This window comes from Pempheris klunzingeri, chromosome 4 (assembly GCF_042242105.1).
Source record: "Pempheris klunzingeri isolate RE-2024b chromosome 4, fPemKlu1.hap1, whole genome shotgun sequence".
Lineage (NCBI taxonomy): Eukaryota > Metazoa > Chordata > Actinopteri > Acropomatiformes > Pempheridae > Pempheris > Pempheris klunzingeri.
In genome coordinates this window covers 27,457,998-27,518,945 of record NC_092015.1, presented here as the reverse complement: position 1 = coordinate 27,518,945, position 60,948 = coordinate 27,457,998, and the positions used below count along the sequence as shown (strand labels likewise).

Below are 60,948 nucleotides of genomic sequence, written 5' to 3'. Positions count from 1 at the left end.
AGATGGGCAAAAATACACCAAAAAGTATCTATCTGAATAATTGCTCATCAAATGTATCTAAATAAAATAAAAAATACTGGCGTTGATGAATTTAGTTTAGTTAGTACATCCCACATTGTCCTCTGCCAGAGATGTGAGGATTAATGACCGAACGACAGAACAGACAGGACATCAAACTTCATAAACAAGTGCAAATCAAAAGAAAAAGAAATAAATTTGACATCAAAACTGTCACAGTTAGAGTCTCTGTTAAAGTGAGGTTCAAAAACACACCTGTAATTATCACTTATTGCCACAGATGCTGCCAAAGAAGACAAAACTGATCTTTGAGATTGTGTAACAGTCACTGAGAGGCTGTGCTTTGTGTTTGCTGCCACTGAAGAGACATTAGATAAAATAAAATAACCTAAAACCAGAGGTCTCCCATATGGCTCAGAGCCACAGATCTGGAATGGGCCTCTTTCACAGCACACATTTGAACTTGTCCCAGTAGGAAAAGCACAGGTGTTGTTAATAGCATTAGTGGTGGCTCTGTCCCAGTAAGCTGTGACAGTGAGCCAGCCTGCACAAGGCCAACGACCTGAAACTAAAGCAGCCAAATGGAATTCAGCCGTCATTCATTTGATTATCTTCACCTGTGCTTTTCCTACTGTGACGAAGCAAAATGTCCTCTGTCCATCGTGCTTTGCAGGCTGAGTAACAACTTGCATGTATTGGATCAGATGGCTGAGTGCAGAACATTTTCTTAGCGTTAAATGATTTGGCATGACGTTAGCAGTTGTGTGAGGGTTGTGTGAAGTAGTTTCAGCAACCTGCCTGTGGCAGCTGACTTTATTTATTGTATTCACCAACATAGATTTTTACTTCTGTGCATGGCTACTAAATCATCATTACTAGCTATAGAAGATAACTGTAACTGAATGTGGTGCACAGGCCTAACGAGCCCTCAACACTTCAATGTCGACTTGTCATCAATGTAGTTGGCTGTGTGTGGTCGTGGTGTGAGCACAGCATAAGGCAGAGAGAGCAGAGCAGTTTGATGCGTGGGTGTCAGACGCTCAAACACAATGCATCCTGGTACATGTAGGCACTGCTTGCACAACTGTGCGAGCAGGAAAACTCTACTTAGTCAATATAGCACACACTAAGGTTTAATACATTTACCATCAACATTGATTGAACATCCACATAAACAGTGGCGACATTTGCCTTCAACTGGGTGGAGACAGGGCTGACCTTTGTCCTGAAGAGTGATTGTTTAACTGTGTGTGTGTGTGTGTGTGTGTGTTTCCACACACCGTAGCTGTGGTGCCCATTGAAAACAACAGGATTACAGGCTGGTGTTTGATTAGATGTTTGTTTGTCTATGTGTGTTTCATTGTAATGAGTATAGCCGAGGCCACAGCGACATGGATGAGTGTGTGTGTGTTTCATTGTAATGAATATGGCTGAGGGCATGGCTTTATCCCTTTTAATCAAGGAAGTAGAAGGATGAAATGAAACACTGATGAGGGGAATGATGTCAACCCAGAAAAGGATACTCATTGTACTGCTGGAGTCTCATGTCTGCGTGTATGTGTGTTTTATGTGTGTCACTGTGTGTGAGTGTGTGTGAAAAATAACTGATAGAAAAAATCTAAACAGAACCACAGTAAACTGGGGCTCTTCTAAATGGGATCGGGTTATCACATACAAATGTGTCAAATTTGACTTGAGGGATGTTTTGGGAGCAACTGCACAAAAATTCTGATTTATTAATGTAACATAAATGATAATAATAATAGTGTCATTGCAAGCTACAGCACAATGTAACATCAGCAGGAGGTCCACGCTGCACCATGAGGAGTTTTACCAGCACAAACAGGGGGTCTACTGCCATCTAGTGATACTAATGGAGTCAGTGTTGGATCAGCACTCGCATGAGTTTGGTTCACAGTATGAAGGCTGCAGAAGACACACTGAGTATGAAACAATTATTTATTAACCTAGGATTATAGGCCATGTTATGACCTACAATCAAAAAGGCACCTAAAGGCAATAATGTGCTTCATTTCTTCATGTTTTAGTGATCTGGGAGCATTTCTCCCAAATTTCAAAATATTCAAGACTCAAATAATGGTGCTATCAGAATATTTAAATAATCCCCTTGTCACACAAACCAGGAGATATTTTGAGGTTCTGTGCTAATTTTGCTTTTAACTATTGCATTGAAATCTGGCTCATTTGAATTTCAGTCTGAAATCATCTTACAGATTTATGTGTTCCAGTTCCACTTTGAATTTACTGCGCTTTGTATGAGAACTTGTTTTGTATGTCAGACATGGGTCCAAAGATGATCAATCACTGCCACTCTTGCCTAAACAAACAGTTTTCCAAGATAAAGGAACAGTGGTATACGGCTTCTCTCTGTAACTGTAAATATCCTAATGTTATCGTAATAGGAAATTATTTGTATTATTATTGGATACAACAGATACAAATAAAAGTGTGTATCACACAGAGACGCTGCAGTGTGTGTAACATCCATTTATTACCACCTTATATGACAAATCTGGAAATTACAAACATTGTTTAATTGAAACATTATCATCAACATTTCAAAAAAAAAAAAAAAAGAAAAAAGAAAATCAAATTGAGCAAAAAAAAAAAAATTAAGTTAAAAGGGTGACAAGTCAACCTGAGAAATGGTACACAGACGATCAACTGATCTGGAGAAAGAAAACCGAAGCAAAGGGGGGACGTATACAGAAAACATGACCAGTATCATTTGTCATGTAACACTGATTTACAATACAGTTTCACATTTTAAATCAGTTTTTAAAAAATCATTTTCACACTTTGAGAGCTTTTGGTTTTGGAGAGCATTACAAACCTAGAGGAACCTTCGTTATAAAAAGGTCCGTTACTTAAAAAAAAAAGAGCCACGGCTAAAAAAGTACCTCTGACAACCATACGTGAGCTCTCAAGCTTTGGCTTTAAATAATTAGATGAAACCAATTTGAACACCACAAAAACAGCTGAGGTTCAACTCTTCTGTGAGTTATGAAAAGAGTGTCTACAAGAGGATCAAACTTTGGTGCCAAAATGAGTCAGTAGCTTCACATTTCAGTACAAAAAAATCTGTTCAGATTCTCTGAAGGTATTTTAGTCTGATTCATCCCCCCATCTCCATGTCATTCACAAATAGTATGAAGTGAAAAAAAAAAATCCTGTGCGCGAGACTTACTTGGAAGGAAAAAAAAACAAAAACACATGACGTATGACAGCAATGATCAATGTGGTAATTATAAATCAACTTCTCCAAAGATGCTGATGGATTGTATACAATTTGCTGTGGTGATCAGAGCTGACACTCTCGCAGACACACACAGGGACAGAAGGTCCATCCGCGGCTGTCCTGAGAGGGGACCAACACTGTCGGCTCTGCACGAGCCGGAGCGAGGCTGGCCGTGGATGGAATCCAGGAGGAGAGGAACGGGTGAGTTCTTCTAGCACCCTGCTGCAGAAAAGAGACAAGAGTCCCCCAGCAGACAAACACCCATCCTCTCCTCCTGTCTGTCCCTCCCATGTTTGCACTGTTCTAGTCCATGTTTTCCTTTACCTTATTCTATCCACCGATCATCTACCACAGAGTCAGATTACAAACGGTGCAAACTACTGAGACGTGTGCTTGAGGAGATCTCATCACCAAAGAGTCGGTACATGCACAAAAAGAGAGTACCCTAGAAGTCTGCTGCCGAGAGCACTAAGAAAAACACGACTATACACTTTATTCATAATATAATCAGTTTTCCTCTACACACTACTAACACAGGGGAGCAGGGGAAGGAAAGGGGGAGGGACTGAGGGACGGAGAGACAGCCTGGTGAGGGAAGGGCAGGGGGAGGTGAAAAGGAGAGAGACCAAGAGGAGAGAGTGTTTAAGCGCGTTCCCCGCGGATACGACGTGCCAGCTGGATGTCTTTGGGCATGATGGTGACACGCTTGGCGTGGATGGCGCACAGGTTGGTGTCCTCGAACAGGCCCACCAGGTAGGCCTCGCTGGCCTCCTGCAGAGACCAGACATTGGTTTTAGATGGGATGATGAGACATGGTATTAGTTTGATCATTTTGTAGGGTGAGTGCAGCACAGACCTGCAGGGCTCCGATGGCTGCACTCTGGAAACGCAGGTCGGTCTTGAAGTCCTGGGCGATCTCTCTCACCAGGCGCTGGAAGGGCAGCTTGCGGATCAGCAGCTCGGTGGACTTCTGATAACGACGGATCTCACGCAGAGCCACAGTGCCAGGCCTGGAGAGGAGAGGAGAGGAAAAACTTAACATAGGCAACATTTGAGCTTGTTCTTTTTTGGAACACATCACTCTTCATCATGTGCAACTGTTGTCATCTTCATCTTACACCTCTGCACACTGTTGGGATGGAGCCTGCTCTGTTTTGTTAAAATATCATTAATAAGAGAACGTGCTGTTTCTTGATGACTGGAGGAACAATGCTAAATCCATCTGTCGGTCAGTTGAGTTTTAATTTATTTCACGTGTTGAGGGAATTAAACTGCAGCGTCTCTTGTGCTGTTCATCTTTCCAACTGCACAGAGGAACCTGGGGGGCTCTCACCTGTAGCGATGGGGCTTCTTGACACCACCGGTGGAGGGGGCACTCTTGCGAGCAGCCTTTGTGGCCAGCTGCTTACGCGGGGCTTTGCCTCCAGTGGACTTACGGGCAGTCTGCTTGGTACGGGCCATAGCTACTACAGATCACTGAGGAAGAAGGATAAAAAGTATTGATAAATAGTTCAGCAGCTTTGCTTTAGTGTGTTCAACATTTCTCATGGTCAAGAGCTCTCATTAAAAGTGTTCTTGTGATTTCTTTTACTGTCTTTATGCCGTTTACTCCTACAGACAATGCTTTATTAGTAAATAAACATGGCAACGTGTTTTGTAAGTTTCTACACTTAAGGTGTCTCCACTGTAGTGAAGGACACTTCCTAAACAGTGAGTAATTTCCCTCTCAAAAACATTTATGTGCAAGCATATTGTATTAATCTGTTTTTTAAAATTGGAAACTTTGGGTAACTTAACTTTTTGGGTAAGTAGTAAACATACAAGACAATCCCTATCACCATCAGCCCGACAAACGTCAATCAAAGGCTATCGACGATACAATTGGCTGGTGGGCCAAAACGTAGCTGAAAATATAACGTTCGAGCCAATCAGCAAGCAGGGTCTTCAGAGTAGGCGGGCTCTACGGCTGCCGTCCCCTGTTGCTAGGTCCGCCTCCGCCGCTCTGATGATGGCGGCGGTTTGATGCGCAAACGGGATAAAGACCCAGGGCAGAAGAGCACAGGAGCAGCACATAAACAACTTCCATTTCACAGACAACCTTGGTGTCCTGGGGTCAGTGAGCGAGAGAACTAAACAGAGGACATTTCAAGGAACTCATAGATAGGCGTAGGAAAGCTGAACGGTCCCTAACGGCTGCGTAGGACCGAGCTGAACCGGCGCATAATTTGAAACCGAATTTCCGCTCATCTGAACGGCTGCAGCAAAGACTGCTTTTCACCCAGCCGTGTTTGTTATTTTACCACTCGACAAAATGAGAGCGATTTCACTGTTAAATGGCCCCGCGTGTTCATAAATGACACAACTTAAAAATACAAAGTTGATTCACAGACACGGTGACATGTTTGGAGAGGCTTACCTGCGGGAAAAGTGAGTAGAAGTCGTGAGAAATGTTTCGCTTGTGTCTATTTTCTTCTTCGTATCCACAATGGGAAGCAGCGTCCAGCGGGAAAATGGCCGCCGCCGCGTCAATCAGCGGCCCCACAATGCATCAGTGTTCACTACATTACTGTGACACATGTCGGTCAATCACACCGCCGATTAGTGCCGTTTATTAAAGTTTTAATCAATATCCACCTGTCCGCGCTTTACATTTAGATCAGTAGGCGAACACAGACAAGTGCTGTCGCTACGGAGAGTTAAACCGTCTGCCGCTTTCAGGATGAAAGAGCCCAAAGTGTGAAGCCCAAAGTTTGGCATGTGACACTGAGTAACTTAAAGCTATTTGGTTATTATTACAGGTAATAAGCATTTAACTGTGTGACCGGCGAAATAAGAAAACTGTACCGGAGAGACTTTTTAATAGTTCATGCATGTGTTTGAAATTAAAACATAAAAAAGACCTTAATTATTCTCAGTACAAAACGATGAAGTTGCTACAGATTTAATTAACACTTCAGTGTCAGACAAAGTATGCCCCTGAGTGTTGACTGCATTTTGAATATCATTTATGTAGTTGGTCAGTGGAGTGTGTATATATTTATATATTTACATCTCCTGGCAGAAGGAGCAGGGAGAGCTGATCTTGCTGCCGAAATGTAATTAGAGGATATAGATATGGGATATGCTGTCTATGGTGTATATCTAATTAGAGATTTTAATATACTGATGTTCATATTAAAGTATACAATACTGTGATTGTATTTTACTTTTTATTTATTTTTAAATGTACACACATGTGCATTAGACTGCATTAGTTTTATCTAGATGTACCTTATAAAGTGGCAAATGAGTGTATGTACCTGTTTTCCACATACATGTGTACATAATAAACCTGTCTATTTTTTTCTTACATGTTTATTTGTTGTTGTCCTTGTTCTTTGTTGACAATACAGCTGGTTGTGATAAATGCTTTGATTAAGCAAGTGTCATTTTTTTTTGGCAAATATACAGTATTTATGGGAAGGATGCACAAGAGTAATAATTCCCTAAATGTATGCATAAGAATGTGAATCACGACTGCAACTATTCTTATTATTGATAAGTCTGTCATTTAGCTTGGTGCTTTGTTGTTTGTCCCATAAAATCATCACTAACTTCATTAGCTCTTGTTTTGCACAACCAACAGCCAAAACTCAAAGAAATTCACTTCACAGTCACGCTGGACAAAGAAAAGCAGAAAATCCTCCCACAGTTATCGACTCGCACAGCTCACTTAACCACAAGAATCTGTTTATTATGTTTGTGTGTGAATTCCGGAGTACAAATATTTTGCTTTTAAAAATGACCGAAAACATAAATCATAAACACAGTAGAAAAAATTAGGTTATCATATCAACCTGAGAGAGGAACAAAAAGACAAAACAATACCTGGACAAAATGACTTGGCTGAAAATCAAAACATGATCAACAAAGGCCTGCTACATATATGCCGCTTGTAGTCTGCCAAAAATGCAGTGTCATCATGTCATCAATGACGTTTCTAATTGACAACCAGAATCAAACTATTGTACTTTAGATACATTTAACAGTGACAGTAGAAATACACCATTATTGTAAAAAAGAAAAAAAAAATCACTACTTCTACAACGAATTTCTATTAAAAAGAAAACAAACCAGAAGACCCATTATATCAATGTGTATGCCCGTCTGTAGATGTCTTAATGCTGCTGCCTATGCTCAGGTCAGATCACACGCTGTTCTTGGCCTGTGGGACCACTGTGTTCATAGAGAAAACAGGGTGCTCCTTTGAGCTAGCTAGGTAGGGGTGGGGACTCTAACTGTGATTCAAAGTGTCAAACATACATAAAGATATCTCTAAGGAAACTCAGCTACTAGTAGCACCAAAGAAGACATGATCACACGTTTTACGGTTTCACAATCATGATATATAGAGAACCTCAAACCAAACAACTAACTAAGTATAGCGTGAGGAGAGGGGTAGAAAGAGTGGTGAAGGGGCGAGAAGAAAGCATTGAACAAATGGAGAGAGTGTTTAAGCGCGTTCCCCGCGGATACGACGTGCCAGCTGGATGTCTTTGGGCATGATGGTGACACGCTTGGCGTGGATGGCGCACAGGTTGGTGTCCTCGAACAGGCCCACCAGGTAGGCCTCGCTGGCCTCCTGCAGAGACCAGACATTGGTTTTAGATGGGATGATGAGACATGGTATTAGTTTGATCATTTTGTAGGGTGAGTGCAGCACAGACCTGCAGGGCTCCGATGGCTGCACTCTGGAAACGCAGGTCGGTCTTGAAGTCCTGGGCGATCTCTCTCACCAGGCGCTGGAAGGGCAGCTTGCGGATCAGCAGCTCGGTGGACTTCTGATAACGACGGATCTCACGCAGAGCCACAGTGCCAGGCCTGGAGAGGAGAGGAAAAACTTAACATAGGCAACATTTGAGCTTGTTCTTTTTTGGAACACATCACTCTTCATCGTGTGCAACTGTTGTCATCTTCACCTTACACCTCTGCACACTGTTGGGATGGAGCCTGCTCTGTTTTGTTAAAATATCATTAATAAGAGAACGTGCTGTTTCTTGATGACTGGAGGAACAATGCTAAATCCATCTGTTGGTCAGTTGAGTTTTAATTTATTTCACATGTGTTGAGGGAATTAAACTGCAGCGTCTCTTGTGCTGTTCATCTTTCCAGCTGCACAGAGGAACCTGGGGGGCTCTCACCTGTAGCGATGGGGCTTCTTGACACCACCGGTGGAGGGGGCACTCTTGCGAGCAGCCTTTGTGGCCAGCTGCTTACGCGGGGCTTTGCCTCCAGTGGACTTACGGGCAGTCTGCTTGGTACGGGCCATAGCTACTACAGATCACTGAGGGCACATGACAAAGTTTGCTGAAGTAAAGAAACTACAAACAATTTTCAAGCACAAAACAAAAGATGTCAAGAGTAAATGAAGTGAAGGATAAAGATGTCATTTTTCAGTTATATTTTATTCAATGTAGAAAAATAAACAAACAGAGAAAAAGAAATTAAAAAATGATAACGACAGACAATTACGTCCAAGGCAGCTTATGTAATGACTACAGTAAGATGGACAGCGAAGGCATCCAATCATAGCAGAGCTCTTTATCGTGTAAACCAATCACATTCTGTATACGAGCCTACGGGGCGGGATGTTGTTAACCTTTCGACCAATCGCAGCCCAGAGGTTGCCCAAAAAGCACCGCCCCTTGCGCATTGACGGTGGGTTTGCTCGTTTCTTCACACTGTGCATCCCGGCCGCGCGCCAGCCTTGATTTTCTATTCAGAATGAGCTATTTTGAAGGAAACCGGGTGACCCCGCCCATGCCGGCTGCCCGGTGTGACAAAACGAGCGCAGCTAAAGATGATGGCTGGCTGCTGGCTGAAGAATGTAAACGGGAAGGAAAAATCGTTGTAGCAAACGACGAGGGTGATGATCAAAACGACGGAAGAACATAAAAACCGCGGCACGAAAGTGGAATATACTTTTTGAAGATGACAGTAGACATGTCAGGGGATCCACTGATGAACAATATTTTGTCAGATGACCCCTCACTTTAGGCGCATTTCCGAGTCAAACTCGACCAGATCACAAATGCCTCTCAGGTCCCCGACTCCCCGAGCAGGCAGCAGATAATAGCTCGACTGCTCTGCGTTTTCTTTTTCACCGAAAATAAACGGAAAAACACATCCATCCGACAACTAACATGCCACCAAATGATAGACTGGAGTTTTATTCAAATGGTGATACTTACCTCCGAAAACTTGGTGAAAGATTGCAGCCTAAAAAGGGAATTTATTCTTGCGTCTCTAAAGCGTTGTTCTCGCAATAAAACGAAGGCAGGAAAAAAAGGAAAAAGAACATAGAAAGCAACAGGAGACACGTTTCCCATGATGCACTGGGGACAAACATATTACATACATGCAGCGACGTGATAAACAACCACATGAGCAGTGCACAGGCACTCTGTGTCATGCAACAAGTTCAATAGTCCTGATTATTGACAGTTTTATTAGTTTAGATCATTATCAGCAGTTTTTTTTTTAGTTAAAGATGTTTAACATGCATAAAAAAGCAACTAAAGCACAATCAACATCCGAGAGAGAATGTAAGAGGAGTGACATTTAATAGTTACTGCTTTCAACACTGTAATCACAGTTTTCATTTTATTTATTATGTAATGAATATAAAAAAGCACATTTTAAAACCACCTTATTATTACTCTTGATTGTTACAGGTATTATAACTTGTAAATTACATAAGTTTACTCACTGTGCTGAAGATAAAATAATGATGAAAGCCTTTCAAAATACGACACAGTGAGAAAAAAGAAATAGTTTTATTACTTTTAATATAGAGACATTTCCAGTAGTGACACGGTCCGTCCTGCAGGTGGCGCCACCCACGGTGGCGTTACAGTTATTACGTCACTCCAGCACCACAGAAGAAGAAGCACAGCGTTTTTTTTCTTCCTCAGACCTCCAACATGGCGGCGGCCAGGAGGTTGAAACGCGTGGTGGCCTCTCAGCCTGGATTTCTACACATAAAGTCCACCTCAGATTCCGTGGACCTGGCCGGCGGTCGGAGAAAACGCGTGAACAAGAACAAGAAGAAGAACTGGAACAAACACAGCGACATAAACGATGTAGACGAGTTTTTAGAGGACGTCCGACACCAGGAGAGGACCACCGGGTGGGTTTAAAGTTAACGTCAACTATAATGTGGAAGGGAGGATGAACAGTGAGATAACTTTTGGCGGTGGTGGTGTTAAACCAGCCGTGTTACTAAATTGTCCTCCACGAGGTTCCCTGTGATACAGGACGGTCTGTGGGTGTTTTACCGTCTATGTCCCGGTATGTCCCACACACGGGCTCCTCCACCAGCAGCACTCACACGGTGTCTGTGTGTTTGTGTAACAGATGGTTTACCGTTAGTGAAATCCTCAATGATGTCCATTTAGAATACGTAAATAGTCCCGTGGACTCCTTAGATTAGGCTGGTATATGTTCCCCAAACTGTGTAATCCTTATATTTGTTATGTAGACATGTGCTAAAGTGTGAAACGTGGCCTGGTGTGATCTTTGTGTTTCAGGGGTCTGCTGTCTGAGAGACCAGATGACAGTTTGTTCTTCTTGGATGTTGGACACCCAAAGAAAGATGAACAGAAAGGTATCTATGCAGTTACAGGTTGATTTCCTCCTCAGGCCTTCAGTTGGTAGAAATGATTGATCAGTAAAACAAATGGAAAGTATTTCATTTCCCAGTGCTGCACAATTGTGAATTAAATATGCATGTTTTATAGTTTTCTGATGCTATCGTGTAAAAGTGTGCTTCATGCTGAGTAATATCACAAAATAATCCCAGGTGACATTGCAGAACCTTCGGAGGGGAAGAAGAGGAAAGGGAAGACACCACGTCCGTTGAGGATAGACCTGATCCTGCAGCACGACTCCCTCGTTCCACCACCCAAAGAGTCAGTATCCACCCAGAATCATCAGAAACATTTTCCTAAGAGTTGTTCTGAAGTAGTCTGTGTGAGTCAGGCAGCTCAGTAGTTCACTGTGTGGGAACCATAGACTGAATATAAAGACAGACAGTGCGTCTGCACAGACTCAACTGTGCTTCACCCAACCATGGGTTGGAGTTGGCTGTCAATCATAATGTTTTACCCCATTTTAAAGCATCAATTAATCTCCCTCTAACATAGAGGGTGACTTGTACTGCAGTCTGCCACCAGGGTGCGATCCAGATGTTTTAGCTTCACTGTTAGGGAGCCGTCAAATTTTCCATTTTTCTATACAGTTTATGGTGTGGAAATGGATGTATCATAAGACCTGGATACTGAACCACTGCCCAGCCCTGTCTCCAATTTTCCCTGTCGCCACTTGTGGTATTGCAATGGAAAATTTCTTCTACAGACCACCCCTGTAAAAGAGATGTCTGCACAACCGTCGATGGGATAAATGGGACCAAGGGAGTTTAATCTCTGTAAAGCTTTTGTACAGTTTTTTTCTGAATGACATTACCACTAGGGTACAAGCCAATCAGTGGCGCAGCTGGGCCAAAGGCATGATGGGGTGAACACAACTGTGCATATTGAGTGGGCCACATAACCACGGTGCCGTCTTGGCCTTTAGTATCCAGTTGATATGATACATCCATGAGAACCACAACCCTGCATTATGAGTAATAAGTTCTCTGTTTGATCAAAAGTCACATCTCAATAACATTTATAAGTGGATCTGTCAGTCATCTCTGTTCTGGATGTTTTGGAGTTACAGGGTGGTGAAAGTAGGTGACGTGTGTCTGCGGGCACGTCGACTGGCTTAGGCTTCCTGGGTCTGTTTGATAAGGATAGTGTTATTTTAGGAGCTTTGTATGTTCACCTGTTAAAGCAAATCATTCTTAAAGTGAGAATTAGTTTACAATATCTCCTCCAATAAAAACTGGAAGTAAAATAAAGGCCAGGACCTAATTAATTACCAGGGGTGTGGTTGCCACCAACAAGTAGAAACCGGTGCCAAATAAAAACTAGGGCAAAATATGATGGTGGATAAACTCCTGTTACCATCTCCATTGCTTTAGTAAATTAAACTATAGAATTAATGATATTTTCATCACCTGATTTACTCACCAAAACTGTGATTGTCTGATTTCAGTCAATGCAGGAGTCTCAATTAATATCCAACACTTTCTCATCCCACATAGTCAAATACCACCACTTTAGTTGCCTTATTAAGCATCTCATATTGACGCACAAAGAACCTGTAGTTCTGAAACAGTCAAAGTTTAGTAAGGCATCAAAACTATGTGGTTAGGTTTAGGAAACGCTGACAGTTTGGGTTAAAATAAGAATGTTAGTCGGGTAAGTAAAGCAGTAAAGGACACAATCACCAGTGTCCTGGGAGAAGATCTGCTGTTTGAGAAATAAATGCCTGTGCAGCAGAGAGAAGTAAAAGCCCCCGCAAATATTTGGGGGAAAACAGTATTTTATTGTTTGAGGACGTTGTGTGTGTCCGTCCAGTGATGATCTCATCCTTGCGCTCCCAGTATTTCCTTCATGGGAATGTGAAGACAATGCACAGGAGCTCAGGAGGCTGTTGTGTGAATAGTGTCCTGGGATCTGAGGATATGCAAACACACACCATGAAGTAGACCGTTTGACAGGCCTAAACACCTTCAGCTACAACTCCTCACCATCATCTCTCATGTTACCTGTTTCCTTTAACTCCTCCTGCCTCACATAATAAACTAATCATTCCCCCCCTCCCCCCTCTAGTGTGCTGGCCTACCAGCAACCGAATGCCAAGAAAATCCGTCGTATTGCCCAGAAGGCCGAGCAGCTGGCAGCCAAAGGCGTGGTTCCACGGAGGCAGAAGAAGCTGCTGAACAGACAGCCGGTCAACAGGACGGCCAAGAAGGCAGCAACAGAGGCCAACAACAACCCAGACAGGGAATATTATGACATATGGGGACAGGAGTGTAAGTGCTGTCTGTACTTCTGTGTGTGTGTGTGTGTGTGTGTCTGTCCAGTGATGATTCCATCCTTGCGCTCCCAGTATTTCCTTCATGGGAATGTGAAGATGACACACAGGAAATCAGGCGGCTGTTGAGTGAATAGTCGTTTGGGATCTGAGGATAGAAGTAAAATGTTATTTTTCACATTCAAATGACACATTGATAATTAACCTAAATGTGCCTCTCCTCCACTTAGAAGTTTAAGGCTACAGGCAAACGTCATCTGACACTTTTAAAGATGTCCTCAGATTAACTGAGTCTCTTGTGCCATGCTGATGGTGATCAGGGTTGTCCAAAGAGGAAGCCACCAGGGTCTAATGTTCTGAGCTGGTGCGTGCTGGCCTATTTGGACCGTCCACTGTGTTGATTTAGGTCACTGCAACTAAATGTTGAAGTTGACGAGAGAATGTCACACTCAGGTTGCACCCTGGTTTGCACACTACGTGACAGTGCTGGGACCTCACATTACAAGACTTTCTCACCAGGAGGAATCCCAGACGAGACTGTCTCCAAACTGAAAACACATGCGAGAAGTGATGCCATACCAGCAGATTTCTTTTTCCTCCAAGTTTTTGTGCGCTGATTTGCAGTCACTTCTCCTTAACTCCTCCTGTCCCTCAGCCCCTGTCTGCTCTCATTGGCTGTAGCTCACTGCATCCCTGACACAACTAGAGATGCTTAATATCATTCGGCCGAGGCAGCAAGGAGCTCTCTGATGATGTCTTTGAACATGTCACATGTGGCCATCGTGGCTCACACGAGCAAGCCCTTATTTGCCTGTGATCTGTTGGCGATATTTTAAAACTGTCGAAGGAGAATCAGTGTTTCGATCCTGCAGTGTGAACTTGACATGAAGCTTAACAGCTTGGTACATTACAGCAGACCTGATCATAGACCATTTTTTTTCTTTTTAATGCAGCCAAAGACACAGCTGACCCCTGGTACCTGCAACAGACACGCAAGAAACGTATCAAGGTGAGGACACTTATTTGTGACAGATCAAAAAGGCTGGTCAACGCGCTGCCAGTGGGGCATTTTCATTTCATCATCTGTGGTTGGTGGTTGGACTTTGACTCATGTGGCTGCATCACTGTTTTGTGTTCAGCGTCCAGAGAAGTTGAACGAGAAGCCGTCTGTGCTTCCTGCTGTGGAGGTGATCGCTCCCGGAGGATCTTACAACCCAGACTTCTTCTCCCATCAGGTGACTCTACGGCCCACAGACTAAGTAATGCTGCAGACAGCAGGGTTTAGCGTCAGCCATCATTCAAGACCGTTACTGGTTAACAAGTAACGTCAAAGCTTGCACAACTTCCGTATGGACAAAAGTAGCAGATTTATGTTGTGATAAAAAGTCACTTATGTTATTAGAATAAAGTGTGATTCATATGTGTATCATCTTGTAAAGACCTGCACTAACCATTGATCTCTCTCTCCAACTCCAGGCCTTGCTTCAGGAGGCCCACGAGGTGGAGGTCAAGAAACAAAAAGAGGAAGACAAAATCGAGAGACAGCTGGCTGTCAACAGAGAAGACACAGCAACAGAGGTACAGATGGTTATTCCAGTTCTTCCTTTGTCTTCAGGTTGGATTTTTGATGCTATCTAACGTGTGTTTGCATGTTCTGCAGGAGACGGTGTTTAGAGAGCAGGTGCAAGGCCTGGTAGAAGAGGAGGAGGAGGAAGAAGCAGCAGCAGCTCCTAATGTGGGAGAGGAGGAGGACATGGTGGTGGGAGCCATCGCACTGGCAGAGAAGAAGACTGAGAGACAGAGGAAGAAAGAGAGGGCAGACAAAATTAAGGTACACACATTTATATTTGACGTTTACTTCTAAATGGTTCATGGGTTTGGACTGTTTTAACCTCAAAGAGCAGTGGTGTAATAGCAGCTGGTGCAAACTGAGTTTGTATTCATAGAAATGGTTCCACTCTAGAAAAGCTTTGAGCATCAAGATGAAACGATACATTAAGAAAATAATCAGGACAGCAGTCCTACATTAAAGCATTTTCGGAGATATGTTTGGATGGTTCACAACCTCATAACTTGTAGGACAGAACAGGTGCTTTTCATTTTCAGATGAATTCAAAATGAAAGTGCTCTGCAGTAAGAGTGTCAGTTGTAATGGATTCCAAACAACAGCTATATTGTCATTGCTGTGTTCACCATCTAACAGTTGACCTCAGTGTTTGTCTTCCTCTTCCCACCACAGGAGCAGCGGCGGCTGGCCGGCCGACAGCTGATCAAGCAGCGGCAGCAGCTGTTCCAGCTCCGCTCCATCAAGGCCTTCATCAAACAGAGGGACCAGCAAACCAAGGCCAGACAGAAACAACGCAAGGCCAAGCAGGAGGCAGAGAAAGCACAGCCCAGACGCCTCGGCAAACTCAAGTACACACCCAGCACTCCCCTCCTACCTGCATCCACATGTTAAAGGGCCCTGCCCATTTAGTGTGGGGCAATTCAGAAGAGACAGATAGAAAATGATAATAGAGACTTTTCAGGAGTCAATCTGGAGGCTCTGAAGTTTAAACTTAAACCCTGTAGTTTAATTGGCTGCTGTGTCCTGTAGAAATCCCAAATGCCACTAGAGATCATTGTGTCTGAGGTTTAATGTTAACCTACATCAGACGTGGTTTAAGGGAGGAAGGTCTACGTCAGGCTGAGCTGCAGTGTGTCACAACATGGTGTTATAGAGCAGTAGAGTGTCAGTCTGCTATTGAGTAGTTTCGTCAATCCGTAGGCTAGAACTGTTAACATCAAACACTTTATTATGAAACTGGCTGGACGGGAACATTTAACAGCATTTGGTTGGCAGAAATTAGTACAAACTACAACTGAGCTGAATCAGGGAAGTAATGTGAAAAGCAAATTGTAACAAAAGACCAGACAGTTCCACAGACTGGGTCCACCTTAGTATGAGCTGTGTTTTTAAACAGCTGCAGGTTCTGGTTCTGTTGGACTCATTCTAGACCAAATGACAGAGCAACAGCTAAAGAAGTCCAAAGATGATGATGATGATCTGTTTGAGTTGTCTTCTTGTTGGTTCTGTGGTGCCATTTCAGCAGCACACAGTGTTTGGTGCTGATATGTGCAGTGTGTGGACGGAGCTGTCTGTGTTCACGGCATGTTTGTCCCTACCTGCAGGTTTCAGGCTCAGGACCTGGAGGTTCAGCTGAGCGACGAGCTGGCCGGCTCCCTGCGACAACTCAAGGTACCTCACTAACTGTTCCTTTGACCTCCGCCACTGAGGACACGTAGCCTTTATCTGTAATGAGTTCTGATTCTTTTACTGGGTGTATTGTCTTCAGTATTCTGTATTGTGTGAAGCTCGATCCTGTGATCCTGAGACGACCCACTTTCCACCGCAGGGATCAATAGTTTAATGTGATCTAATTGCTAATGGAAAATTCCAGCTCTTCTCTTTTATCTTCTGCCATTGTGTCTCAGACTAATGCTTAAGTCAGCCTTTGTGGTATGAATGGGGTTGTATAATTTATGGATTTGTCTGGGCTCTCCTCCCCCCTCTCCTCCTGTAATGCTGTGACTCTGCAGCCAGAGGGCAGCGTCCTCAAGGACCGCTTCAAGAGTCTGCAGAAGAGGAACCTGATCGAGCCGAGAGAACGAGCCAAGTAAGGACCTCCGCTTCACTGTTGCTTAACATCTCATCAGAGGCTCACAGTGACTGATAGATTCACAAGGTGTGTTTTGATGCAAATGTGTGTCATCACCCTCTCTTAGGTTCAAGAGGAGGCACAAGCTGAAGTATGTGGAGAAGAGGGCTTTCAGAGAGATCACTTAGCTCCGACCCACAGACCAGAGGAGCTGAACACATTACAATGGGACTGTGTGTGTAAATATATATATAGATAACATGTTTGACCCTTTCACACATTACACCTTGTTACAAATGAATGCCACATCAGTGATATAAACTGAACAAGGTTGGATGTCAGTGTTTTTATTCCCTCTGCATGTGTTTCTTATGTTTAATGTCACATTTCACACTCATTCAGATGATGATCCAGCATGTGTTGTGTTACATGGCCCTCGATCAGGAACAGGTTTTCTCAGGATTGCTGCAGCTTCAAACACAAGGGGAAAAGCATCATTCATCTAGTTTCTCCTCATACATGTGGTGTATGTGCCTTGGATGACACGGCACACAGATTAACACACAGGAACAAGTTTTGATTAAAAAGCTGAGGCAACAGAAAATGTGTGTACTTTTAAATCTCCCTAATTAGAGTACTTGATTAATTGGATTTTTAATTGAAGATCATAATGACTGTTTATCTGTTAAGTGAAAAAAACACACAGATGGGCTTTAGGAAGTTGGCCTGTGATAATTGATTTCAAACTGCTGGCTTAAAACCATAATTACCTTCAGTGTCCTGCTGGTGTGAACAAGGACACACACACACACACACACACACACACACACACACACACGCCCTCTGTCCCATGGTGCCTGGAGCTACCCCAAAGCTTCTTATCCAGTAATCAGTGTGAAAATGTAATCTTTTACCTTCAGAATCTGCAGAAACCCCCCACCAACCTAGCTGTCTAAATCAGTTGACCTCCACCTCCCATCCATTTCAGCGGCTAATCAACGTTTCCATGCCAACTACCTGCTGAAGAATTGACCTGCAGACCCACAAAGCCCCAGTTTGCCTCCAAGGGATCTCGTCCATTACTTTTGTGCTCACAGGATTTACTGTGAGGCTGTGAGCCACCACGCTCCTCCATATTAAATGTAGTCGTTATGTGAAACTGTCATGTTGATTCAAACTCACTTAGTCTCCCAACTATAGTCATGTAGTGTGACAGAACGCTTCGTTAGTGTTTGTTATACTGATGAAGCTGTACTGCACAGAGGACTATGTACAAAAATAAATAAGCCCAAAGATCTTGTAGTTATGACATGCAACTGAAAATCAATGAGAAGAGGAAGCTACAGCCACGCTAGCAGCTCTCTGAGGACGGACCTGCTAACATCAGATGTCTTAGACAACACAAACACGCTGATGTTTAGCAGGTGTAATGGCTGTGTTTCATTTAAAATTCCACTTCCCACCATTCATCCCCCCTCAACCCTTGGTATTACATAAGAGCATACACTGTACAGAGGCCACTTAGAGAGCGGAGGAGAAGGGGGCGGGGGAGTAGCAGGGGGGGATTTAAATGGAACACACCTGCCCCTGTACACGTATATCTTCAACTATCCAATAATGATGCACCAAATGTATTACTGCAATGCATTGTGGGTGGTGTTCACCTCTGCAGTGACCATTGGTGGCCACTTGCTCCAAGTTCACTTCAGTTTTCCAGAGAATTGTAACGGCACTTATGATGGTAGCAGGGATTTAAAGTTTGACGATGGCACCAAATGAAAAGTCTGCATCACAAAAGTTATTACACCCCCCCCCCTCCACTGAGGGAGGTGATTTGTGTTTGTTCCAAATTTCATGACAGTCTCTCAGATAGTAGCAAGGACAGTTTGCCCACAACCACAAATGTCAACGTCGTGGTGGTTCTAGAGGAAACAGCAACAGGCTTCATCCTCTGGGGAACATGAATGTTTACAGACTCTAATAGTAGAGATAGTTGACAGATTTCAGGTTGGACCTAGAGTCATGTCTGTAGTATGGCTAAAAATGGATGAATGACAATGAAAGACTGAGGAATGATACAGACTTTCTATGTGTACAGTATTCACTTTGAGGGTGCTCACGAAGGGGAGAAAATAGTGTCTGTAGCCAAATGATGGAGCTACAAGTGGCTGTTTAAGGACATTCAGAGGTCAGAGAAATATTTCCGTGTTTCCTTGGCAGACTGCAGCCAAGTTGGGTTTCTTTCCCCCCTTTTGCCTCACTCTCTTCACGTGTGAGACACGGTGCTGCCAGATTGTCTTGGCAAGGGGTGGGATGGATTATGTGTGTGTGTGTGTGCAGTCACTCATTACCTCCTTAAGAATAGATTACTCCTCCTCCTCCGGTCTGGGGAGAGACAGAGGAAGCCACTAAAAGACTCAGCAGCTCTGCACGGAGACGCTGCTGTCTGTGTGTAAACACTGAGTGAATATGGTCATGTGATCCTCGCCTGTCCCCTGCCTGTCTCACCTCTGCGCTGTGTCAGGCTCACAGATACTGTGGCTGGGCACAAGGAGAGGCACGTGGACACGCTGAGGTCATAAACATCCCAGCATGCTCCACCATTAACGTAAAATTCATACATGAAAATAGTGCATAGACAACCTACCTACTTTACCGCCTTATTGAAGCAGACTTGTTTGCCAACAGTTGCCTGTTTCCACGTCCAGCAGACACAGAGCAACATCAGATTTTTCGCTTAAACCATTATTACAACAAAATGTTCATGAGAGCTTCTGAATTTCCTTCGTACTCAGTTTTAGCTCTGACTATGAGAGCAGTTAGAGGAACTGCAGAGCTGGGGGATAATTCTTCATTTATAATCTTATTCATAATATTAAAAGGTTGATTATAGCTGCTTCAAGTCTGTTGAAACATGTAAGACATTTGGTGTTTGCAGTTCCTCAAATGTGAGTATTGACTTTCTGTTTTTAATGACTTTGTAAACTGGACACTGGGTTTTGACTGTTACCAACTGGTGGCTGTGGCAAAAAGCCTCAGGGTAGAGCAGGTTGTCTACCAATCAGAAGACCAGCAGTTCGGTCCCTGGCTCCAGCCCACATGTTGAGGTGTGGCCTGGAAGGGCCCAATGAACCCCAAATTACTCCCAATTGGAGGACTGGCAGTGATGAAGTGCTTTAGGTAGTCGAAAAGACTCAAAAGGTACTATACAAGCACAGTCCATTTACCATAACCGAGGACCCTGTTGTCAGTATTGTAGCCTGAAGTCTGTCCTTCCACAGTTGTCCAAAACTATTTGAAAGCTTGCCCACCATGTCAGGAAGATATAAATGTTCTATAAAGAACATGCTGTGTATACTTTGTTTTTAATCACAGATTGTAAACTCTGGTGAGGAGGTGACCTCTGCTGTGTGGGCAGCGTTTACAGGCTCCTTTGCTTTGAATGATATAAACCATCAAAAATGTATCAACAGATTCATCAATAATGAAAGTGATCTTGCCCTCAGTGATACCTTGTAATGGTTGGTCATCCTTTCATGATTAGTGTGTGTGTGTGTTCGAGAGAGAGAGAGAGAGAGAGAGAGAGAGAAAGAGAGCATCCTCCGAGTAAATAACTCTAAATCTTGATGACTGTCGCTAATTCCATTTCCATCTCACACACACACACACACTCATTCTGTGCACAGCCTCTGCATGGCACTGCCTCTCACATCTCCATCAGGATGTTGTATGTGTGCGTGCATGACTTTGTTCTCGCCGTGAGGACATTTCTGCCTTGTGCGGACAACTTGCCTGCTCCTCATTACTTCAAAGGTCTGTTTGAGGGTTAAGACTTGGTTTTAAGGTTTGGATGAGAATCAGGTAGAGGTTTAGGTTAGGGTTAGGGTAAGGGGCTAAGGAATCTATGTCCTCACAACTATAGAAATACAAGTGTGTGTGTGTGTGTGTGTGTGTCAGCAGCCCTGTAGAAGATAAAAACATAGATGGAAGACAAAATCATGAGCACTGTGCGCTGTGAGAGAGAGGAGTGGAAAATGGTTTGTGTGGTGAAGCAGTAGGAGATGAAGAGGAGGGGGGGGATAAACACAGTGATGGAGAGAGTGAGAGGGAGCGAGAGGGGGGAGGAGCAGAGAGATGATTCCTCTCTCTAATCCTCTAGACACACGCTCACTCGCTCGGTCTGACTGCCTACTGGCTCAGAGAGAGAGAGAGAGAGAAAGACGGAGGCAGGTGGAGGGCAAGCAGAGAGAGAAACCAAGTGGGAAGGAAAAAACAAGATGAAGGGAAGAGAAGAAAGGAGGGCCGCCTCTCATAAACTACGCTGAGAGAAACGCAGAAAGGGAGAGGCAGAGAGGACGAGGAGGAACGGAGAAACCAACAACCCTCGCACGGTTTTGAGCAGAGGCAAGGAAACGAAGGAGGAGGAGTGCAATGCTTCAGTCCAGTGTTGCTTGAGCCAAACCAGGAGAGAAGGAGAGGAGCAACAGAGAGGAGGAGAAGGAATCGATTGAAAAAATTGCTGGAAGAGAGGGGAGACGGGGAGGGAAAGAGGAAGATATGAAGAGGATGGAGGAGCAGAGAGCGAGCAGAGAGACGGATCCACATCTCTGGTTACTCAGGCTCACATGAGGGTATGGACCTGAGCCCGGCAGAGTTACTACAAGATGCTGTCATAGAAGAAGCAGCGCGTGAGGCTGAGCGTTAGTGTGTGAGTGATGGATGTCTGTCTGCACAAACTACCTGAAACTCAGCAAAAGTAGATGATCGCTGGTGTCTCTGGGTGTTGGACCGGGCGTGGGTGTCTCAGAACACATGACAGGCCAGCTGTTTAGGAGGTAAACAGGGTCAGTTGCACCCAGAGGAGGGAAAGGAGGAGCTCACCTGAGCAGGTGCATGAACGGAGAACTACACACACAGACACACAAGGCTGTGTGTGTGTGTGCAGCCAGCACATAGACAAGCTTCAGCCCAACCATCTCAGGTGCAGTCAAGGGTGTGTGTGTTTTAGGAGATCACAGAAGCAACAATGAGGTGCCGCTGAGCTTCTTCGAGGTGTGCTGTGACTCCTCTTTCACACCAGGCGAGCCCTGTGAAGCCACTCCCTACCTCATCTCAACAAGTGGACTTGAAGACTCAGAAAAAGGGACTCAACACCAGCGCTGGTGCCCTGCTGACCAGGACACCCAGCAGAAGTGGGCTCAGCCCTGATTTCCTGTGCCCAGTGGATGCCTCTTAACTCCAGCCATGGGAGAATGGACCATCCTAGAGCGCCTCCTGGAGGCTGCTGTGCAGCAGCACTCTACTATGATCGGAAGGTGAGTCCTTCAGTAGGGGGTGTGATTGATGCTTTGATGTGGCAAAATGAGGAGTTTGAATTCAAACAGGAGACGTAAAATCATGTGTGCTTGTGTTAATCAGTGTGTAATTTTTCTGTATGTCTGTGGACACATATATTTAATAATACTTTTTTTTACCAATGCATGTGTAATATGAGTCCTTCCCTGCTGTCAGTCAGCGATTCCTGGTCCAACGGGGGTGGGAGGCTTTAGCTTCTTTAATCCCTCTGAGTGACATGATGGGAGGGTTAAGCAACCAGCAGGGACTCAGTTGGCTCACACAGTAGCTTGGCCATCAGAGGATCCAGAGCAGTGTGAGGACACCTCACCTTAAAAGTACCCAATGCCTTCATTCACAGTTTTCTACTGTACCTCTGCGTGCTCATGTCTTCATTCTACCTCTCTGTTCCTCCCGCTAAGATGTCAAGTCTGCTTCAGAAGCCATCGTGTTATACAAGCGTGCCTTACTTGAACTATCCCACTGTTTCCTCCCTCCGTCTTCCCTCTTATCTTTCTTTCTCTGTCGAGTATGAAGTCATTTCACAACCTATGAAGACTAGTCACTACTGGAAGGTCACGGCAGTTTATGATTTATGCATCGTTGTACATGCTGAGATGTCTTGTATTTTAGTTTGAATAACTCGCTCTCTCGGCCGCAGAGTGAGCAATTATTGATGAGTGTTTTAGCCACAGAGTTCTGAAGAGGATATTAAACATGATTTTGCATCTAGTAAAGGACACATTCCCCAGTTTAGGGCTTTCTTGGGACATCTTTGAAAACCTCAGGTTGGTGGGTTCATTGGGTACTGTCTGAATTAGCAGTTTAAACCAATGCCCTGAAGCTACTGACTCACTCTGGCTAGTGGTACTCTTGAATTATTGAGTGACTAAATGCTAGCCACTTTATGAAGTAAATGATGTGGAGATTTTATTTTTGTTTTTGTTTTTTGGCAGAAGACGAGTCGGAGTGTGAATTTTGTTGTGTCGAATTATGAAACTGAAATGACTTTAATCTTGTTGTGAGAGCAGTCTGTTGGTTGAACGGTTGTTTCCTTTGGTGTTATGAGGGATGACTGGTCAGTGTTTGCTTCCCCTCATTCATGAGACACTGGAAGCACAGTGTTGCTCATCAGCTGGACTAGTCATCCTGGCTCCAGGGTCTCAGCGAGAAAGAGAAGACACAGAAAGAGGGGGTTATTAATGAGGAAAAGCACTGACGAGAAAACGAAACCCACAAAGGCAATCACGGAAAAGAGGGAGAAAAAGCAAGAGTTTGGTAGGAAAGTAGAGAGGAGATGAGCGGATCAGCAGTCAAAGTGTGAGATGTGAGAGACCGGATGATGGACCAAGAGTAAAAAAGCAGTGAGGAGCCGTTATTCACAGACACATGGCCTTAGTCTGCAGGGCGTTGGTAGGAAGCCAAGAGGACTGTCTTGTCACGAGATGGTGCTGCATGTCATGACCTAGACAGGGCAACCAGGACACCCGCCGGCAAAAAGCCTCAGATCATTTTTGTGCAGATTATAACTGTTATATCCAGACAGCTGAAGCGTTCAGATAGCGGGACGAACCGGCCAAAGCTTTTTCAACATAACAAAACGTACACGCACGACTTCCGGCAGCCCTGTGCAGGTTTACTTTCGTTATTGCTTAGCCTCGGAACATGTTGTTTCCATTTCCAGAGCCCCTCACTATACAGCTGAACTCTGGACTTTATAATGCACACAATGTTTCAGGAAACCAGCGAGTTAGAGGTTTTGAAATGTATGTGTGTAAGGGCTGTAATCCACATAACTGTACACCGTGTCTTCCAAGATGGTGTTTTTTTTTTATCTGTGGAGGAAGTTCAGAGATCAGAATGATAACAACAGTAAATGGGAAGCTGTTCGGTGGTTTGCTCTAGACTGCTTCAGCAGAGTGGACACTTGCTGTTGAGTGGCTTGAACTCAGGCTGACACACCGAAGGAGGCAACGACTGCATTAGCAGCTGATGTTCAATTAGAATGGGATTTTCAGCCACACTAACAGTGCGCTGGTAGCACACATATCTCTACAACTTTTACTTGGATTGCCATGAAATTCTGTATTGCCATTTATGCTTCACATAAGAGGAATCCTACTGACTCTGAGAACTTTTACTCTAGTGACACAATGACGTTCATGATTTTAAGTTTCATTTATGTCCCCTTTTGGGAAGATTTATAACTTTCCATCTGATTTGTCCAATACTTTGGCTTATGAACGAAACACCAGCACAAACGTTGAGTGTAAGCCGTTTTGTGGTCCATGCTAAGTAGTAAATGTTAACAAGTTAACAAGGTAAACTGCAATAATGAAGGTGGTGAAGGTTGTATGTTAGAGCTATCACTGTCAGCGTGTTAGTATATATATATATGTATATAGTATAGTAGCATTCAGCTCTGCTGTGCCTACAGCCTGCAGAGGTGCTAACGTGGTTGTTGGCTCTCGTTGCCCAATCAAAGTCAATGCTATTATTCAAGTAGCAAATTGAACTCTTTTGACATTCGATCTCACTTCTACAACTGTAAACTTGACTGACACACTGACCAGCAGATTAAGCATCGGCTGTCCTCTCCTCATGGAAGTTCTGCTCACTCTACTGAGGCAACTGTTTTTGTGGTTTTCAGGGTATATTAGTAATTAACTGGTTTGTCAGCTTCACATTCACTGGTCCTTTTATTAGGGTTTAATGACATTTTTACAACTTGTCCAGTTAGAAAAAATGGATAGACAAAGGGTGGAGGTGGAGAGGGCAGGATGGGGTCATTCATGGTATTTATTCATCTCTTACATTTTGTTAATCGGTAGCACTCCTAATCACTTAGTGCTATTACTGATGATATGAAAAGAGCCAGTCAGCCATTTTTAGCTTTAGTTTCTGTGTGACAGCCTGTACGTCCCCACAGTAAAGTGCCTTTTCTACAGCTCAAAACCATCTAATCTGGGACATCACTGCTGACATGAATTTTTATAAACGCACACTAATACTCCCTCAATCCTAAAACCTATTGGTCCCCCTGCTGCGATTTCGAGCGTCTGATTGGTCAGCGCAGGTACCGTCCTGCCTTGGACAGGTTGTTGTCCCTGAGGCGTCGCCAGCGTGTGTTCTCACGAGCCCACCATGACAGCAGCCTTCAGGCCTGAGTCGGTTCATCACACATGAGTCACGCACACATTAGGGGGAATATAACACACACGGCTGCAGAGATTCCCTTCTACGGTCAGGGTTTGTGTGACTGTGTGTGTGTGTGCATAAATATTCAGGCAGTGTTTGAAACGTGAGCTTTGGTGTACTCTATGACTCTATCACATGTGCTTGGGCGGGTCTCACGGTTGTCTGTGAGTGTGTGTCTGTGTATTCACCTGCTACCTGTGATTAATTCCTGCCATTACGGGCAGTGGGGCAGGTGTAAACCGGCTTCCCCGGGACCTTCTGACGGACTGTGGGACCCCAGTTTCTGAGCAGAAACTGTGATGAAGCGCTCTCTACCTGACTACTGTCAACACATCGCTCATGCTGTCTCTGTGGTCCCGCCCCCGTGGGCTAGAGTCCTGCATGTGAACTGGTATTGGCCAGAGAGGGACCGTTAAACATGGAGGTGCATTCTCCCGCCACTCTGATATTGATCTCCAATAATGGACTAGGAAGTGGGGCTTGATAGAAGACAGGGCACTTAATGAAAGTATCTTTAGTCCTGACCATTTGCAGTACAAATGGGTTGCGGTGACTGAAATGTTAAGTGAGTGATTAAAGCTGTAAGTACCTCATTGACTTTTTTTGCCTGTTAAAACAAACCATGGTAGTAATTAGCAGACCAAACATACGTCTCTGGACAAGAAGACCTGAGTTTAACACCTTGAAGATGGATAAAACAATCACGTTTCTCCTCACAAACGTGAGTGAGAAGCGTAATAACACTCACTCCCCATGCCTCTGTAAATCTAATATTATCACCCCCATATAAGATCAAGATTAAGACAAGACCCAACACTGGCACGTAGACAAAAAGTCTTACAATACGATGTGTGCTGTATATATAAGATAAGACTGTCTGTGTCCTTAAAGCCTGAGACACTTCCATTAAAAGACATTAAAAGACCCCCCACACACACACACACACACACACACACACAATCCTTCAGGCTTTTGGAGTGGTCACACTGTTTTGTCTCTGGCATTTTTCAGACCATCTTTTTGAACTCCTCATCCTCATTGTTTCAGGACGTCTGTGATTCTCTGAGGAGGAAAAACTTGTTAGCAACATTACGGCCTGTATGAGCCAGTTTATACCCTCCAAATATGAAATGGCCCTCTATTTTCCCCATGAGTCTTCTAGAAAAACATTTGGGCCAGTGTGGTACTAGAAAGGCCTTGGCATGCTTCAAGTGACCATAGCTAAAGGCTGAAATGTTTGTGCCTCAGCCAACTTCTATCCAATATTTCCACATCTTTTCCTACGTATTCATCCTCTATGCCTACTAAATTGTACAGAGGTAGATAGCAGCACACACTTTCGCATGCTCAAGAGCGTTTATGATGCTGCACTGTCTGCACCTCTTCACACCTGGGCAATTACTGCATGAAGTGGGTTGAGATTGTCGAGTTGTCTGTTTTAACTTTTTATGTGGTCAAATGCACTCTTCTCCAACTCCTCGGTCAGACAGGGGCCTTAAAACTGTTTTGAAGCACTACAGTCTTTCATTTTGAGCACCAGGTAGAATCCCTGAAGAAGAGGAGGTGGTTGAAGGTTCGCTTGTATCTCATCATTGCTCTGCTCATTCTGTTTTTAGAGGAGACGATCAGGTGTGTGTGATCCTACACAAGCTCTAAACCTCAGTATTGACAGACTGCAGCCAGCACACCCAGCGTGACTCCCCAGCATGGCTCCCCTGAGTCAAATGAGTGTTGTCACTCAGGTTCCATCAGCTCATCCGTCTAGGAAAGCACCTGTGTGCCACGTGCGCTCTTTCAGCTCAGTACAATGCATACACCAAGCCAAAACCAATATTTATTAGTGAGCAGAGTATCCGTGCGACTCAGCGTGCTTGTGTTTGTTGACAGGTTACAGCTCATCACGTGACCTTTAGATCATCATGCTTTTATTTAGCAAATCCCTGTGGAGCGCTCACAGCCCCCGCAAAGGTGATGGATGAATTTCCTCGAACAAATTGAAGCTCATCTAAACGTGGGCTGTATCACATAAAAAGGGGAAAGCGAGAAAGAGGCTGTGATACGGTATCGCTTGCAGCTGAGTCTCCTGAGAAATTTTCAAAAAGAGACACTTACAGAAGGCAGAGCGAGGTCTTCGACATCTCTTCGCTCTGTCCCTCCCTGTGTCTACTTTCACACTTCCTCCATCCATATGTAATGACCCCTGGGGTGTTGTAATGTCAGTGCCTTCTCCGTGTTGCCATAAGAAACTGGTTATTAAAATGATCTCACATGTTCCTCAGGGAGATCTTGAATCCCTGGTGGGATGTAGATACATGCAATCCCAGACTTTTATTACAAACGTACAGCATCCACCTGCTCATGAACAGCATTTGACAAATAATCCTAATGCCAAACCCAGGATTATTATTAACCTTGCTCCTCAAGTGTGCATTAGGGTTCACGTCAGTACTGACAGCGGGACTGATGTGCTCCAGCTGTGCTACTAGAGATACAACCATCCTGGAAATGACGCCCGGGAGCAGGAGGGAGACGTAACCAGCCTTGCTACAGTGGCTCTGAAGCTTCCATAGGGATTGTTGGAGGTGCAGAGATGTAGCTAAGGAGAAAGAGAAAGAGAGACAAACAGCACATAATTATGCAGCTTCTGTTCTCATTTCTTTCTGCTTACACCTCTCATATCCACTTCCCCCCGTCTTCTCTCTCATTCTCAGTTGCTTAGTCTCAATCCTTGCAGTTCTCATATGCTGAGGTCAGGGTGACTTGGTGTCTTCATGCTGATGGATTAATCGATTAAGCTCCTATTTCAAGTATGTGTTCATCAGACATTATATTAGGAGATAAACCTCCTTCATCCTTAAGCAGGATCTTATCTAGCTGGTGCATAGTAAAGTATATGAATGTGCACATTGATGAGGGCAACACTGGTGGATGAAAGAAGAAACTCAGGGGAGATCTAAGCAGAATACAATAACATGGACTGTCATGGAGAAGAGAGAGGTATGACTGGATGAAGACGGAGAGATTAGAGCAGGCGAAGGGGTTAGGGTTGAGACAGATCTCACCTTGCAGAGTTCCGGGGGGAAACTGTCTCTGGCAGGGTGACTCAGTAAGGCTTATAGGTTTAGTGTTAGCACCTCGCTAGAGGACAGAGCAGGTCAGTGTTAGAATGATACTGGAGGGTTGGTTTAACCCAGACATCACCTTACAAACACAAACACAAAGAGCAACCCTGCAAAAACAGCCACCTGAACCAGTCATTTGGTCCTTTGTTCATCTGTGAGCCACGTTTTCATTTTCAAGCATCAGGATAGGACAGGATCATTAGTGGTGGAGTTGCTCAGTGTGTGTGTGTGTGTGTGTGTGTGTGTGTGTGTGTGTGTGTGTGTGGAGTTGAGAGCAAGGTCCAGTTTGAAAACTCTCCCCTGCTGCTGCTGTCAAGGACCCGTGGTCAAATCTGACATCTAAGGATTGAAAATCGCCAGACGAGATCTACAGCATGTTGTCAGAAAATCAATACAACATGAGCAGGCCAACATGAAAAGCAGTCCCCGTTCTCATCTGCATTACCACATGATGATGAGAGCGATGCAATGAATTATTTATCTCAAGTTTCACATCTCTGCAAGATGACTGTCATACCTTGTTGACATGAGCTGTGAGCAAAGGAGGCAAATTAAATATGCTGTTAGGTTACACCAGTATGCATATATGGATAAGTAAATGAAATATAGATATAAACAATATTAGATACCAGCTTTATTAGAAAGGTGTCAGCCATTTTAAGGACTAATATGGCAGGTGATTTGATATCAAGTAGTGTAACCATGAGTTGTTAGTTCTGTCACTGTGGGCTAATCAACACCAACATGACAAGGAGAGCAAAATATCCAACTACTCTCTTGGTTTTCAGGCCTAAACTTCAAGCCTGGAGCCCGAGCTGAGCTCTGGTACACATAAACCCAACTTCATGTGTGAAACAGTTGGGACAGAGGTAAACCAAAATGGCATTTCCACCTTAACTAAGGTTGCAGGAGCACTCCTGTACATCTTCAAGTATGGCAGGTGAAGAAATATGATTAAGAGTCATGTTGAGCTGGCTGTGCTGACCACGGCTGTGTATTAAAAATGTGACTCTCTCATGCAGTCATCAGATATGAGGGCTAAAATTCAAACAGATAGCCAACTTTGATCTTTGGTACAAAGCAACGTTGCAACATTTCAACTTCCCTCAGTTGGGTCTATTTTTGTGTGCTTTGGCTGTTAGATTTTGTCTTATTTATAAAATCTGCTTTCATCACTAGCAGTGTGTCTATGTAGAGATCATAAAGTTGACATTCTCGTTTGGTTTGATTGATCGTTACGCTTGCCTGCTGATGCTGTTATTAAATCTCTCCCTCGTTTTTTTTTGCCACTCTACCTCCTCACATTCATCTCACTCTATCTGGCTTTTTGAAGATGAAACGGACGCTCTTCTGTCACTGATTTATTCTCCTCATCCTCACACGCCCCGCTCCCACCATTGGCTGCTCCGCCACACTTTACTGAGATCTCTGATAAACAAGCTGAGAATCTTCAGTCCCTTTGACGGCAGTATGTTCACCTCTTTGAGCGAGATTGACTCAACATGAACAGAAAATGAAAAAAAAAACCTGGCAAAACACACACCATCTTCACCAGGACCAACATGCTATAAGGAGACATCTGACTCACCGCCTCCTCACGTGCACACACTCACTGTCACACGCACTCATAACCAGATGGCCATCCAAATATACAAACATATGCGTAAGCGAACTTGCAGCCGGTTGATATATTTATTTATTTATATTGACTCATTAGCCAGCTGGGGGCAGAAACATACACATAGAAATGCTTCCTCACACACGCTGCCAAAACTGTCAACGTATTTGCATATGAGCAACCAGGAAGAGTGTGACAATGCATTCACACCTCACTACACACACACACACACACACACACACACACACACACACACAAAGGATCTCATTCGCAGATTCCTTAATTAAGCAGTGAAGTCAAGCTGCAGGGAGTGTGTTTGACTCTCGGCAATATGCTGCATTCACACTCCTATTCGCTGAGCCAATTATGAAAAGGCTACTTGGTAGATGGAGCTGTAATGAGAAGGAGATAAATTTAGGAATGACAGCAGCAGGACTCATACTGTTGGCTGCTATTTATTGGAGAAATATCAGAGAGATGGTGAATACCGCAGATTGAGCTTCACATAAAAATACTATTCGCTTCCAGAAATAGTTTGACATTTTGAACAGAGTTATATTTGTCTGATAAGTATGAAGGTGGAGCCTGGAGACTGTTTGCTTAGCATAGTATTTAAAACTGGAAATGAGGGAAACAGCTAGCATTACTCTGTCCAAGGCCCTTCTTTTGTCTATCTTTGTGCTAAACTAAGTCAATCGTCTCGTGGCTTAAAGCTTTCAGGGCACACATACATACTAAGTGAGTCAGTCGTGCAAAATAAGACTGAACATGTGAACGCTGTTGTTTGAATGGTCAGATTTTATTCCCATACGAGCTGAATGACGCATTAGACTGATTTTAAAGCAGCTACAGCAGGTCTGAGCTCAGCGGTGGCTGCTGTAAATTCATGGGTAGGGACGCTGGTTGCAACCTAGCTGTACTTATAAATATCTTTTCATCAATCAGATCAGTAAAATGACATTAAATCCCCATGTAAAAGCACCTCAGAAGACCACCGCTGAAGATTCAATCATCCACCACAGTAACCACTGCAATTTGTAACCAGTCCTAAAGCAGTTCACACCTTTTAATATTTACATGAAATGTAATGTAAATGAAAATGAGATGTGATGGTTACTGTCAGTTTTAAAAGTTAAAGGTTCAGTTTGTAATAGAATATAAGACTCATAATTATGTTTTCAATATAGTACAATCACCTGAAACTAAGAATGGTTGTGTTTTCGTTGGCTTAGAGTGAGCCCTTTATATCCACGTAGGGAGCAGGTCCAAGCTGCCATGTTGCATCGCCAACAGGACCTTTTGTGTTTTGAAAGAAGAAAGAGGAGGAATACCATTTTGTGTAGTGAAAAGTTTGCAAAGGCAGATTTTGACAGATGGTGGATCAGACTCACTTAGCACAAGGAAAAACAAAGGAGTGTGACTCCCTGTCGGCCACCGTAGCTCCTCCTGCGTGGTTAGCTGTCACGCCGAAGAGAACGTCTGCCTTTTCTAAAGAGCTCCATGAGATTTTGTGAAGTACCCAGCAAAGAAAATGCTGTGTTCATGGTGTCCATGGTGCACTTGGTAGGTGTGCCCATCCTGATAAAAATGCCTGTGGGGTGTTTCAGTCAGTGGTATTTCCTAATGACTTATGGAGGATCAGAGACACTGTCTAATACGAGTATTTCTTTTGGATGGAGTGTGTTTGGGATGTTCCCTGCTCAGCCATGTGCTGTCTGCTTGTGTGTCATGGAGGCTCCCTGCATGTGCCAGAGCGGCTGATTTGGGTTGGAGCTTGGCACTGCACAGTCGTGGTGGGTGGGGAGTTGGCATGGACGCGGCAGCCCTAACTCGGGATTGTCCAAAACCCACCGTTTTAATCCGGATTACGCCCATGATTTCACTCTCTTGCTCTCTCTCTCTTTCTGTATTTCCCTCCACCCCCCTCCCCCACTCACCTCCTTTCCCGCCCATGCATTCGCTCTGTTCCTCTCTCCTGCTGCTCTTTCTCCTGCTCACGCCTCACCCCTCCATCACTACCTTCCCAAAAAAGATAAAGCTCCACACTGGTTGGTCTGTTGCCATGGTGACCACTCTTGTCTCTCCTGCCATTGATCCGTTCTGAATGATCGCTCAGAGTAGATTTTAGAAAGTCTATTTTTAATACCTGGTCTCCTATTTATGTCTTACTTGATCGCCTAATCTGTTTCCAAGGTAACTGCTACAGTTACTATTGTCATGGAGACCCTTGCGTACAGTACACAAACTGTGTGCAGCAGTGCACTGGTAGGAAAATATGATACCCTTAACCTCTCTCGTGGTCACTCTTCTTTATTGGTGTTTAAAAAAACGCAAACAAATATAGTATAGTCCTTTGCCAGACTGATGGAGGCACACATCTAATAGTATACATCATTTATACATCATTTCATCTCACTGATTATGAGACTACACAAAGACACGACTGGACGTTTGCGTGTGTGAGATACTGTGTTAAATTTGAATTATTGTCTGCCTCAGTTGGGCTCTGATCTTCATCAATTTATTCCAGAGCTAGAGAGTCAGTTCACATTCATCAGCACGCCACCGAAATACCTTTGTGTGTGTGAGAGAGAGAGAGAGAGAGAGAGAGATGGGTAGAACAGATAAGTGAACAGTATTAGAATATGCTATTATTAGATCTCCATTTCAGCAGCTTACAGATTACACACAGAGACTATACCATAATAAATGGAGTACTGTCACCAGCCAACTAATCATTGCCACAGAGATATACTGTCCTTAGAGTGCTTGGAGGAGATTAATACATTCCTGCATATCTGTACGTGTATGAACTTATATTCAGAACTATAAGGACATGCTATCTTTGTAAGGAAAATAATAAAACAAGAATGCTGAAAGGTAATTTTCTTTATCCACAATCATCTATCCTCAGTAAATAAACCCACATACTGTACACTGTGTGTCTCCTTACATGGATACTAACATGTACATGTAACATGTGGAAGTAAAAAAAAAAAAAGATGAGTACCACGATTCAAAAATACTCCTTTCCAAGTAAAAGTACAGTAAGAGTTATTATTCACTATCAATATGCTTACCAAAAGTACAAGTACTTGTTTCTTGACTGACACATTATATTATGGTATATGCACAAGCAGTATTTTACTGGTGTAGTTGATCGACGCTGAGCTTTCTATACAGCTTTATATATCCAGTGCTTCTTAGCTTGGGGGTCAAGCCCCTCCAAAGGGTCATGTGATAAACCTATGGTGGCCACGAGATCATTAAAGGGTGAAACACATCTGAAATGTGACAAGTATAAAATGCAAAGTCCAAGTAAGTAAGTAAGTAAGTAAAGGCCCTCACCACCACTGCACATACTGCACTGTACGTGTGTAAAATGTATCGTTCAGGGATTAAGGCGTCACTGTCACTGATGCGCCTAAACGGAGCCAAACTGAACCCGAGAGCCTCTGAGGCCACCTGTTTGGAGATCAGAGTCTGCCAGGTTAGACCATGGTAAAAATCATTATTACTGGTTGGTGACTCTAACCGTAAATTCATCTTCATCTTCTCCTGAGAGGATGGAGCAAACATGTCAGACACAATCGGCTTTGTGACGCTCCGCAACAGCTGGAAGAGTGTGTGGGATTAAATGGTGCAGATGTGCATGGAGAGGTGTCCTCAGATCCTTCTGTGTGTACAACTCAAGCACAAACTGTATGTTTTTGTCTTAGCATCAGTGTGATGGTAGAGTATTCACGTGTGTGTGTGTGTGTGTGTGTGTGTGTGTGTGTGTGTGTGTGTGTGTGTCAGTGGGTGTGTGTGTTGGGAGGTGGATGGCCATGCAGGATAGAGGTCTGTCAGCAGGGGAGAGTGCAGCCCCCTCTCTCCTTCTGTCACTGGCCTGAAGCACCGGAACATCCCGTCTGTGTGTGTGTGTGTGTGTGTGTGTGTGTGTGTGTGTGTGTGTGTGTGAGGGTGGATCCAGCCTGGAGCCAGGTGACCTGCTGTGAACTATGAGCTATTGATAAATTTTGGCAAAGAAACACAGACTGAGAGAGAGAGAGAGAGAATGACAAGTGTCCGTCCATGTTTGATGTGACAGGATTAGAGCTGTCAGAGCTGCTGCTTGTTGTATCTGGGTTACCACCTGGCACCCACAAGACACACAAGAGAGGCGGAAAGTCAAAACATTGAGAGGGAAAACAGAAAGAAGGTGAAGAGAGGCAGGATAGAAGGATGGACTACGGAGGGACTTTCCCAAACCACCGCTGACACTGATGGCAAAACATTTTGTCTGGTATCACTCCAACATTCACTCCTCGTTTGTTTTTTCTTCATACTTAACCAACAATGATCCACATGAGCGTTTTTTAATGTGGCCCCTTCTTCAGCAGAATGACATTGTTTGCACACAAGTTCAGGTTTAATTTGGGTGAGCTAACACTAACTAAAACAAACCAATTACTCACCTGGAAGTCCAACTGTCAGCCAGCTTCCCCTCTCTCATCTGCCTACATTCACGTGGCGAGGAGGTGATGTGAAAGTAAGTTTGAGAGAAAGATTTTTGCCTCCAAGTGGCTGCGCCATCCTGCTTAATTGCATTACATTAAATGAGCTAACATCAGGCTTTGCTGTAGCCTTTTCCGCAGCACACATGGCTCACAACGGCACCGTAGTCCCATTGTGCTGTTGCTCGCATGGTTAGACATGCCGACCTCTGAAAAGAGGTGAGCTGCTCACTACATGAAATTGCATTTGGTGTGTAACATGCACAGCGAGCAGCCAGCCTGGTTCCAGACCTCTGACCAGAAGTGAAACAGCAACACAGTCTGATTATCAGGTGAATGTCGTGAAACTGAAGACACAAACCGTGAGGCTGATTGGTGAATATTTCAGCGAGAGGAACGGGATGAATTAGTATTGACAGAAGCAGGTTAGAGATGTACTCAGAAACAGAGCTGCAGCAGGTTTGAGGGCGCTGCAGAGCTTAACAGGTATTGATGGAGGCTGAAGAAGAGGCTCTGGACAGGATTAGCAGGTCAGCCATAACATTGGACGTGTTTACATCACAGTCCAGAGCGGCTAACGAACTCCTAAGCCTGCAGAGACGGAGCTAAGAGCTGCTCCTTTTACTGATCATCTGTTACGATGACATCCCAAAAACTGAAGTCCAACATTTCTAAAACACACATTTACGTAGAGCCAGGAATATATTTTTCATTTCGAGAATAATCTATTTCTAGCATCTTCTCTTCTTGACGGCTTTTGAACAGCAGCAGCGGGGACGAGGATATTCTGGTCTTCCTCACTGTGTTATTGTCTGCACAGCAGCGTGATTTGACTTGCTGCCTTAATGTGTTGTTTAGTGAACTCCTCTTAAGGCTTCTGCATCAGGCTCTAACTGGTACAACTGCTCCCCTCCTCAGCAGAAACACGCTGCGCTTTAGTTGACTTAGCTTCTCCCTCTCTCTCTTCATCTGCCTTCGTTTTTCTGCCCCTCGCCTGTTGCCGTGGTAACTAGCAAAGGGAAGTTGAGTGGAGGGGAGATTGAAGGGAGGGAGGGAGGGAGGGAGAGGAGAGGAAAAGGGGGGGTTGCGTCAGGTTTCTGGGTAAAGGAACCATGGCTGCTGTTCCTCCACCGCACTCTTCCTCTTCCCGCTTCTTTTTATCTTCCAGTCTCTTTGAAACCTTATGCTCCTTATCGACCCCTGGCCAATTATTTCCTGCTCTTTGCCTCCTCTTGCTCATTATCCTCCCACCTTTTTGCTTTCTCTTGGTTTACTTTGTTCTATCTCATTCATTCAGAATTCCTGAATGTCGGTCCTGGTTCTATCCACATCTCAATGAAGAATGACGTATATTGTGTTCCTTTTCAGTGGACATGATACTCCATTGTGGCTCACAACAACACGAGTGTGTGCATTTTTCATATGCTTTGCCTCACTAAGTCCTCATCCTAAACTCCTGCTCTACCTACTGAGCTACACACAGCTCCCAGCTCACCTCTTTCTCTATTTATATGCTGCTCATCCTCTCCTCCTGCCATGTAAACAGCTTAGAAGGTTTCATTAAAAGAGATTAAACATAAAGGGAGATCTTCAGTAATATCAAGGGAGCTGCACGGCGAATGGCATTTCAATTCCTCTGCAAGTTCAACAATGCAGACTGCTGGATGTGTGTGTGAGTGCGTGTGCGTGTGCGTGTTTGTGTACTTCTGCATGTCTACACACATGTGCAAGTATGTACATGTGCACGGAGGAGGAGGAACTACATGTTTCCTGTTAGACGCACAAACTATGATTATTTATCACATCGCTGTACACGCTTATTTTTTTGACAATTAACTGCACGTCCATAATGAGAGCTTTGAAGGAGGCAAATGCCCCCTCAGTGCAAGATATCCACCATCAGATAATAAGGGAGAAAAAGAGAGAAAAGCTGCAGGTTACTGACACAGAGGCGTTCTGGGATTTTGTTGGCATAATGTTTTTGCGTAATCACCAGCGCCTGTGTGGTAAAACAGGCAACATATCAATCGAAGGGAATAACAAACAATGTCTGCTGGGAAATGAAGCTGTAAGTGTATTGAGATATGTGCTAATACTGTATATCTGCCATGTGTTTGAAGCACAACAAAAGGCTGAACTCAACTTTCATTACTGGTTCATTTCTCAGTTATTGTTGCAGATGAATCGATGAAATATTCAATCTACAAAATGTGCATTGTAAAAAAAAACATCTGAGTTTAAGGAGCCGTGTTCACAAAGACATGAAAACCACATTTGAGAAGTGGCAACCAGCAAATATTTAGTACGTCTGCTTAATGAAAACTCATCTTCTCTTGAATGACGAATCAGATATTCAGATATTCAGCAGAAACACAAACATGGCGTAAATATTTCAGCACAGTCTGGTGAATGTAAGGTATTTCCTGTGTGCAGACACACTCGGAGAGGGCATTAGATGGACTTTGCACGGTGTTTTCAGTTTGAGCGGGAAACCACCTGCAAACTAAATGCGTGTTCGCAGAGAAAGGAAGCTCTTCATAGAAAACTACAGACACAATCTGGGGATTATTCCTGATGAGGAAAGGGGGGCGGTGGGCAGAGGGAGAAAGGGCCACAGCAGGAACCCTGCTGGGAGTACAAATGAAAGAAAGAAAAAAAGAAAAGAAAATGCTCCAGAGATGAGAGAAAAAACAGGTGGGGGGGGTTGTTGCTGTGTGGCGTATGATAATCTAAAGCTATTCGATGGCATTAAAAAAAAAAAAACCTAATGCAAGAATCCTCCCTTGGCCCAGCCACAGATTACAGCAGTGGGTTTGCGTGTGGAAACTATTATATAATTCATTCTCTATGATGAGATTTTCCACCATAGCTGGTTTTCCTTACTGCCCCCCTCTATCTCCCACACTCCGTCCCAGCACTGGCAGGTTTCTCTTTTAATTTAAGGAGAAGATGTCAGAGCCACACTGGGTTTTTGGTGACTTTATAATCTTTTTATCCCTGTCTGGAACTAATTCATCTTCAACAGCAATTTGACATCTTCTGTCAGTGCACAGTCAGTTTAAAACAGTCTACGCTCACTGTCTGCATGGTGTTCTGTTGCATGGATGTGTGTGTAAGCATGCATGTGTGTGGCCATACAGACTCTGTGTGTGTGTGTGTGTGTTTGAGTAAACACATGCACGCATTTAGTGCAACACTCTCTCACTCTGGTATTGTGAATTCTCTACTCACTAAGCTCCTTAATGGAGTCACTACAAGGGCAAAAGCATTTTTATTTTTTTGCACGTATGTTTCTCTCTCTTCCCCCCACTCCACGTGCTAGCTGGTCACAGGTGGACAGATCGGCAATAAGTCTTTTATTTTTCATTTTGGAGGTTGTCACTGACGACCTGCCGTTTTGATGAGGTGCATGTGAACCTCTCGCTGTCAGACTCTGGAAAGGATTAACTCTGCCCTTCGACTCCACATCTGTGCCACACAAGACAGGCAAAGCCACCATGCGATTGGTAGATTACCCCTCACACAGCCAAATGCCATCTAATGATTGTTTGGCAACGTCTAAGGTACAGTGGCGTAGGCCTCCCCCCCGGATCCACTGTCTGGTCACAATGACATCCAGATAAATAGATCTTCTAATTGAGTTTGATAAATCTGTACTGATTGGATACACTTGGTAGTCTCCCTCGCCCTCTTGCTCTTTCTCTCTCTCTCTCTCTCCCTGAAGTTTCTTCCTGTTAAACGGAAGTCATTTTACTTTTGCTCATTTACTGAGTACTTGCTCATGAGGGGAGTCTTGAATCTTTAATTTTGGATTCTTAATTAATGAATTTGGTGTAGACCTGCTCTATATGAAGTGTCTTGAGATAATTGTGAATTGGTGCTATACAAATTAAGATTGATTGACTGACTGACTGACTGACTGTAGTGGACCAGTAGTGAAGTGACAGCCACGCTCTCTTTTTGATTTTATTTAATAAATCCAGACTTATCTTGAGGGGGGGCTGCAGGTGAAATGGGGCAAGGAGGTTAATGTGGGATTTGAAATGGGAAGCTTTCTTCTGAGGCTGCTGGCAGAGGGAACGTGCATGAGAAGAACATGTCGCTGTATAATTACTGATCAATCCTGCAAGAACAGTGAGGGACTGAGACTAAAACCAAAGTCATATTTTACTATTAATGTTTTTACAGTGTGTATTCATACATCTACTGACACGATAAGAACACACCAAATTACAAAATAAACCAATCCTGCCATATTCAATGCTTTGAAATAATGTCACTGCAAAAGGGAATAAGATATAAGATATGTGAGCACGAGCGTGTGTGCCATCCAGGTTTGGTGATGTATCTGCCCTTATGTGGCCATGTTGCCAGCAGCCCTGTTCCCTTTCATGTGTGGAATCTGTAATGATGTTGGATTCATCTGTTAAAGGCACATGTCTTTTGCACTTACTGTAAACATGAGTGGGCCATTATGGCACATGAGACGATGAAATGTTAGAAGTTAGGTGTTAGTTTCACTGAACCATGTCTCTAAAGCATCTTGGTTGATGTCATTTGATTGATATCATTGAAATCTCCCTTTAGAGTCAATGTTTCTGTGCTCAAGGCGAAGCATTTAAAGTGTCACCTCCTAGTCTGTTGTGAGTTGTTTGCACTTGATCCATAACAGTGTCAAACACATGAAAGTTACACACTTTTGCTGCCTTTATTCACACTTGGGGCGTGTAGAAAATGTTATTTAAATGTTACAAGGTTCACAGTGACTTAAACTTAAAATGACTCGGGGGTCCTTTTCAGACACTGTCATGTAAAACTAGTTATGATTTACAATTAATATCTGAAAGACGCTCACAGTGTGTTTGTTGTGAAGGTTCATCTCTTTGAGTTTAAGTATTGTGTGTTATGCACATTGACATTTTCAAAGGAAGGAACTGCTCTTCCTGCAGCATACTTGACTGCCCATCAGCACTGCCTCCAAAGCCATCTTTATATGTCACCATCTATTGACTTGTATACACAAAAACCCATAAATCCATGATAAATGTAATGAGGTCAGGTTTTGATGGGCTACTGTAATGGTGTGTACTCTGGGTGCATATGAAGTAATGACAGCGCTTTATCATGCCGTTATTTATGGGATTAATATAAATGATGGTGATTAGTGGGAGATGATCTTACAGTATGCAGAACTCCCTCATATCTGTGGGACTGAACTTCAAGGCAGCAATCAATCAACAGATTAACAGCAATGTCCAGGCCTGTCTGACGTTTGCAGCCTTGTTCCAGACTTTGTTTGGTCATAGCTTATCGTGTGAGACAGCCAACAGGCTCACAGAGGCAGCAGAAAGCAAAAAGCCATCTAAAGTGCTTGCTCAGGCTCTGATCTGAAAAATAAATGAGGGATGAATAAAGTAAGAAAAGAACAAAGAAAAATATGTCTGCAAGAGAAGAAACGGGGGGGGGGGATAGAAACCTGTAGTCCATCTGCTGTCGGTGTCTGACATCATGAAGCACACATGATGTCAGTGTACTAAGTGCATAAGTGCACAGCGCATGCATGCACGTTAGCACGCACGCACACACACACACACACACACACACACACACACACACACACACACACACACACACACACACACACACACACACACACACACCACTTTCAACAAAAACAATCCTTTCAACCCCCCAAACAAGAATAGTGTCTAATCATCAAACAGAGTTCACCTCAGTTTCACCTGTTAGGGCAGTGAAAGCAGAGAGAGTACCTGGACTGGCTGTGTGAACATGCTAGTGTGTGTGTGTGTGTGTGTGTGTGTGTGTTTAAATGTGTGTAGAAACCAAATTAAGTGAGTCTAATCTCAGATTGCCATGGTAACTGGGCCTCATGATGCAGGCACCAAAATTAGACTAGATGTGTCTTCTCAATTCTCTTTACCTGTACACACTCTCACAAAATGCACACACTACACACACTACACACACACACACACACACACCGATCACAGATAACAGGCTGTGAGTTATGAGCACTGACGAACCTCAGACCTGTTCTTCTTCTCAAGTGTTTACTCTGGCTGATAAATGAGATCTGGAGCACTCTTCTTCTCTGGTTCTTTACAGCGACACAATGTCCTTCTCCATCACTTGTGCAGCTTATTTCTCTTTACTTTGCCTCAGTGCTGCTCTCTCACTTCTCTGATTAAAGAGTTCAAAGTCCTTCTTGAAGCCCCCTGCTGTCATTTCAATATCAAGTCCCCCCTCTCAACCTTGAATGAGGGTTTCAGTGATCTTGTGTGTCCATTATCAGCCTTCTCCTGTATTTCCTCTGTAGTTCTCATATCCTTTCATGTACAGTTTTTAAGGCAAGTGATGACGTGCAACTCCCTTTTACTTTTCATTTTCTAAAACTGCTGTAGTTTTACTTCAGATCGGAATCAGTCCATCTTTTCACAGGCTTGTGGCGCTCATGAAAATAGTTGATAATCGGGCCTTTGGGCTTTTGCTTTCAAGAACTAATAATAGTGCAGAGATTATTTTTGCACGTTGCCATTTTTAACACTGCCATTTTTAACACTGTTTTCCTACCCATTTTTACTCTTTTCAAAGATTCTTTCATTGCATTAGAATTCATCCTTTCCCGGCTCTCTTATCTCTGTTATTCGTTATGTCTTCTCGTACTCAGCACATCTATAGACCCTGAGCTGGGAAGGATATCTCAGGACATCTCATCCTTACCACCACAGTAAATCACTGTACGTTTCTGACTGTCATAACGCTGTTCATCTCTCTCTTTTTCCTCCAGGATCCTGCTGACAGTAGTGGTGATCTTCCGTATCCTGATCGTGGCAATTGTGGGTGAGACCGTGTACGAGGACGAGCAGACCATGTTCATCTGTAACACTCTGCAGCCGGGCTGCAACCAGGCCTGCTATGACAAGGCCTTCCCTATCTCCCACATCCGCTACTGGGTCTTCCAGATCATACTGGTGTGCACACCCAGTCTCTGCTTCATCACCTACTCTGTCCACCAGTCGGCCAAGCAGAAGGATCGGCGCTATTCCTTTCTCTACCCCATAATGGAGAGGGACTACGGGGGAAGGGACGGGGCGCGAAAGCTCCGCAACATCAATGGAATTCTAGTTCAACATGGAGGCGATGGTGGCGGAGGGAAGGAAGAACCTGACTGCCTGGAGGTGAAGGAGATCCCCAACGCCCCGCGGGGCCTCACCCACGGGAAGAGCTCCAAGGTTCGTCGACAAGAAGGGATCTCCCGCTTTTATATCATTCAGGTGGTGTTCAGAAATGCGCTGGAGATTGGCTTCTTGGCGGGCCAATACTTCCTTTATGGCTTCAGCGTGCCTGGGATTTTTGAGTGTGACCGCTACCCGTGTCTGAAGGAGGTGGAATGCTACGTGTCCCGCCCCACGGAAAAAACGGTTTTCCTGGTCTTCATGTTTGCGGTGAGCGGCATCTGTGTGGTGCTCAACCTGGCCGAGCTCAACCATCTGGGCTGGCGCAAGATCAAGGCCGCCATCCGGGGCGTTCAGGCCCGCAGGAAGTCTATCTGTGAGATCAGGAAGAAGGACATGGCTCATCTGTCCCAGCCGCCCAACCTGGGACGCACACAGTCCAGCGAATCAGCCTACGTCTGATGACGGAGAGATGAAGAAAGGGAAGGAGCGGGATGAATGTGCAAGAGAGAAAATGAATGAATTATGATTTTAATTTAATGAAGACGGTGAGGTCAAACAAGGTGACCCATCCTCTGTGCTGATGGAGTGAAACAGAATGTAAAAAGACAATTAAAAAGCATAGAGAGAAGACAAAAAGTTCTGTTCTTCAAACGAACACAGTGAAGACACTTTGGTCTCATGGGGAGGGTGGGGTGGGTGGGGTGGGGGTTCCAACTGCCATTTTATACTTTTATCTGTTTTTTAACTAATTAACTTCTCCTCTGCCCCAAGTGAGGAGGGAAATCCTCATGGGGCTGCAGAGGACTAGAGATGAGAAGAAGAGGGGAAGGCAGAGGAGAACAGAAGAGAGGCTGTTTTGTATTCTTTGGGGATATTGGTAGATGACAGCAGTGTTGATGCATTCCATGGTGCTTTTCCTCTGGACTGTGTCAGCCACGATGGTAAAGGGAGGACAGGATGGGACGGGAAATATGAGCAGCAGCATCTTTAAAAGAGGAACAGAAGAACTGTCAAAGATGTGATGGCCTCGAGAGAACGAAGGTGAGCTTGTGTGATAGAGAGACTGAGTGGGATGTCACGGTCTGGAAGAAAAAAACATATGATATCCCCCAAGTACGGAGAGAAGAGGAGGAGAGTTCTCTTTGGCTTCCTCTCCTCGCCGGAGACTCGAGGCGGGCCAAAGCCAAGAGAGAAAGAACTGCCTCTGATCAGTGTCATCCTCGTCTCTGTGGGAACATCATCACGAGCCAAAACCACGAGAAAAAGACTGACGATGTTTATGTTGTGTCTCCTGGCAAAAGATGATTTTAACACAAACACAGCGAGCACCATAAACACTTCTCTTCTCTCTTCTCCCCTTCCTCCGGCTCTCTGGTTGGCAGCTATATGGACCCCGGGGGCTTCGGTGACAGTAATGACCCACGCTGGTCTCCTTCTGCGTAAACTGTGGAGAGGAACTGATGAACCAACGGACAAACGGCGTGTAAACGTCAGCCTCTCTCCTGAAGCACAAGCCAAACTTACAGCATTCCAGCGTGCTGAGCGACGGAGCAGAGACAGAAAGAGAGGAGAGGAGAGAGAAGAGGGAAACACATCACTTTATTAAAACTTTTAACAAATTTTATAAAAATATATCACCCTGAGTTATGTTTTTTTTTGGTTTTGTTTTGTTTTTTGAGAAAGCGATGGTGCCATCCTTGAGATATTTAATTACTGTTGAAAAGTTACATAGAGTATATCATGGTAATATTATTTATCCATTTAGAATATATCCAAATAGATTTATTTATCTTTGTGGGTGGGTCGGATGGGACATCATGTTGCTGTTTTTTCAAATGTATAAACTGTCTTTTTTCATTTTTGTTTAGTTTAAAGCATTTCTCACTGATGGAACTGATTCATGACGTATGTGGGGTGGGAAGGGACACGTTTGTGAGCTTTGTGTTGAAATGCATTGAGGCTGTGCAGCTAACTTTTCATTCCTTTAGGAAACCTTCAATGTAACTGTTGCCCAGTTGCGTTTAAAATGTAAAAAATTGCAGCTGTTTGACACAACATCTTTACGTGTGTTCTACAGAGAGACTCTCTGCTGCACAGCTTCAGGCAGCTGCGGCCTGTGAGCCATTTGAAAAAGGCATGTTTACATGACGTTTCTTGAATGATCAAGCTATGTAGCCGACGAGTAGTAACTCTCTCTCTAGGGACAGTTGTGCTTTTGAATCTCAGTGGTTTTCATTTTGCATTCTTTCCTGACTGGATTTCAACATGCATGCCTTGTAAGAGAAAAGAACGATGTGAAAGAAAAAGATAAAGAAGACAGAGAGTGTTGCACCTTGATTAATGCAGACGAGTGGGAGAGTGGCAGACTGAAGGAACTCACGTTGGGCTGTTTTTGGAACGCACTGACATATACGTTCATAAGAACATAGTTTAAAACAGGGACCTATCACACTGCGATCCTGTGAAACCAGACATGGGGACAGTCCTGTGAAATATATGTGGCATCTTTTACATGAGCCCTGCATGCTTCAGATGTTTCCCTCCTCCAACCCACCTGATTCAAGTCAGTGGTTCATCATCAGGCTTCTGCACAGCTTGATGGCGAGCCGATCATTTGAATCAGGTGCGTTGGAGCAGGACACTGGGCCTCCAGGACCACACAGCTGAGATGAACTCATTTGACCAGCACGGTGTCGTCCTGCTCCTCTGCACTGAGGAGGCTTGGCTGGCAGGGCAGCGGGGTCAGGCACAAAGCAGTCCATGCCAAATTCAATCCGCTCATGTTCACTGACCGTATTGCAGAGACCGAGATACTTGAGTGTGTAGGCAGAGTGATGCTATTGGTTGTCAGGTAACTGAGGGAAAGCCCACGGCCTCAGGACACTGTGGCAGATCACTGGTCATTTTCGTGGGTTTGATTCTTACAGGGGCTCCGAGCACTAATGCGACCCTTTCACACACGTTATACCAGAATGCAGCTACACAGTATTATTTTGTTTCCTATTCAATTCCGGTCACTAGATCACAGCATTACACTGATGGAAATGTGAAAAAGCCTCTTTGTAAAAACCTTTAAAATGTTTTGTTGCATCCACTTTCCTTCAACTTGCCTTATCTGCTTTTGTTAGTGATTTCCTTAATTTCCCACAATGCCTTTGCTCATTCATTAGTCATTATGCTGAGGGCAAATAAATTGATTACTTCACATTTAAGAAAAAGAAATGCAAACAATTACAAATATACTGTCAGCATTTGAGAGCAGGTTTGACCAATTCACCAGAGCTCTGCAGTAGATGCAAAATGTCTTTTTTCTTGTTTTTTAAGAAGCAAAACACGTGTCATCAAATACCATAGTAGCTGCTTTGGAATGAGTAACAGCGTGTGAGCACCATAGTAGAGCCACAGTAGGTCTTGTTGCAGCAACTCTCGTTTTCTCCATTCATTCCCACTGTCATAATCTCTGTGATTCTTACAGGTGATTATCCCCAGATTTAGACTCATCTCAGGATCTCTTTGTGGCTCAGTGGGATCGGTGCAGTCTACTGGATGTGCTGAGAAGGACAAATACACTAACAGGGCATGCCAGAATGCCTAATAATAGAGGTTGAGTCATGGCTTCCCTCAGTTACTGAGACCTTGTGCTTCTAGCGAAGGCTTAAGTGCTGACCTTGAGCTTAAAGGCCAAGCCAATGTCCTGTACTATACGCAGCTCCTGCTGGACAGTCGCTGTGCAATACAGCACACATCTAATCTGCACAGAGCACAGGTCAGCGCTGGTGTGATGCCTATTTTTAGGTAGGAGAAACGAGCCAATGTGGAGAAGTGAGAACATCAGTTTGAGTTCAGTTTCCTCCTCTTGGATTCTGTTGTTATGTCTGGTTTCATTCAGGTCCTTAACACACACACACGCAGTAGAGGGCCATAAATGTGTCCTGGTTTTCTTCGGTTTACATTTATCCAGTGTTCATTAGTGACTCACAGCTCCTGCAGGTATACAGTCAGAGGGGTACACCACTTTCCAAAGGAAGAGCAGGCCCCAGTCTTTCCAACAGTCCAGCACTCTCCACTGTCTACTTTTCTATTTGTCAATGTGAAATGAATTATGCAACTTTTTTTTTTCTCATTTGCTTATCTTTTTGACTTGTGGGTTCATTTTGTTGTCTGTTGCTCTTTTTGTGCAGTGACATATCAAAAAAGAAAGATGTTTTTCTATGTAAAGGAACAAAGTTTTTTTTTCAATGTGTAAAATCAAGGGTAGAATGTTGAAATATAAGACTAGCAGAAAAAAATATGTTATATTTCCTCCCTTGCCAAAGTGATATGCAAAATTTCATTCATTTACAAAGATTTTTTAACTGCATGTGTAATGGCTAGAATAAGCATGTTTCTATGTTTTCTTCAACAGAATCTTTAAAGAAAGACTTTTTTAGTCCAAACTATGGAGCGAAGCTATTACGTTTTGATGCCAAGTGTGTATATGAGTTATCCAGCTCTTCAGACGGTACAGAGCCAGGCAGACAATACCAACTCAGTGATGTTAAAACTTCCTATCAGTCTCAGCTTCAACTTCCAAAAGATTTTGAAAGCCACCACCACACAGTAAATCATCTTCTTTAAGAAATTTGCACATGAATATATACCTTTATAATCTGTTGTAGAAGATGTTTGATCGGTCTCATAATTTACTGTAAAACACACAGGGTACACAGGAATATAAGCATACAGATTAAATGCTGATGCTATGAGATGTCAGGCGCCACAACATTCCAGGGTTTAGTCCCCAGCACAATGTGTCATTAACCCTCGGCCCACGGCCTCTTTATGGGCTAAATATGATGAAATCCTCTCATGGACGATGACTCGAGTACACTGACAGCTGACTCAGGAAAGAAAACAATGTTGATGTTTTACAGCAATTTTCTCAAGCAAAAATGCTGTCTCTTAAGTGAACACACAAGAATGCTTCACAACATGTCAGCGTAATGTCCATTTACCATCTTACCTTGTACTGTAAAGCCCACCTAAGAAAACTGTCTTCAGGCCTGATTATATACCTGTTGGTGCTATTGAGGTTGGACTCTTATCCAAACACATTGATTCAGATACATTCCCTTGTCTTCAGCACACTACTGCCCCACATACCACAGGTCATGTAGCAACGTAGGTCTCCTTAAAAATCACACTGTTACTCTTGACTGTTATTAACAAAGCCTACAGCAGGTATTGACGACACCCTCATGAAACTCTCCACTAATTTTTCTACTGCCGAATGGTAGCAAACCTGATTCCTCAGGAATGCAGCATCTAATTGAGCTGTTTCAGTCATTAACACAGAGTCCACCGGACATCTCTCTTTATACTACTGCCAACAAGACCTTCTATTCATTTAACAATCTTAGTAATCTCATGATGTGGCCGGATGGTGGGCCTTGAGCAGGTTTTTGAAGCACCACTCTAAAGTGCTTCTTACTTATGACAAAGCCATAACGAAGAGATTTCAAACTTGACTTGGCACATTACTCACGGGCCAAGATAAATTACATTCATATGTAGTCAATTAGGCGCTGATTTTTGCATTTAAATTGAAAATTAGACATCTTGTTTGAAATGAAAAGCTTTTTACTGTTTTTAATTGAATGAGAAAAATGTAAGTTATAAAGCTCCGTTTATCCAGATGTTCAGCTTTAATTTTCATTTCATTCTGAAACCAAACGCTCCCTCCTCCCCCCTCCAGCCCTGTCTGATACTGGTGCTGCTGTCCTGCCGGCTAGATTATAACCATTTCAGGGTTTGGAGAAGGACCTCTCAACCTCTCGCTAATCTGTCATGATATCAATCGTGATTACTTCATCTAATTACACTGAGTGGCAGATACAGGCAGAGCGGAAGTTAAACCACCGTCCGGATTTGACCAAATAGTCCTGTGCGTCTCTTTCACCTCTCTCTCACCGGCTCTGCACCACCTACTGGCTGCAGGGTCGTGGGTGTGAGATTATGACCTGAGACACATTTAGTTTGTGTCTCTAAAAGTCGGTAATTTCCAAATTGAGTTCTAAGTTTCAATTGGAAAAAGGTGGCTCATGAAGAAGTGGGACAGGTCTGCCTCTCACTTTCCCACCTCTCCAAGAAACAACGCTTCATGAGCTCAGACCCGCTCACCTGTCTGCCATGAAGTGTATCTGTAAACCTAGAGAAGCCATGTGTTACGATGAGAGGAGGAAATATGTCAAGGGAGCGGGGGAGCAATGTCACGTTTAGCCAATATTTGGCATCCGACAGTGGTGATCAATATTTAAGGGATCAGAAAAGGGAAATATTTCGATATCTTAGCCCTAAAAAACTTCAGCAGAGCTTCTACTGTGACATCTGTATGGATGTAAAAGCACGGACTGAAAACAGGAAAGATGAAACACACACACACTCAAACGCACTCACGCTTTGTAATCTTCATCTAAAAATCTGTGGTTTGTGACTGCAGGTTTTATGGTGTACCTAACGGACCTTCGCCGAAGGTCCCCTGTATATTTCTGACTGGTGTACTGTATGTAAAGACTGAATAAAACCTTGAATGTTACATCAAGCCTGAACTGGCCTCGTGCCTGCTGATTCATGACCTAAAAACATGTGTTCATGCAATGTGTGTGTGTGTGTGTGTGTGTGTGCGTATGCGTGTGCGAGTGTGTGTGTAGGTTTCTGTACAATGTGATGTGTGTGTATAGAAGACGTGTGTGTGTGTGTGTGTGGCTATGTGAGCATGGGAATGGGGATTTGGAAATAAAAAGATTTCTGTGGTGTAATGAAACTTAACAAAAGTGGCAGCAGTTCATATTGACACAGGTATTTATATACCTGCCTTACAATAATAATGATCTGCAGAGAGCTGCATGCTGCCCAGCTGGTGGGCGTAATGACATTTCTGAACTCAGTAGGTGACAATGAAACCTTTCAGCAGGATTAAAACCTTCAGACCACTGATGAGAGGAGAGGAAGCGTGTGTGTGTTTTTTTGTGTGTGTGTTTGTGTGTGTGTGTGTGTGTGCAGTCCTATTTTCTCTTAAATCCCTCTCTCATTGTTTATGTGCATGCAGCAGTATGTGTGCACACACACAAATGACTGCATATGCATGTGTGCATCATATTACCAAACCTCTGTGTGCTCCGGTGTGTGCATGTTGTGTGAGTGTGTGTGTGTGTACTTGTGTGCGTCCCCGTGCGTGTCCGACCCCCACCGCCCACCTTCCTCAGCAAGGTCACATGGTGGCTGTGCTGGACTGGGATTGAAGGCTTGTTGCCACGGTGATAAGCCAGCCGGTAATATCTCTAAGCACAGCCAGGATTAATCTGCCGACAGATGGCTGGCTGCTCAGCGTCACTTCCTGAAACACACACACACACACACACACACACAGGATTCATATTCACCATCATCATCCTCACTCATCATCATTGTCCTCTTATCCTTTAACATTACCACCACCTTCACTTCCCATGCAATGCAATCACCACACACACACACACACACACACACACACACATAAAGAACTTCATTTTCCTCATCCCCCATTATCGAAGTCATCCACCCCAGCTGCATCATCTAAAGCATTGCTCATCATCTAAATCATGACCATCCTACCACGGCCACCACTCCATTAGCACCACCACCATCTGAAACCCCGCGGCCATTAATGTGAACCTCCTCCAGGGATCAATACACCAGCCAGCGGTTAAATCACCAGTGTGCCTCTGCACGCGGTGGCCTCATTCATCAGCACAGCAGGACATGGTTCATGGCTCAGGGGGTCTGCACCTCATCCACACAAAGAGATGTTGATTTACATTCTTGAGTTTCCATTAGCTCTGAGGTGAGAAAGCTAAAAGCAAAGCACATGTGGAGGGTTGCTGTGAACTTTTAACTGGTATGAAGATAGTAGAGAGTTGATGAAATGAAGGCACCATCCTGTCTTTGTGGCAATTTTTCAGCAAATCTTTGTCCTTAAAAGCTTCTGTTGAGGCTTATCATAAAGCACCTGTGGTCCTGTGTCTTCCTTCAGATTAGTGATGCTACAAAAAAACACGAGTCACCAGACACACGCAGAGGTTCAGTGGGTTCAATGAAGGGAAGAGGAACTAATAGATAATATTAGTCAGTCAATATTAGTAGTTTATGCTGTTTTTGCTTAGTAATAATTATGTGATGATTTATTTGTCGTCACTATCAGAATTTCTTTCAATGACGATCAGTTGTGTGTGTGTGTGTGAAAATGTTGTGAGTTGGGTGTGAAATGACAACTGAGCAAACTCCCAATCCTGATGAAGATCATGACCTCAGCATTCATAATCAGTTCCACATTAGTTCACTCTGCATCCAGCTACATGTGTTTTGATCGATTATACGGTCAGGATTTATGGTCTCTTAAGGCTCTGTTGTTATGTACTTGGAAAAAGAATACATTATTCCTGTATTTCGAAAGGCAACTGGCACCACTTTGTGTTAACTGATACAATGGTCGGTATACTTGTTACCAGTGTGGGGGATGCGTCAGTGATACCTGCGTGACTGAATTTGCACTCGAATGGCAAAGTCACTTAAACTGTAACTCCTCATTCAACTCGTTGTGTATTGCTGTCAATGTAAGTTAGGAAACATAACAGTTGGTATAAGGACAACATTTTGAACTCCAACTAATTAATGGATGAGGTAATCAGCACACACTAGCCTTTCCTGAGCTCCAATGATGAGAGGGTGTGTCCATGTGTCCAGATCTCATTATCACAAGTCAGTTCATTTTAAATGATCCATCAGTGGATTTGTTCACAGAGGCAAAGGAAAACTGATCTCATCGATCTCCTCAGAAGGTGTTAGATGTCCTGTTTGACACTGCAGGAGGCTTATTGTTGACTGTCGTTAGATCAGATGAATGAAGTTTCATGCACTGTTTACAGTGACAACGACCTCAAGAGAGGCAGCTGAAAGGCAGCTGAAAGGAACTGGTTTCAAATCTGCAGCCAGACAACAGCTGGATTATTGTGTCTGAAATATCTAGCAGCCACTTCCTACACACTTACTGAACTCCAGCGAGTGCTTCTGTCTCTGTGTCTTTTATTTAAATGAGCAGCATGCTTCTCTAGTGCTGAACTCAGCCCCTGGCCCTCGAACCACTGCTGTACATGACGTGACAGGGCTGTGGGCAAAGTAAGGAGGCAAGAGAGTCATTACAATAACCATGAACCCATATGTGACACTGATAAAAACTGCATGAGAAAGGAGGGAGGGGATGACAAGAATCAAGGAGTAAATAAGAACTGAGGGGAGCAAAGAGGAGGATTGGTAGAGAGGGAGGAAGCCGAGAGGCCATACTGTTAATGATGGAAAGAGAGGGGGAAATGAGAGCAGAGAAGGGGGCTTGAGGAGGAGAGAAACAAGAATGGCCTCGAGCGATGTTTAGCAGGGAACGGGGATAGAAGAGAAATGCAAAGACCAAGGATAGAGCCTGGAGGAGAGGGGAAGGAGAGGAAGCACAGTGCAAGACAGGGAGGAGAAGGAGACATAAGATGGATGGAAAATGAAGAAATTTAGAGGAGAGAGGAAAGTGAAACAGGCTGCCAAAAAACAGAGGGTGTGCTGAGGAAAATGAAGCATGGGGAGGAAAAGAGGGTGATGGGGAGAGGAATGGAGGGCCACTGCAGCCACAGAGCTGGAGTAAGAGAACATGGGAACATGCTGGCTGTTCTGCCTGGCTGCATCTGCTCTGTCTTCAGGGAGAGCAGCTGAGGAGGAGGAGGAGGCGGAGGAGAGGAAGAGGGAGAGGAGGGGAAGTGGGGCTTGCTTTAGGACTGAATACAGAGCAGATATGGAAAGGGAAAGAGTTTAGGGAGGGAGAGGGAGATTTCTGAGGGGTTGTAGGGGAGAAAAATGGGGCAAGAGGCGAAGAAATGCTTCATTGAGGATGATGAACTGGCTGTCAAGTTGTTAAAACACAAGTGGCCCTCTGAGAATTAAGAGGGTGAGCAGAGAGAGACAAATGGACAAGGACTGGGAGGGAAAGGAGCACTATGACAGTTGAACTATAATGGAAAGAAAGATAGCGGAAAGAAAAGGCGAAGTGGAAAGAGTAAAAAGAAAATGAAAGAGGATGAAGAGTGAAATGGGAGCAGAGATGCAGGAGGCTGTTAAAGAAAGACTGAGCAGTAAGACAGTGAAAAAGACAAAGTAAGGAGGACAGTAAATCACGAGAAGACGAAGAAAAAATAAGGAGAAGGGGGGGAATTGTGTCAGAGTGATTGTGAGACGGCGAGGCAGTAGCTCTGGGCAGGGTGAGAGGAAGTGATGCGTACGCTAACAGGAAGGAGCAGATCTCGGCAGCACGCGCCAATCAAACACCAGTCCTCCCAGGCGCCCTGCTTGACCGCCAGCACGCACACACGACCAACACGTGCACACACACGCAGAAATAATGAAGCAACGGGGGGGATCCTGGAACCGCTTTGTACACACTGAAACATCCAACACACACACACACACACACACACACACACACACACACACATTAAACTGATATGTACCACACACAGTACCAGTGATAGGGCTGGAAATGTTAACACTACCTCTTTTTGAAAATATGTTCTTAAATTATTGAGGAGAGGAAGTTACACTTTGGGAGAGTCAGATTTGTTTTTGTAATGCAGTGGTACTGAACCAGTTTTTGAAATGTGCTTAAAAATAAAAATCATTACAAAGCCAGTGAACAAAGAAGAACAGCATCAAACACTGCTGAGCTAACATTTATATTTTAAGAATAGGTTACAGTGCTGTTTTTATTTACAGTAGCTCGGCCTCATTTCTCTGTAGGAGTTCACTTTTTCAAAACTCATTTTAGCAACATGCAGCTGCAGTACAAAACAGGTGATCAATCAATCTATCTATCTATTTATCTATTTATCTATCTATCTATGTATCTATCTATCTATCTATCTATCTATCTATCTATCTATCTATCTATCTATCTATCTATCTATCTATCTATCTATCTATTTATCTATTTATCTATGTATCTATGTATCTATCTATCTATCTATCTATCTATCTATCTATTTATCTATCTATCTATCTATCTATCTATCTATCTATCTATCTATCTATCTATTTATCTATGTATCTATGTATCTATGTATCTATCTATCTATCTATCTATCTATCTATCTATGTATCTATCTATCTATCTATCTATCTATCTATCTATCTATCTATCTACCTATCTATCTATCTATCTATCATCTATCTATCTATCTATCTATCTATTTATCTTTCTATTCAGCACAAAACCATTTCAACTAAAATCAGGTCACTTCAGTTCACTCAGTTTATGTCACAGAGCTGAATCAGAGATGTTGCAACAAGCTTCAGTAAGCGTTTTTAACACAAAACAAAACCCTACATGTTCACTACACTGACTTGTAGAGTTCCAGAAGTGACTCCATCCTGGGATGGGCTGTAAACATCTCTGTGCCTCGGCAATTGCAGAAAACTGTTTTTCTGACACTAGAGCCAGCATCCTCCCCAGCTCTATCATTAGTTGCACTGTTAAAAAAAACCATGAATAAGATGAATATTAACTATTTCACACCCTCACACAACTAAACTCCAGGTGATCACTGTTATGTTACCTGCTCATACAGCAGAAATAGCGTTCAGCCTATAATCTGGTTCACCCTACAGGTTTCAGTGACTCCGGCTCATCAGACCTCTGTTCAGGATGATGGCAACACCTTATATGAGGACAGTGTGTAGTCCATGTTCAGACAGAACAGACGAGACAGTAAATTAATTTAATGTGGAAAATAAAATGCCATGGCTTTTTGACATGTCCAAGCAGGGAGGAGCACGGTGTAATTAATAACGTTAATGAAGGCTGCATTCCATTTAGCTGAGCAAGGTCCATTGTACATGCTGGTGCACTGGAAGGCCTCCATGGGACACTAAATGGAAGTGGTTCCCCCTGTTTCTCCTGTTGTGACAAATCTAAATGTCCACTGTGAAAAAGGATTTACTGTGTCCAATACATCCTGCATATAAGGTGTTTCATTCACAAAATGGGACACACACGCACATACATACATGCACTGAGTGCTTCACATGAAACACACAAATGACCATACAAATATATTAAAAACATATTACTACATAGATAATAGATTGGATAATATGAAATGGGAGATAAAACTCATTGAAAATAAAACTAATAATAAAATAAGATTAAAACATGCAAAAAAAAATAGAATTCACAGAAGCACAAAATCATGTAAAATACAGTTTTTTAAAAGAAGGGCAGGAGTGCATAGTGCAAAGAAAAGTGGAGGCTAAAGTGAATAGCTTAGTTTTAAACATACTTAGTGAGCTTGCCTCCCTTATATCTACAGGTGGTGTGTTCCATAGTTTGGGGACAGGTTGACAAAGTCTGCATTCCTGATTTAGCTAAAGAGAAAGCTGTTCCTTGGAGCCTCCAATAAACCAGCAACAGGCTTTGTTTTTGCAGAGAAGGACCGTAGTTAGCAGCCGAGCTCTGTGTTTTTTTTAGTTTGGGAGGCCACTAAAAAGTGGTATGTAAAGAGCATAGTGCACTTACTTCTTTAAAGTCCCCACATTCACACTTTGAATGAGTGGTTTAAAAATGAAGACAACATGTGACACAAAGACCAACATCACAGCACCTGAACGGTTAACAAAGGCAAGCTCAGCACGGTATTTCATATCATGTATACATAATAATGTAATCATGTCATGCTCAGAAAAACATACAGGCAGTTACTAACATTTTATTATGTATGGAGGATGTGATAGCAAAGAATCTGTTGGAGGCCAAAGAATAAACTAAAGGAAGTTTGTGCAGACAGTTTATAATTTAATAATTTGTGGTGAAATAACAAGAAAAATCATTTCCATAAACAGTCGTAAAAATCACTCAGCGATACACAGCATGTTTATCACGGACCAGGAGCCAACTGTAAACAGAACAATGTGCCAGGACCCATGATGCTATTTAAACATTGTATACGGGACCTTCTGTTCTCACATGGGAGCCTCGTGACTGTAATACCTGATATATTCATTCATGTTTTTAATTTTCACTATTCATTTGTAGATGGACTCAGAATCAGAATTATATTTATTGTCAAGTAAGTTTGCAAGGAATTTAAATTAGTACATGGCTGAATATTCATCAGAAATATAAATATAAAATAGAACAAAATAAACTGAGATAATTACAATACAGATTATGAGAGAAAATATAAAAAATTTACTTATATCCATCCAACCATCCATTATCTTCTGCTCATCTGGGGTCGGGTCATGGTGGCAACAGGTCAAGGCAGGTTCTCCAGATGCCCTTCTCCTGAGCAACACTTTCCAGCTCCTCCCCAAGGCGTTCCCAGGCCAGATGAGATATAATCCCTCCAGTGAGTTCTGGGTCTGCCCCGGGGTCTCCTCCTGGTGGGACGTACCCGGTAAACCTCCAAAGGGAGGCGCCCAGGAAGCATCCTGACCAGATGCCTGAACCACCTCAAGGAGCAGCAGCTCTACTCCAACTCCCAGATGTCCGAGCTCCTCACGGACCAGTACAGCACCTGCATTACTGCTGACGCTGCGCCAGTCCGTCTGTCCATCTGACGGGCCATTTCACCCTCACTCATGAACAAGATGCCAAGATACTTCAACTCCCCCACCTGGATCAGCAACTCACTCTCAATCCACCGTTTTCCGGCAGAGAACCGTGGCCTCAGACAGACTTAGAGGTGCTGACTCTCATCCTGACACATGCTGAAGGCCGTGATCTGAGGAAGCCAACAAAACCACATCATCCGCAAAAAACAGAGACAGTTTTTAAAAATGGAAGAGCTAGATGAAGCAATAAGAGGTGCCTATACAACCATCGGCCCAATATATTCAGAGATAAGTCAAATATTGACTCAGAAATTGCTCCAGTGAAAATATAATGAGCAGAACGAAACATTAAATTGTATATGAAAGTAGACATTTTGAGTGCTTATCTTATTAAACCCTTTCATGTGACCTTCATGTTGTTATATAGGCTTCAAATGGCAGGTTGTGATGCACTGCACAAATATGGCATATTCAACCTGACATGCCCTTTAAAGCAGCCTGACTGTAAATGTCTCCAGCAGGCTCTTTGACTCCATACTGTTGAAGTCATGAATATGAATACATTCCTTTGAGTTATGAGCTTTTTCTGACCTTTTCTTAGAAACAGAAATTACACCACACTGCTTTAAAACACTGGATATTTGATTTTAGACCTGATTTTTATTGTTCTGTTTTATTGTACTGATGTAGAGAGAAAAATTTGTTACGCACTCCAACTTAAAAAAGTGTCTCAATGAATTATTGGCCCTCTCTGGTCCCCGTCTGTCTGCCTGTAGAGGGCTACACACAATTCATAACTAATCAATCTAAATCTGTTAAGTTAAGAAAAGACATTTTCTTTTAATAGACTTTTGCAGGGCCTTTGATCTCTTTTCCTCACACCATCGGTCGTGTTTCCGTATTCACACTAAGAGTTCACGTGTACGCCCCTCTCTTGTGATATTCATGATTTTGAAAGTGGAAATCTTTCTGAAAGCTCTGAGTTCACCAGTTGTGACGTGTTGTTTACATTTTCAGAATGGCAGAGGCCATGGAAGTTAATTATTTGGTGCATGGTGAGTTAATGTATTGTAATTTTGGTCTTTTTTTGTAATGTTATGTCTGAGGACCTGCATTAATGTGGTACCGAGTGAAGGAAACCACAGGCAGGCAGGCAGGCAGAGATCAGACAAACAATACAGTGAGGGTAGGGCAAAATAGAGGAAAGAAGACAAACTGGCACAGAAGGAAGGGAAGACAAACTAAATGTGCAGGTGAGGTTAAGAGACACAAGTGGAAACAATCACCAGTGAGGAAGTGAAGACTGAAACGAGGGGAAGGTGAGTAACAAAATAAAACAGGAAGTGATTACATGAAAAGATGTTAACTAGGGAACAGAGCAGGACGTGACAAGCGTTACATTACTCACTCAACAGCTAGCCATTTAGTTATAAGTAATGAACGCAAACTGTAAAAGCTGCATGTTACAGCGTCAAGTGTCCGTGTTGCCTAACAGCGTTGCCAAACAAGGGGATTCTCACAATGTAACCACTTGAACGCCAAGCGGATGTACACATGAATACCCATGTTGTAACTATGAGTTCCATTTGAAGGCAGCAGCCGTTACTGGAGGAGTATTTACAGCACAAGGTAGAGTGCTGCATGTCGGCAACTGATGTCTTGATATCTTATTTTTTGTCATCACAGTGAAATCCAGGATAACGTCAAAGCGCATGTTTTCTAAATGATGTCCCAGTGCTTCCTTACATAATGAGCAGGAGCAGAGGGACAGTGGACATTAGACAGGAGCTCTTTTCAAGGCTTCTGGACTGTGTCTGCAGAGTGCTCACACAGAGACCAAGGTGGGCTGACTTTGACTAGCACACGTATACAAGTGCACACACAGACATGCACATCTATGCACAATCACATGTGCATGCGCCCATCCCTGTCCTCCCTTAACTTTTAACCCTCCTCCTCCTGACATACACAAACCACAGAGATCCACCATCCATCTACATGACACACTCTCCTTATATAATCCGCACCACTACAGATCATTACAGGGGCTTTAAAGCTCCAATCTGTCACTTTAACAGCATCTCGAGACCCTGCCACTTTGTTTAGGGTAAGCTGACGGATGTGCCACCGGCTAAAGATCTTGGAAGCTGATGCTGCGGAACGTGCCAGGAAAGTTGCTGTCATGGCGTTACTCATACAGTGCTGAGACATGACGATGACGAGAAAGAAGAAAACACAAAAAGATGGAGGGTCATCGCTCAGCAGAGGACCTTTTAGATACTACTTCTCATCAGAACACAGAACTTTGGTTTTGTGTTGATTTTGATGGACCCTGTGGACAAAGGCGGTAGTGTTTCTGGAAGGAAAACTGCATTTGAGCACCTCAGAAACTTCAATCTTCTCATTTAACTCTCTGAAGAGGAGTGAATAGATGTGTTTATCAAATTGCAAACTATCCCATTTAACCTTCATAATAAAATGGATAAAAGCTTCCCAGCAGCTATGTGTAATCACATACAGCTGCTACATAGCTGTAACTGACTCTTACTGAGGATTGTACATAATCCATTCAGATATTTTTGTCAACGGTTGGTGGTTAAATGGTAGGTAGTCATTGTGTTTGTCTGCTGAACTAAATGTTTTGTTCTGAAAATCTGCTCATACTGTGAGGATACTAGCTGTCACTTTGCCTCTCTGTAAGTCAGTTACTCTGCCGCCGCATCAGCGGTTAGTCATCTGACTTTGGATGTAGCTATAAGCCAAAGCCCCATCAATAATTCTTCCCCTTTAGGGTGATAGAAGTAAGACTGGATAGTCAGGCAGATGAGTCAGCTGCCTGTTCGACAGGAAAAAGCAGAATGTCAGGAAGAACTGGGAGAACCATTAATGAGGTTTCTGTGGGGTTGACCTGAACTCTGAGCTGAAGCTGAAAAGAGTCCACGTAGATTACTCATCTGTCATTACACATGGTCACATCCAAATGTTAGCTAAACACGAAGGGGGGCACTTGAATAAAGCGACACTGTAAACATACAGAAGTCATTGTGAACGTAACAAAAAGGACTAATATATAACAGATAATGTAACGTGTGGCAGGAATAAGTGACTGCCTTTCACAGTGCAGTCTGCTCCAGCATATGCTGGCCTTCCAGCCTCCTCTGAATCACCAGGACTCTCTGCAAGCCATCAGCAAGGACAGAGCAACAGCACAGTCTGACTCCACTGTCACTCACAAGTGTACACCTTCAGCCTGTGTGTGCGCAGTCAGCAGATGGTGTCTGTGTGTGTGTGTGTGTGAGAGAGAGAGAGAGAGAGAGAGAGACAGACAGAGAGGTAGTTTATATGCATGGGTGCGTACACGAACATGTTCTGTCATCTGTCTGTCTCTGTGCTAATGTTGCCACATGATAATAACATTGTTTTATTATGAATATTTTACACATTCACATTACATGGCAACAACAAATATCCTCTCGTCATGTTTTATTAACAAAAGTGGGGTTTGTAGAATTCAGCCAGGTTCATTTTGAAGTCAGTGTTTGACACCAGAAGATTTATGAATCAGCTGTGGGGTTGTGGACAGCACAGGCTCTCTTGGCTTATGTTCTTCTAACTGTTTAGACTCTATGAACACTCAGTAGACAAGCATGGGGGAAAAATGAGCGTCTGGCAACAATAACATAAGATTAGATTAGATGAATATGATTTTGCTGATAGTGACGAGTTGCACTATTAATGAGGATGGCAGTGCCACTGAAGAAAAGTCAATACCACAGGCTCCTTGTGTAATTTATGATGTAGTTTCAAATCCAAGGCCTGATGTACACCATGAAATTAACCCACACATGTATGTTCATGTACAAAACACCCAACCAGAGAATAGGCTTCCTTTGAGAAAAAGCAATTTCCTCTATTATGTAAATGCATTTAGAGGAGGCAAACATCATTTTGAATCAGTGGGGGAGAGTGATTTTTCCTCTTTTCCTTCCCTCTACACACACGCACGCACACACACACATACACACACACGCACACACGCACACACACACACACACACACACACACACACACACACACACACACACACACAGTCACTCTCACATAAACACAGGAAACTAGTTTAGAGCAAAAAGCACAAGCTGTCTGAATGAAAAAAGCACCTTTTATCGCTTTCATTCTGGTTTCTATATGATGTTAGGTTGTTTTATTTTTTTTATTTATTGGATATATATATTTATTGCATTTATTGCCTTTGATTGCTGTTATACCACAAAAACAGAATATGAGGTCACAACCTCATATTCTGTTTTTCTATGTATTTGCTTTATACATAGATCCTTGCATATCTTAAATTCATTGTTGTATATTTTTCCTTAATGTATGTCTTTCTGTAATGCAAGCAAAGAATTTCACAGGAATGTATCTTGAAACTTTATATTTTAGACTCAGTATGCCAGTGTCATATCTCACCACAGAAGAGATAAGGAGAATAAAGGCCAGTCACTCCAAATGTGAGCCAGGCTGCTTAATACGCTTTGTAGAAATCTTTGTTTAGCATCTATCAAAAGTCGAGTACACACAGCTCTGTACACTAGATCCTGCAGGAGGGGACGAGATGAGACACCAGTAGGAACCAATTATATATTCACAAACGCATTTTGCCTCCGAAAATACATCCTAATGTAACAGTAATGTGATAATAACAAGGATACAGTATATAAATATGATTCTATTTCGTAACTTGTGAGGTCATAAAGACTTTTGTAAAATGACCAGAAGGTCTGCGGTGGCCCACTACAGCTACTCCCACAAAATGCCCACAACCAATAACAATAGCTTCCTCCGGCCTGTTCTGCTCCCGGATGCCCTCCCAGGATCCTGCCCTCTGGTCCCCCCACCCCTCCACCGGGCATACTGGCCTGGGGCAGGAGGTCATTTCCAAACCCCACAAGACTAAAATCATCCACATCCTCCATTTTCACCATTACTATTACGTATTCTCATTGCTATTTTTTCCTCCTCTCTTTTCATTGCTCATTAGCCATCCCCATTACAAGTATGAGGACACTGGCATCATCTGCCAGCAACATCATCTGTCCTACATGTACACCTCAATAATACAAAAACTGAACCAACCAAAAGTATGGGACCATTATGCTCTCATATTTTACAAATAGAAGAAAAACAAGGACCGTGACGTCGCCCGGTATGGCGCAGCCGGGGCCCCCCCCCGGAGCCAGGCCCGGGGTTGGGGCTCGCATGCGAGCGCCTGGTGGCCGGGCCTTTGCCCACGGGGCCCGGCCGGGCCCAGCCCGAATGGACGACGTGGGTTCGACCTCCTGTGGGCCCACCACCCGCAGAGGGAGTCATAGGGGTCGGGTGCTATGTGGCACGGGTGGCGGTCGAGGCGGAGTGCGCCGATGGCCTGGGCCTCGGAGACAGCCTCT

General features: G+C 43.6%; 4 protein-coding genes across 6 annotated transcripts; 2 read left to right on the top strand and 2 right to left on the bottom strand.

Annotated features, from left to right (window-relative positions):
- Positions 1 to 2,814: 2,814 nt before the first annotated feature.
- On the bottom strand, positions 2,815 to 5,799 carry LOC139199992 (histone H3.3A). The gene is made up of 4 exons (XM_070829216.1): positions 5,694 to 5,799; positions 4,611 to 4,753; positions 4,134 to 4,287; positions 2,815 to 4,048 (listed from the first exon to the last, which is right to left on the bottom strand). Exons 2-4 carry the CDS (start codon positions 4,736 to 4,738, stop codon positions 3,920 to 3,922), a joined length of 411 nt encoding a protein of 136 aa, XP_070685317.1. The 5' UTR covers positions 4,739 to 4,753; positions 5,694 to 5,799; the 3' UTR covers positions 2,815 to 3,919.
- Positions 5,800 to 6,989: 1,190 nt separating this feature from the next.
- LOC139200214 (histone H3.3A) lies at positions 6,990 to 9,610 on the bottom strand. The gene is made up of 4 exons (XM_070829459.1): positions 9,508 to 9,610; positions 8,458 to 8,600; positions 7,984 to 8,137; positions 6,990 to 7,898 (listed from the first exon to the last, which is right to left on the bottom strand). The coding sequence occupies exons 2-4, from the start codon at positions 8,583 to 8,585 to the stop codon at positions 7,770 to 7,772; spliced, it is 411 nt and encodes a 136-aa protein (XP_070685560.1). The 5' UTR covers positions 8,586 to 8,600; positions 9,508 to 9,610; the 3' UTR covers positions 6,990 to 7,769.
- A 628-nt stretch (positions 9,611 to 10,238) lies between these two features.
- nop53 (NOP53 ribosome biogenesis factor) lies at positions 10,239 to 17,211 on the top strand. Of its 3 annotated transcripts, none has more exons than XM_070829109.1 (12): positions 10,239 to 10,445; positions 10,846 to 10,922; positions 11,130 to 11,226; positions 13,033 to 13,235; positions 14,191 to 14,246; positions 14,377 to 14,472; positions 14,714 to 14,815; positions 14,898 to 15,068; positions 15,477 to 15,652; positions 16,409 to 16,475; positions 16,817 to 16,893; positions 17,003 to 17,211. In XM_070829109.1, exons 1-12 carry the CDS (start codon positions 10,240 to 10,242, stop codon positions 17,061 to 17,063), a joined length of 1,389 nt encoding a protein of 462 aa, XP_070685210.1. In that variant the 5' UTR covers position 10,239; the 3' UTR covers positions 17,064 to 17,211. The 3 variants fall into 3 exon arrangements, with proteins under 3 accessions (XP_070685210.1, XP_070685209.1, XP_070685208.1); XM_070829108.1 differs by having other exon boundaries at positions 11,118 to 11,226; XM_070829107.1 differs by having other exon boundaries at positions 10,846 to 10,940.
- A 4,900-nt stretch (positions 17,212 to 22,111) lies between these two features.
- LOC139200405 (gap junction delta-2 protein) lies at positions 22,112 to 42,301 on the top strand. The gene is made up of 2 exons (XM_070829698.1): positions 22,112 to 22,190; positions 41,452 to 42,301. Exons 1-2 carry the CDS (start codon positions 22,120 to 22,122, stop codon positions 42,299 to 42,301), a joined length of 921 nt encoding a protein of 306 aa, XP_070685799.1. The 5' UTR covers positions 22,112 to 22,119.
- The last annotated feature ends 18,647 nt before the right edge of the window (positions 42,302 to 60,948 follow it).

What these genes read in the sequence shown, in the direction of transcription:
- LOC139199992 (XM_070829216.1), bottom strand. Translation starts at nt 4,738, where the DNA reads ATGGCCCGTACCAAGCAGACTGCCCGTAAGTCCACTGGAGGCAAAGCC. An exon ending in AAGAAGCCCCATCGCTACAG is followed by an intron (nt 4,288 to 4,610) that starts GTGAGAGCCCCC and finishes TCTCCTCTCCAG; the next exon opens with GCCTGGCACTGTGGCTCTGC. An exon ending in CAGCCATCGGAGCCCTGCAG is followed by an intron (nt 4,049 to 4,133) that starts GTCTGTGCTGCA and finishes TGGTCTCTGCAG; the next exon opens with GAGGCCAGCGAGGCCTACCT.
- LOC139200214 (XM_070829459.1), bottom strand. Translation starts at nt 8,585, where the DNA reads ATGGCCCGTACCAAGCAGACTGCCCGTAAGTCCACTGGAGGCAAAGCC. An exon ending in AAGAAGCCCCATCGCTACAG is followed by an intron (nt 8,138 to 8,457) that starts GTGAGAGCCCCC and finishes TCTCCTCTCCAG; the next exon opens with GCCTGGCACTGTGGCTCTGC. An exon ending in CAGCCATCGGAGCCCTGCAG is followed by an intron (nt 7,899 to 7,983) that starts GTCTGTGCTGCA and finishes TGGTCTCTGCAG; the next exon opens with GAGGCCAGCGAGGCCTACCT.
- nop53 (XM_070829107.1), top strand. Translation starts at nt 10,240, where the DNA reads ATGGCGGCGGCCAGGAGGTTGAAACGCGTGGTGGCCTCTCAGCCTGGA. An exon ending in CACGCAAGAAACGTATCAAG is followed by an intron (nt 14,247 to 14,376) that starts GTGAGGACACTT and finishes TTTTGTGTTCAG; the next exon opens with CGTCCAGAGAAGTTGAACGA. An exon ending in GCTCCCTGCGACAACTCAAG is followed by an intron (nt 16,476 to 16,816) that starts GTACCTCACTAA and finishes GTGACTCTGCAG; the next exon opens with CCAGAGGGCAGCGTCCTCAA.
- LOC139200405 (XM_070829698.1), top strand. Translation starts at nt 22,120, where the DNA reads ATGGGAGAATGGACCATCCTAGAGCGCCTCCTGGAGGCTGCTGTGCAG. An exon ending in CACTCTACTATGATCGGAAG is followed by an intron (nt 22,191 to 41,451) that starts GTGAGTCCTTCA and finishes TTTTTCCTCCAG; the next exon opens with GATCCTGCTGACAGTAGTGG.